Source organism: Benincasa hispida, chromosome 12, assembly GCF_027475165.1.
Source record: "Benincasa hispida cultivar pf3 chromosome 12, pf3_genome.v1.1, whole genome shotgun sequence".
Taxonomy (NCBI): Eukaryota; Viridiplantae; Streptophyta; class Magnoliopsida; order Cucurbitales; family Cucurbitaceae; genus Benincasa; species Benincasa hispida.
Genome location: NC_143489.1, coordinates 48,784,971 through 48,857,059, shown reverse-complemented (window position 1 = coordinate 48,857,059; position 72,089 = coordinate 48,784,971). Strand labels below are relative to the sequence as shown.

General features: G+C 36.9%; 2 pseudogenes; both read left to right on the top strand.

The window, feature by feature from the left end:
* Positions 1 to 31,275: 31,275 nt before the first annotated feature.
* LOC150032039 (uncharacterized) lies at positions 31,276 to 32,598 on the top strand (annotated as a pseudogene).
* A 218-nt stretch (positions 32,599 to 32,816) lies between these two features.
* On the top strand, positions 32,817 to 36,393 carry LOC150032038 (uncharacterized; annotated as a pseudogene).
* Positions 36,394 to 72,089: the final 35,696 nt, after the last annotated feature.

The following is a 72,089-nucleotide window of genomic DNA, read 5'->3' as shown; positions in this document are numbered from 1 at the left end:
ATTTCTATCCATAAAGGTGTTATTGAATTGCATCCTTTTATAAATCCAATAAACTAACCCATGACTATAATAATAATACTTAAACTTTATGTAGAGACATAAAAGAGGATCAAGTTTTAGTATATAGCCAAAAAGGTCTATAAGTATATGGATAAAGTTGGGTACCTTTGTTGGGTTTTATGCCTTAAAACTCGTAGATAGTGAATATAATTAAATTACCATCATTAATAAATAAAGTTATTAATGTTTTTCTCAATAAGTGTTATTGATATTTTATTTAATTTTGTCTTATTAATCCTAAAATCCAATAAACTAACATCCTAGGCTGTCTTATGAGTCTTAAACTGTATGTAGAGATATATAGGGATCAATGTTCAAGATACAACCTAAAGGGTTTATGTATAATGGTAAGGTTGGGTACCTTATCTTGGTAACACTATGGATACGACCCATTTTGTATTTGATATAAATGCAATGATTCAATGCTTTCGTGTAGGAAACACGCGAGTGGGGTTATCCTAGGCAATAAGTTTGCACAAGACCGAACCATGAAATAGTAACCACTAGATGTAACTCCATTGACTAGTTAGGTTTCTATTTCAATAGGATGACCTAGGCAAGTTAGTCTTACTCCTAAGTATATTATGAACTCTTGTTCACGAGGGATTATCCTTTGATTTGTATGGTTGAGAGTGGCCAGTTTGCCAACTCAATATGTCTACCATTTTAGGGATAAGACCGAATGGGTAGCTAGGACCATAATCATACAAGATGGATTTCACTCCTTCCTGACTTTAGGTAAGTAGATGAGTGTTCCCTTAAGTGGCGTCTTCGGGACTTTAACTAAGGGCTCTACCCTTTCACTAGCCCGAGAGAGGTTTTTATTTAATAGTTGGATCATAAACAGGTTATTCATTAGAGGAGCACTAATACTTAAGGATGTAGAGTTAACCCAGGGTTAAAACGATAATTTGACCCAGCTGGTGTTTGATAACTGACAGAAATGCACGTTATCATAGTGCTAAGTTCTTAAACAATGCTGGCTTGCATTGATAAAATGTGTTAGATTGCGTCCAAAAAGCATTAAGTTTATTACATTGCGGTCACATGCATTCATCGCATAGGAACAGTTGATTTTTGTATTTTTATGCAGAATATGCGTTGATGCAAGGCAGAAATTGCAATCATTGGAAATCATTGGTCGAGCGTAGCATTACCGCAAGGCTTTGCGGTGATTGTATTCTCAAGCATTTGCTCAAGAAGGATTGCCGCAACTTGGTCGGCGCAACATGGTGGGCGCATCTGGGTGAAAGGCTTAATTAATCACGATGGGACAAAAAACTAATGACAGTCGAATCCGAATTAAGTTGACAGCCACTAATGATAACAAGTACATTCAGCTTTTTGGTGACAAATATTCGGCGTATCAGTCAGGAATTAAAGCTGTCCCATCTGTACAATCATAAGAGAGAATCCGTCTTTCATCCCAGAAGCTCTATAAATATCGAAGGCAGCCTTCAGAAAAGGCGTTCACCAGTTTGAAAATTCATAAGTTCGGATCGCACGTCTTTGTCCATAGTTTTCCTTTTTTATTTTAAGGCAGAGCAAGAGAAGAGTAGAGACGCCGGAGATCACTCAGGGCAACTAGAGAGAGAACCCTGAGGCGTAGAAGCAGAGAGCGGGTCGACTCTCGTGAGAGCAAGATTATCTTTTGAACACGAGTAGAACGATAGTGTAAAAGCCGGGGAAGCAAGAGATTTCTTCCAACCTAGAATTACAGATGGGCTAGATTGCAAGTGAGCTAAAGAATAAACCACAAAGAGCTATGTTGAGTTCAACAGAACTCCCACGCAACCCGGAGGGATAAAGTAAAGTGCAATGTCAGGTTGTGACATTGAGAAGTGGAAAGACTGTGGAGGGAGAAAGAAAGGAGCCTAGCCGGATTGCTCCCATTGAAGCAGAACCTGAAATTGTGGTTACGCAAGAAGAAGAAGGAGAAAAAGAAGCAATAGAGCCAGAAGTTGTGTCGACCTCTAAGCCAACAAAGAAGGGGATCGTGAAAGGGCAGTTACCACCTTTCCTGCAAAGACTAAGAAAGAATAAGAACGAAGAGGTACAGTACCAACGCTTTCTATCTATGTTAAAACAATTGCATATTAATATTCCATTCAGTGAAGCGATTGAGGAGATACCTGCCTACGCAAAGTTTCTGAAGGAAATGGTAACCAAAAAGAGGGGCACTGGTAAGTTTACCACGGTGGCGTTAATAAAAAGTTCGAAATTAATAATTCCACCAAAGATGAGCGATCCTGGGAGCTTTACTATACCTTGCTCCATAGAAGGACTGTACATCGGGCAGGCCTTGTGTGACCTTGGAGCTAACATCAATTTGATGCCTATGTCGATCTTTAAACAACTGAATGTGGGGCAACTTGTGCCCACAACCATGACTCTTCAGTTGGTTGATAGATCTCTGGTGCATCCAGAGGGAAAGGTGAAGGATGTGCTGATCAGCATTGGCAAATTTATCCTACTAGTCGACTTCATCATCTTGGATTATGAGGCCGAAAAAGATGTGCCCATCATTTTGGGGCGACCATTTTTATCAACAGGTCGCACCCAGATTGATGTGCATAAAGGGGAGATCACTTTGATCATAAACGGACAGAAGCTCAAGTTCAACATAATCCGGTGCCATGAAGTTTCCGGACGAAGAAGACCTGCATGACTCAGATGACGACCAGAATTTGATTGAAGAAGAAAAGTTAGATGAAGAAAATGAAGAAGAGGATGCCAGTGCATCCGTTGCTACCTGTAATGCGATCATAACAAAAACAAGCAAGGATGAAGAGATGATCACAAACCAAGAGGAAGAGCCAACAAAAAAAGAAGAAAGAAAAACAACGCAACCATCCCTAGTAGAACCACCAATACTGGAACTAAGACCCTACCGAAACACTTAAAGTACGTATTTTTGGGGTAGAATGAGAAGCTGCCAGTTATTATTTCCTCTGAGCTTAACGAAGACCAAGAGAATGCATTGATGAGCATTCTAAGGAAACATGTGCGAGCAATTGGCTGGACACTCGCTGACATTAGAGGAATTAGCCCAGCGTACTATATGCACCGTATTCGCCTTGAAGAAGACCATAAAGCAACGATCGAACATCAGCGCAGACTCAACTCTGCGATGAAAGAGGCCGTTAAAAAGGAGATCATTAAATGGTTTGATGTGGGTATTATTTATCCTATAGAAGATAGCACGTGGGTCAGCCCCGTGTAGTGTGTGCTGTAAAAGGGTGGCATGACGGTAGTCCTGAACGAAAACAATGAATTAATACTGCAAAGTGGCGCATTTGCATGGACTACCGCAAGCTGAATGCGGCCACAAAGAAAGATCATTTACCCCTACCGTTCATTGATCAAATGCTAGACCGTCTAGCTGGAAATGACTTTTACTGCTTTCTGGATGGCTATGCCAGATATAACCAGATTATGATTGCTCTAGAAGACCAAGATAAGAGCACATTTACCTGCCCATATGAGACCTTTACTTTTCACCGCATGTCGTTCGGCCTTTGCAATGCGCCAAGCACGTTCTAACGATGCATGATGTCCATCTTTTCAGACTATCTTGAGGTCTCTGTCGAAATCTTCATGGATGACTTCTCTGTTTATGGGCACACTTATGAAGTCTGTCTAGCAAACTTGGAGAAGATATTGAAGAGATGCGAAGAGACGAATGTGGTGCTTAACTGGAAAAAATGCCATTTTATGGTAAAGAAGGGCATAGTGTTGGGGCACAAGGTTTCTCGGGACGGGTTAGAGGCGGATAAAGCAAAGATAGAAGCAATTGAAAAACATCCTCCTCCAATAAGCGTGAAGGCCGTACGAAATTTCTTGGGGCATGTTGGATTCTACAGACGCTTTGTCAAAGACTTTTCGAAAATAGCACGACCACTGAGTGTGTTGTTGGAGTCTGACAGAAAATTTGATTTTGACGACAATTGCCTTAACGCATTCAGAGTTTTGAAGAATGCGCTGATTATCGCACCCGTATTAATTGCACTTGACTGGACACTTCTTTTTGAAATAATGTGCGATGCAAGCGGGTATGTGATGGGAGCAACTTTGGCAGAAGAGAAAAACAATCTTACATCCCATCGCATATGCGAATAAGACGTTAAATCCTGCTTAGACCAATTATACCACCACTGAGAAAGAGCTTCTTGCGGTAATTTTTGCGTTGGAAAAATTTTGAGCATATCTGCTCGGAACAAAGGTACTCATCCATACTGATCATTCAACAATAAAGTACTTTATGACAAAGAAGGACGCAAAGCCGAGGTTGATCAGATGGGTTCTCCTCCTTCAAGAATTTGACATAGAAATAATTGATCGAAAAGGGATGGAGAACCAAGTTGCAGATCACTTATCTAGATTGGAAAACCCTGAAGTTGACCCCAATGAATCAGAGGTGAGCGCGGGCTTCCCAGATGAGCAACTGTTCCACATTGAAGAACTACATTGGTATGTAGACATCGTCAACTATCTGGTTTGCGGACAATTTCCTGAAGATTATACCTACCTCCAACGGAGGAAGCTCAAACATGAATGCAGATATTATTATTGGGATGAGCCGAATCTGTACAAAAGGGGATAGACTAGATCTTACGACTATGCGTACCAAATGCTGCTCAACAATGTATATTATCGCAATGCCATGACTCACCATATGGTGGGCACTTTGGAAGACAACGTACCGCAGCCATGGTTTTACAAGTGGATTCTTTTGGCCAACATTGTTTAAGGATGCAACTGACTATGCCAAGAAGTGTGATCGGTGCCAATGCATAGGTATCATTTCATGGAAACATGCAATGCCGATGAACACCGTCTTGGAGCTTGAATTGTTTGACGTGTGGGGTATTGATTTCATGGGACCATTCCCTCCCTCGAATGGTAAACATTATATTTTATTAGTCGTCAACTATGTATCTAAGTGGGTAGAGGCAGTGGTGTGCTCCGCAAGCGATGCGGCGGTAGTCTCTCAATTCCTGAAGAAAAACATTTTCACTCGTTTTGGCACCCCAAGTGCCATAATAAGTGATGAGGGGTCTCACTTTGTCAATCATACTGTTAAGGAGCTGCTGTGCAAATACAACATTCCCCACAAAGTGGCCACCACATACCATCCGCAGACGAATGGTCAGGCTGAGGTGTCCAATCGAGAGATTAAGCTAATACTCGAGAAGGTAGTAAGGCCTTCACGAAAAGATTGGGCAACTAAGCTCAATGATGCATTGTGGGCATACCGGACTGCATTTAAAACACCTATAGGTATGTCCCCATATGCGTTGGTATTTGGTAAGGTGTGTCATTTGCCTCTGGAGCTGGAATATAAGGCACTGTGGGCGGTAAAGAAGCTAAACTTTGATTTGAAGAAAGCAGGAGAAGCGCGAAAAATGCAACTGGTCGAGCTAGAAGAATGGAGGATTAATGCATATGAGAACGCAAAGATTTACGAGGAGCGCACCAAGCACTGGCATGACAAATACATATGCGGTAAGAACCTCCAAGTTGGGCAGAGGGTCTTACTATTCAACTGACGACTACGACTCTTCCCGAGAAAACTAAGGTCACGTTGGTCTGGACCGTTCATAGTTAGACAAGTATTTCCGCATGGCGTGGTTGAATTATCAAATGATGACAGAACCAACATATTCAAAGTTAACGGGCAACGAGTAAATGCATATCACGGAGAAGGCTGGCATCGCCAAGTCGAGTTCGTGGAACTGAGGAACTTTGAATAAAGAAGGAAGTATGTGGTTCTTGTGCTATCAAGCAAACGAAATCCATCAGGGACGCAAGTTTTGGGAGTCATGGAATCTTCATCTCTACTACTCAGAACTTTTAATTCACTATATCTTTTCAGACTTTATCTATTCTTACTCTAATTTTTCTTATTCTAAAAAAAATGGAGATTTTGGTAAAAGAATTTTGTTTTGTTTAATCTTATTTGACCCTCTCTCTGTTTTCTTACAACGATCGAGGCGCTCGATTGCGGAGATGATACACAAAGAAGCAACTCATCTTATTTCGTCACCGCAATCCAAAGAAGATAGATCGCCACAAAGAAGGATGCATCAATACACATTGCGGGCGACAACGCAAATTTGGGGGTGTATTCTTTCTTATCTCTATTTCAAATTTTGCACTATTGCAACGCATTTTAGTTTTAAAAGTTTTACCACCGCATCCTCTTTGATTACCGCAATCATTTGACATGGATAAATTTAGTGAGTTACTGCATGCTGTCTCTTTGCCAATTATGATTTCAATGATGAAAAACATGCTTCTATTTCTTTCGTATATACTAGAGCCAACTTAACTTTAAGATAGTCACCTCATGAAATATTTCTAGAAGTTAGGGGTTTGCTAGCTTTCTTTCAAACTCTCTTTACAAAGCATTCTAAGAACATCGCATGACTTATTTCAATCTTTTGACAATGAGGACACTGTCGTATTTTAAATTTAGGGGTGAGGTATTTATTTTCGACCTTGCTATTTTCAAAAAAAAAAAAAAAAAATTTACAACTCCACTGTCAACACAATGGGAAACCCATGTTTATAAGAGTTAAGTTGTGAAGGGCAATTACTCGTAGTTGGATGTCCGCATGACACACATGGGGGCAAGCCAAAACGAAAGTAAGTTTCCAGGATCAACGCATAAATATAAATGACTCCGCTGCCAAATAGGTATGAGTTTACTCTGAGAAATAGCGCATTGCTCGTAGTTGGATGTCTGCATGACACACGTGGGGGCAAGCCAAAACGAAGGCAAGACACTTGGATCAACGCAAGGTTAGAAAAAAATAATGATGTCAAGAAATATGCAAGGAAAAATCATTTAACACCCCGGTGGAAAAGTTCTCTTTTTGAAATAAATCATGCGATATCCTAAAATTTAGTAAAAACCTTTTGAAAGTTAAGTTTGCGGTCCTTAGGTTTTAGAAATATTTTAAGAAGAGACTTGAATAAGACTTAAGGAAATTTTGGTGTATAAGAGCTGAATGAAGTATCCTTGAGAAATCTTGGAAAAGAACATTGCGGTCGACTTGCTAAAGGAATTATTTAGCTTATGCTTGAGGACAAGTATTGTTTAAATTTGGAGGTGTGATAACGGGCAGAAATGCACGTTATCATAGTACTAAATTCTTAAACAATGCTGGCTTGCATTGATAAAATGTGTTAGATTGCGTCCAAAAAGCATTAAGTTTATTACATTGCGGTCGCATGCGTTCATCGCATAGGAACAATTGATTTTTGTATTTTTACGCAGAATATGCGTTGATGCAAGGCGGAAATTGCGATCATAGGAAATGCGTTGATGCAAGGCTTCGCAATGATTGCATTCGAAAGCATTTGCTCAAGAAGGATTGCCGTAACTTGGTCGGTGCAACATGGTGAGTGCATTTGGGTGAAAGGCTTAATTAATCACGATGGGACAAAAAGCTGATGATAGTCGAATCCGAATTAAGTTGACAGCCGCTAACGATAACAAGTACATTTAGCTTTTCGGTGGCAAATATTCGACCCATCAGTCAGGAATTAAAGTCATCCCATCTGTGCAATCATAAGAGAGAAGCCGCCTTTTATCCTAGAAGCTCTATAAATACTGAAGGCAGTCTTCAGAAAAGGCATTCACCGATTCGAAAATTCATAAGTTCGGATCGTACATCTTTGTCCATAGTTTTCCTTTTTTATTTTAAGGCAGAGCAAGAGAAGAGTAGAGACGCCGGAGATCGTTCTGGGAAACTCGAGAGAGAACGTTAAGGCGTAGAAGCAGAGAGCGGGCTGACTCTCTCGAGAGCGATATTATCTTTTAAACACGAGTAGAACGACAGTGTAAAAGCCAGGGAAGCAAGAGATTGCTTCCACGCTCTTTATTCTATTCTTGCATTGTTGTTTTGTACTTCATCTTTATATTTATACAATGGAAGTTCTTACTCTACATCTGTTCACTCTCTTAGTATGCATGAGTAGCTAAACTAGTCGAATGGGTTGAGAAGAACTAAGCTAACATGACTTAGGAAGTTCATTGCTTGCGATTATCTTGTGTTATGCTGTGCCAAATATCCCTTTACAGCTACTCGAGAAAGAGTCTAAAGAAAGAACCTAAGACTCGAGAGAGCTAGGTTAGAATCTAGACTCGAGAGAGAAAGATTAGAACTGCATAAACAAGAGATAGGGACTTAGAGATAAGCTCTGTTTGCCAACCTGCATCGCATGCATCCTAGAGATAGGAATGATATTATGTGGTCGCTTTATTTGTGTGTGTGCCATTTTTTCATCGCATAAATAAGAATAGAGGCGTCTGTGTAGGTCCTATAGACTTATCGCATATATCACATGCGTTCTAGCCTTAGAAACCGTGGCATTCGCATCGAGAGGTGGTTTACTTTTGTATGCATGTTGCATGTTCGCATAGCATGAACGCATCCTAGGAAGTGTTAACCAAAACTTTATTCAACCCGTTCACCGCATATTCATCGTATTTCCCATTTTATCAACTCTTTTCAAACTCCGTCGCATTTGTTTATTTTTCATTATCACAAACAACAAACCTCAACAACTATTGATTTATTTGGTTACTGCAAAGTTTTCATAAAAATTACCACCACAACCTATTTTCCCAAGTCCCTGAGTTCGACCCTGGACTTACCAGGAAACTCAGTGGGATTTACACTTAGATTCCGCTGAGGAAACTTGAGTGCTCAATGCATTTTCATCATCGCAATTTCATCCATAATTCCACATCAAAAAATAACGCACCAGTGTTACAAACACTCATGAAGGACTAACTTGCTGTTATTGGTCTATATCTGTGGACATAGAAACATATCTGTAGTGAAAAGAGTGCAGTTGTGGTCTTTAGTGGAGTGTACCCATAGTTAACGAATATTGATTAATTTGGTTAATGAGTTTAGCTAATTAATCTCACATCGTTGGAGCTTCTGATTTGCAGGTTTATTAGATCCCCTTCCTAGCTTGTAAAGGGTAGGTAATTTGTCATTAAATTGAATTTGAAATGTTCAAATTCATAATTGGAAATTTTTTAATATATGTTGATACATTTTAATATAAAGTTTAATTTTAGACTTTATTATTAATTTTGGATATGATTCAAAATTATTAAATGAGAGAACGAAATATTTGAAAGGAGTTCAAATATTAATTTAATATGAATAAGATTCATATTGAAAATTATAGGTTATAAATAATGTGCATTGGATGCGCATTAAAACTATAGGTTAAATGAGAAAATTATATTTGAATATGATTCAAATGGAAAATTTAAATTAAATATGTGATATTTAATTGGATGATTAATTAATTGGAGAATTAATTAATTATTTAATTGAATTAGATTTTAAATTTAATTAAATTGATTGAATCAAAACTATAGGTTAAAATGAATGAACATTAGATTATAGGTTATGTGAGAGGGAACCATTTAAATATGATTTAAATGGTTCTTGGTGTTTATTTATTTAATTAAATTAAATAGATAGTTTTATTTAACTTTAATTAAATAAAATGCAATTCCCCACGTAGGGGAGTTACTAGAGGTGTGGGATGAATCCCACATCTCCTTATTTTCACCCTCTCTCTCATTCTCTCTATATCAAAACAAAAGGAAAAAAAAATAGTGAAGATCAATTTTGATTGATGAGAAAATTCTTTATGCTTTTTCTTCCTTCTTCCTCCCAATTTCAAAAAGAAAAAAAAAAGAGAATCCCACAATTTTCATCTCCTCAAGCATATATGAGTAACTCCCATTTCATTACTTAACGTATATAACATTTATAAATAGTAAAGTAATGGAAGAATTAATAACATACATACATCCATACACCCAAACATCCAAACTATATATTATAACCCTAATAATATAAATTATGCATGGTTATGTTATTAATGCATGCAAACATATATTAAATCACTTATATTATATGATGCATGAGCATGCTATAAAATAAATCATGCAAATATATTATAACATTTATAATATTCATGATGCACGATTAATGCATAACTTGTGGTGGGATTTTACTATGTGACATACATTATGACATATAAATATATAAATTAAACGATACATCAAATGCATAATTTAAAGAATAATTATTGGACCGGGATTGAACTCCTAAGCAATTAATTAATTAATATAACCTTTAGTAATTTAATTAATGGAAAAACTAACTATTACATCAAATAATAGCCAAATCGGTACAAAATAGGTGAATCGGGCCTTGAACCGCACAAATCGGACCGCCTAGCACTCGAACCACACATGAATCGGTTGTTGAACTGCACCTTCTTTTCGTCTCATAGCATTGCAATGCTGACCTAAGATTGCAACACTAAAAAAACCTTCCATCCGTCTCTTGTAGCGTTGCAATGCTAGGGCACAACATTGCAATGCTGTTGTACAGTTGCCTACTGTACAACAATAAATTACTTCAGTTTTGCTCCGATTTGGGCCTCTATTTCACCAGAACATCGTCTAAAAACTCACGAACGACTAACAATAAATTACAAACTTGATTGCAATTAGTTATGCCCAAAACATCGAGCCCATACGAACCAAAATTTTAAATTTAAAGCAATAAATCTAAAGCCCGATTCTGAAAATATCCATAATTGCAAACCATTCAATCATTCATCATCATGAACAAAATTACAGAATTCAACCCACCATTAAACTGAATTTTAATTATGGAAAAATAAAATTGGGAACCAAAAACCACCGCTCTGATACCAATTGAAGGACTGTGAAGTCCGATGCGAAAGTGGGGATCATTCCCAATTTTCAAATTTCACAGTAATTAAAATACACAGAACATAAATTATGCATTATCATAGATTTTACAACATGCATCTAGAAGGAAGAAGGGTTTGGATCAACTTACCCTTGAAGAACCGATTCTTCACAAATTCCTCCTCGATCCAATCACATACACTTCAAATCTCATTGAACAAAAGGTACAACAATACCAAAGTGGACATCACCCCAGATGAGCCTCCTATATTCTCCTTAGGGGTGAGAATTACATAGAGAGTTGTGGGCTTCTCTAATTTTTGGAAGAGAGAGGAAGAATTTTGAGAGGGAGAGAGTTTTTGCTTGGGAGAGTGCTTATGAGAAAATCTCACATACCTTTTGTGATCCTCCTTAGGGAAAAGATGAAGCAATCGTAAAACCATTCCCAACATACCACGATCTTCTGAGAGAAAATTTAGGAAAGGAAGTTGTAACTCCCTCCCTTTAATTTTAAAATTAGATTAAAATAAATTTAATTTAATAAATAAAAAATATATATAATAACTAACTTTATATATATATATATATATATATATATATATATATAGCTATATGTTATATCAAATATAACACATAACCTATAGTTTGTATATTGTATCAAATACAATATAACCTATAGTTTTTATTTCTCTCAATAATGCATGGTATTTAATATATATCCAATTCATATTAAATTTTAATATATGAATCTCATCCATATAATTAGTATTTGAATCATATTCAAATATTTAATTCCTCTAAAAAGAAACTCTATATTATAATGCATCAAATACATTATATTAATTATATCACATATAATTAGTTTAAATTAATTATATCATATATAATTAATCTCCTCAATTAATTTGAACAATTAAAATTAATCCAAAATTAATTCTCAATAATCCCTGTTGAGCTACAGAGGAGATCTTATGAACCTGTTGGTTGAAGCTCCAATAGTACTTGAATAATTAATTAAACTCTTTTAATTACATTACTCAACATCCATTAACTATCGATCACTTCACTAAAGATCGACAGCTGCACTCGTTACACTACAAATATATTTCTGTGTCCGTTGGATATAACCAATTAACGGTGCAATGACCTTCACAAATTGCTCGTAAGTATAGGTGGACAAAAATTACCGTTTTGCCCCTGTAGTTACATCTAACTCCTTAAGTACCATTGATCCCTCTAATGAACAATAAGTCACAGTTCAACTATGATTAAACCCCTCTCGAGCCAAGAGAGGGTGTGACATCATATTTTTCAAACCCTAAAATCAGCCATTAAGGGATCAATTTATCTACTTACCTCGACATTAGAGAAGGAGTGAATTTCGTCTTGTGTAGCTGTGTTTCTAGCTCACCAATCAAACGAATCCCCAAAATGATAGGCTTATTGAGTCGACGATCTGGCCACTCTCATCTATATAAATCAAAGGACTGCCTTCATAGGCTAGAGTTCATAACTCACTCAAGATTCAGGTCATGTCACATATGGTCATTTTGATGAAATGTAAGTCTCTATTATTAATGACGATAAATAATTAGACTATTTATTTCATGGTTTGTCTTATACAAACCCTTTTGTATAGAACCCCCAATCACATGTCTTTACACGAATGATCAATCATTTGTAGTACTTTACAATAATAGTAATATCTATAAAGCAGGTCGTATTTATATTGTTACTAGGATAAGGTATCCAGCCTTATCCATCTACTACAGACCATTTAGATTATCACTTAAACATGATCCAACTGTATGTCTCTACATACATGTTTAAGCTACAGAAGATAACCTTGGTTGTTAGTTTATTGTTTTTGTGAGTTAATGCTACTAAATGTCGAATAAAATATCTCATATTTTATTAAATAAATAAAATTGTTTGTACATTACAATTACAAATTACAGAAGTCATGAGATTTAGGGCATCAACCCCAACAGAACCTTCCTCAGACAAAGGTCCCTTATGGACAATTATTTTTTAAATTTAATCTTTTAATTAAATTAAATTTAATCCTATTAAAATATATTAAAAAGAATAACCCATTCCTAATCCCATTAGAAATAATATAAGTCTATGTTGATCAATTTTAAACTATTTAAAAATAATTTGGACCTATGTTTGAATGCAACTCTTCATTATAGATTTTAAATTATCTCATTAAAACTATAACACTTATAGTTTAATGCATTATCAAAATATTTAGATTTGCATCTAATGACATCGATTAAATACAACATGCTCAATGCAAATTCATTTTTCATTTGATAAATATAACACTTATATAAATCATACATCACTAACATAACACTTATATCAATATGCATGAGTATGCTAATTTAATCATGCATCTACAAAATATAACCTTTATATTTAATTATGATGCATATACATGTTTATCCTAAGGTGGGTATTTTTTAATCTATATAACATATAGTATATAATATGAATTCAAAAATTAATTTAAACATACATCCAATACATAATTAAATTAAACATAAAAAATTGGACTGATTTTGGCACTCTAAAGAAAAACTAATTGATTAAATTAATATAACTATTATATTAATTTTATTAATTAAATAATAATTAAACATTACATAGGAATTTGTTTAAAACACTGTTGCAGCCGAAGGTCTCGCGCATGCCGCCTACTTCCCGTCAATCCTCGGAACGTTGCAATGTTGTGACTACAACGCGTTGTTTCTGCCTTTCAGCGTTGCAATGTTGATCGATAGAATGCTTCTGTTTTGCACGTTTTTGACTCCAAACTTGCCCCAAACACCTCTATTTCTTCCCAATCTCTTCAGCAATCGTTGCTCTTTCGATCAACATGGACTTACAGACTTGAAGCAAGAATTAAATTGCCCAAAAATTACAACGAGCTCTTACATTTTAATCAAAGTAAAAGTAATCTAGTGCCAAAATCGAAACCATTCAATTTTGCAAACCAACATTCAAACATAGAATATTAAACCCACTTCTAAGTTGGTTTTATTTCGAAAAATACGAAGAAAAAAGATGCAAAAAATTGACTCTGATACTAATTGAAGTGATCGAATCCCGCAGGGAAAGCATCATGTCAAAACGCCTTGCATCTCGCAATTTGATTTTTACATAAACAAACTCATTATACTAAAACACAATATAACATGTAAATTAACATGCTTTAGGGAAAAGATTAGAACCATTCTTACCTTTGTATATTCCCAAGTGCCACGAACAATCCTCTCGAAGTTCAACGAACAACTTCTCCAACGATCTTGATCACAAACAATTTCTTGAACAATCTCGAACATTACCACGAGAGTAACCTCGTTATTCTCTAGGATTCCAATAGAGGGATAGATGGTATCAAACTGTTGAGAGAAGGAGAGAAGAAAAGGGTTTCGAAGAGTAAAGAGGATTCTCTTTGTGGCTTAGGAAAAATTTTCCACAATAACACTTGTGTGATATGTATTGTGAGTATGTGTCCCCAAGGGGCCATAGAGAGGTCTTTATATAGAGAGGGGTCAAGCCCTTTTCCTAATCCTTTTCCGATTTTCCTTTTCCATATTTAATTAATTAAATAACACTTATTTAATTAATTTTCCCAATTAAATAACACGTATTTAATTTAATTTGCACATTAATTAAATAACACTTATTTAATTTAATTTTCACATTAATTAAATAATTATTTATACATTAAATCCAGTTAATGTATATATATGTAATTATCATAAACATCGCATGTATATGTGCAAAGCCTCTCTATTAATTAATTCTCTGTGAATCTAATTTACTTGAATTAATTATTTGAATCTTATTCAAATATTTCTTTCCAATTTAATTTGAATTACAGATCACATCCATATGCAATTATATATTATCACATCAGTATATAGTTTTCTCAAATTAATTTGAACAATTCAAATAATCTCTCTATGTCCTCTAGTCTGTAAATTTTTTAGAGTCAATAGAGTTACAACTAGGCAGTAATTCAAGAAAGAAGCAAGGAAGGTCAGCTAAAGAAAACAAGCTATGAAGCTACTGCTAGCAGCGTTGCAACGCTACCAACAAAGCATTGCAACGTTGTTCTTCAAGAGCCCGAGGCATTGCAATGCTAGGATGGAGCGTTGCAACGCTGCTCATCCCAACGCAGAAAGAATGCACGCGACCTGACAAGTGGTTTAAGTGAACCAGTTTAGTCGGTTCGGGTTTGGTTCAACCCCATTTTGGCCAGTTCAGACTATTTTAGTGCTTTGGAGATCCGGTTCGGATTGGTTCGTGAAGACTAGAAGCACTTTGAAGGAGTTTTTGTTTCTTATTGTAATAATTCAAGTCTTTTGCTTACTTGAAATGCCAAAACTGGTCCGTATCAGCGTGTTTAATTATTTATGCATTGTGAATGTATGTTATAATTAAATAAATCTTGTATGTGCATATAATATGCCATATAGATTTAAAATCCCACTATAGGAAACATGAAACATGCATTGAAAGTATGTTATAAAGAATTATAATATATATATGTATGTTTAGGGTTTCAATTATTTAATATAAAGTGTTATATTAAATCCTGAAATGCTTGATGAATGTTACGGTTGATCAGCATGTCTATTGTTTTATAATTGTTATAAAAACCATTTAGACATTTAAAATCCATAACAAAGATAAGATGCATACTCACCTAGGTTAACAAATAACAACTTGTTTTAATAGTTAAAATAGGTCGTTATCTTGTAAAATTTGGTTACAAACTCAACAAGTCTATAATCTTGTCTAAGACTGAGGGTATTTAAGTCGACAGTTTATGGAACACCTCCTACCTGAGGATTATAACCAAATAATTGAGCATTGTTAACCCAGTTTTATGAGGATACGTGAGCATTGTGAGGTTTTAAAACTGGTTTATCACCTAAACATCATAGGTTAAAATCTAAATATAAACGTTATACTTGGATAATCACCTAGACTTAGGTTGTTTTATTAACTGGAATAAACCTAAGTAAAAATGATTACCCAAAACAAATAGAACAATTCATTGGGAGATTAATAATATATACGATATATTATTCTTAGCTCTCACGTCCCTAAGAGTTCACACCGTGAGATTCATGCTCGGCTTCGTGTCACCTTGAGAGTGACCTCCATTCAGAAAGTGTTTGCATGGGTCAATAGCAAGATGAATAGGGGAAGTAGTTCATAGTAAGGGGGTGAAGGATTTGTGTTAACGTGTCCTGCGGTCTCTTCCATTATTTTGGACCATGAGATTCCTATGTTGCGCCTGCTTGTCAACTTTATGCAACCTACGCTAGTTGTTTTATGATCGTTATCCCCTCGGAGGGTTGTAACATGGGATTCAAAACAACTCAAACTCCAAAAATGGATAGGATTTCTTAGGTTGATTCCCAACCTTGACTCTCCAATTCGGTAGCATCGTTGGGGCCAACCTCTAAGGTATGAAAATGGAAGGTTACACTTATGAGAATTACTAAGTGTTAGTAAGTTCTTGACCGAATACGGTAACTAAATGACTATAGGAATATGAGTTATTCTACAATTAGTATTTAGTCAAGAATGTCTTGCTTCAGTGAAGGAGTATTTGATTGCCCCTCGATAGCATCTATTATGACTCACTAAAGTATCGTTGCAACTAAAATAATGAAATTTGGGTACATTATTACTTTGCTAAAACATGATTGTATTTAAAAGCAATTCACTAATAAAATTTGTTTATATTTTCATAGATGACTAACTCACTAAAACAATTACTGGCTTCTAAGAAACTTAATGGGGACAATTACGCTACATGGAAATCAAACTCGAATACAATACTGGTAATAGATGATTTGAGGTTCATTTTAACTTTGGAATGTCTTCCTAAGCCCAACTCAAACGCAAACCGAAATGTTCAGAAAGCATATGACAAGTGGATGAAGACAAATGAAAAAGCTCGAGCCCATATTCTTGCCAACATATCTGATGTTTTGGCAAAGAAACTTGGTCGCATGTATATCGTATAAGAGATTATGGAATCTCTATGGGAGATGTTTGGACAGCTGTTCTTCTCCCTTAGACATGATGCCATCAAGTACATTTATAACTGCCGTATGAAAGAATGGACCTTTGTTAGAGAACATGTCCTAAACATGATGGTCCATTTCAATATAGCAGAAGTAAACAGAGCTGTCATAGACAAGAAAAGCTAGGTCAGTTTTATTCTAAAGTATCTTCCAAAGAGCTTTTTATAGTTTTGCATAAACTCGATGATGAACAAGATAAAGTATAACTTGACCACTCTTCTCAATGAGCTACTGATTTATTAGTCCCTCTTGAAAACTAAGGGACAAGAAGCAAAGGTAAATATTGCCACTATTGATAAAAGAGGACCATCCTCTAAGATAAAGTATGAGTCTTCTTCTTCTTCCATAAACAAAAGTGTTTAGATGAAAAAGAGTAAGGGGAAAAGAAAGGCTCCAATTGACCGCAAAGGCAAGGCTAAAGTTGCAGACAAAGAAACGTGTTTCTACTGCAACGAAGGCGGGCATTGAAAGAGAAACTGCCCAAAGTACCTTGCGAAAAAGAAAGCATAAAAAGAAAAACAAGGAAATTAGTTTCTAAAGAATGCTTGCAGATGAAGAGATAACTCTCAAGGTTGTGAACAAGGGAGGCTATCTCAGAAAAATCAGTGGGAGTTCCTAAAGTTTTTATCAAAAGATAGATCCATTATATTGATAATATACATCTTGTTTATGTAACGAAAAGTTTTTATATCTATCTTTTGTAAGAACATTTGTATAAAAGTATCATTTTGACATAAATGAAGTGTTCATTAGCAAAAGAAGTATTTTTATATGTTTTATATAAAACAACTTCTATGTTAAAACAGACCAAAGAAAAGGCCATTTCAAATATTAAGATATTTAAAACGGCAAAAAAAAAAAATCTTAATAGGATTAAGAATGGTTAAAAGTGGTCGTCTAAATCAGTTAGAAGACAACCTTTTAACATTATGTGAGTCTTGTCTTGAAGATAAGATAACCAAAAGATCTTTTATAAGAAAAGGTCTTAAGAGCTAAAGAACCCTTAGAGCTCGCACATTCAGACTTCTATGGTGCAATAAATGTTAAGGCAAGAGGAGGGTATGAATATTTCATCAGTTTTATTGATGATTATTCAAAGTACGGTTATATTTACCTAACTTTATCGTGGGTCTAAAACACTTGAAAAGTTCAAGGTGTATGAAAACTTGTTAGGTAAAAAATGAAGATACTTCGATCAATTGAAGTGGAGATTATATAAAATCTAAAAATTTCAGAACTATTTGATAGAACATGGAATCCAATCACAACATTCTACACTTAGCGCCTCAGTAGAGCGGTGTATCGGTAAGAAAAACAGAACCTTGTTAGACATGGTTCGGTTGAAAGATGAGCTGTGCTCAATTGCTTAAATTTGTTTTGGGACATACAGTGGTGACTATTATATACTTTTTGAACATCATTCCATTAAAAGGTTTTTTGAAACTCCATATGAGATGTGGAAAGGTCATAAAAGTTGTTTATGACAAGTAAAAGATGTTTATATATTTTAGAATTTTGGAAAGACCAACACATGTGTTGGTGCCAAACCTTAAGGAATTAGAACATCGTTCAAAACAATATGCCTATCTGTAGGCTACTGATAACGGGTAGAAATGCATGTTATTACAACGCAAAGATGTAAAACAATGTGAGAATGCGATGGTAAAAATATGTAAAATCATGTCCAAAAGCATTAAGTTGAGAATATTGCGATCGCATGCGCCCATCGCATTAAAGCAGCTAATTTACTTATTTTGTGCAGGAAAATGTGTTGGAACAAAGCAAATTGCAATCCAAGGAATTCGGCGCCCGAGCACATTAGAAGATTGCGACTGCAAAGCTATGCGATCGTATGTGCTCGCGAAGATCTGCTCAAGAAGGTGGCCGCATAAAGACGACACATCAAGGTGAAAGCATAATAAATCATGATGGGACGGAAAGCTGATGACGGTCGAATTCAAATTTAGTTGACAAGTCGTTAACGACACACTATAGCAAGTACATTCAACTTTTTTGTGACCATTAACCGGTGTATCAGAAAGAAGAATTAATGACCGCCCATCATTGCAATCATTTGAGAGAAAAGCTTCTTCACGTTGAGCTCTATAAATACCAAAGGCCACCATCTTGACCATTCGCGAGTGCATACGATTGCATAGCTTTGCGGTCGCAATCGTCTAATGCACTCGGGCGCCAAATTCCTTCGATCGCATTTTTCTTTGCGCCAACGCATTTTCCTACACAAAATAAGTAAATTAGCTACTTTAATGTAATAGGCGCATGCGATCGCAATATTCTCAACTTAAATAATGACACCTCTAGTCATCTCCCAACAGTTTTTTGGCGCCGTTACCGTGGACTACAGTAGTACATATTGCGCTAACAGTAATTTTTTATTTTCTTTGCAGCTTTCAACCTCTGTGCACTACCTCTCCTTTGGTAAGGGAAGAAGTGGGTCTCATATGAGCAAAGGACAAGTTCCGGAGCCCAACTATGACCTAGAGATTGAAAGAACTTTCCGAAGAAGAAGAAGAAACAACCGCCGACAACAACAAAAGAGAAATCCCAACATGGCGGAACAACTGGAAGACAGAGCAACAAATGCAAATAATATCATGGCAAACTCATTATCCTGGCGAACGATCGCAATATACCCATTCGGGACAATGCGTCACCCAACCTCTATGATTTCTCCCTAGGAATCATGAGGCCAGCCCTGGACGGATCAAGGTTCGAGATGAAGTCGGTTATGTTGTAGGTGATTCAGATAGTCGGTCAGTTTGATGGAAGGCATGGCAAGGATCCGCACGCCCATCTCTGGAGTTTTATTGAAATCTGCAATACTTTTGTGTTCCCAAACATCTCAGCTGAGGAAGTTCGACTAACGTTGTTCCCATTTTCACTATGCGACCAAGCAAGGAAATGGGCCTATTCTATCAAACCAGGGGAGATAACGTCTTGGGAACAAGTAGTTAAAAAGTTCATGAAGAAGTACTTCCCCCCGACAGAAAACGCAAGAAGGAGGAATTTGATTACAAATTTTGAACAAGACATTGACGAATCGCTCAGCGATGCCTAGGTGAGGTTTAAAAGACTGGTGCGAGATTGTCCGCACAATGGCTTACCCGATTGTCTCCAAATGGAAATCTTTGACCACGGTTTGAACCCTGCATCGTAGACGGCTGCCAATGTGGCAACAGTTGGAGGTCTGCTTGACAAAATATATGATGAGGCTACAAATATACTTGATCGCATTTCAAAGAATCACGAAGACTGGAGGGAAAGCGATCAACGACTTAGAATTAAAGAAGGCGACGCAAGCAATGGGGCCATCGCATCCCTACAAAATCAAATGAATGCGATGATGAACCTAATATAGGGAATCACAATCAATAGCCCAGGAACGCATAAGGGGCAGGTCAATGCAATCTCTCAAATGAACGTAAGTTGTGCCACTTGTGGAGAAGCCCATCAGATGGAAGAGTGTTCGAGCAATCCACAATCTGTTTACTTCGTAAAGAATAATCCTTTCTCCAATACTTACAATAAAGAAGGCGACGCAAGCAATAGGGCCAACTTTGCATGGAAAAATCAACAACAAAATTATCAACCGATGGCACAAAAAAAAGGGCCACCAGGATTTTTCCCGTAAACAAACGGTCAATCGCAAAATCAAGCTAGTAGTTCACAGGCGCCGCAATCTTCATCTATGGAGAGCTTACTAAAGCAGTATATTGAAAAGAATGAAACAGTACTCCAGAATCAAGCAACGTCATTCCACAATCTAGAAATTCAGATAGGACAGATTGCGGGCAAGCTCAAAAGTAGACCGCAAGGGGCATTGCCGAGTTCAACCGAGCTCCCGCGCAACTCAGGGAATACGGTAAAGGAGCAATGTCAAGTTGTGACTTTGTGAAGAAGAAAAACAATAGTGGAAGAGAAGATGGAGCCGAGTAGGACTGCTCTAGTTGCGATGGAACCCCAGACCCCGTTCACACAAGAGGAACCAGAAGTTGCATCCACTTCGAAGCCTATGGAACATGGAACCGTGAAAATACAGCTGCCACCATTCGCTTAGATTAAGAAGAAGAAAAATGATGAAGTGCAGTATCATCGTTTCATGGACATGCTAAAACAATTACATATCAACATCCCTTTCACTGAAGCGATTGAAAAAATGCCAAAATATGCGAAGTTTCTGAAGGACATGGTGACGAAGAAAATAAGCACAGGTAAGTTCGCAACGGTGGCGTTAACACAAAGGTCAAAAACCATTATTCCACCGAAAATACGCGACCCCGGAAGTTTCACAATACCCTGCTCAATTGGCGGGATATATAGAGATCAAACGCTTTGCGATCTCAGGGCTAGTATCAACTTAATGCCCAATTTTTAAACAGTTGAATGTGGGGCAGTTGGTACCCACGACGGTGACTCTCCAGCTGGCAGACAGGTCCCTTGTTCATCCAGAAGGGGAGGTGAAGGATGTCCTGGTCTCGAATGACAAATTTATCTTACTGCCAGACTTCATCATCCTCGATTATGAAGCGAACAAAGATGTACCCATCATTTTGGGACGACCATTTTTATCCACTGGTCGCGTTCAAATTGATGTGTATAAGGGAGAGATCACGTTGAGTGTGAATGGAAAGGAACTCAGGTTTGACATTATTAAAGCCATGAAGTATCCGGAAGAAGAAGACTTAACAGATTCCGACAATGAACCCAGTTGTAACGAAAAAGAAGTGTCCGAAGATGAAAATGAAAGAGAGGATGCGAACGCATCCATAGCAACCTGCAATGCGATTATGGAAACGACAACCAAAGAAGAAAAACTGACGTTGAATGAAGAAAGAAAAGCATAACAACCTTCCTTGAAACAACCACCTACTGTGGAATTAAAAACCTTGCCAAGCCACCTGAAGTATGTTTTCTTGGGGCAAAATGAAGCTCTACCAGTTATAATTTCCTCCGCGCTTCAAGAAGAACAAGAGAATGTGCTGCTAAGCATCCTAAAGAGGCACAAAAAAGCAATAGGCTGGACGTTGGCAGACATAAGAGGAATTAGCCCTGCATATTGCATGCCCAGGATAGGTCTCGAAGAAAATAAAAGAGGGTCGATCGAACATCAACGCAGACTAAACCCTGCGATGAAGGAGGTCGTGAAAAAGGAGATAATCAAATGGTTGGACATAGGCATTATTTATCCAATCGCCGATAGCACATGGGTCAGTCCCGTGCAATGTGTGCCCAAGAAGGGAGGGATGATGGTAGTCCCAAATGCAAATAATGAATTAATACCAATGAGGACCGTCATTAGCTGGTGGATCTGCATGGACTATCGCAAACTTAATGCAGTGACAAAGAAGGATCACTTCTCCTTGCCTTTCATTAACCAGATGCTAGATCGTCTAGCAGAAAATGATTAGTTCTGCTTTTTGGATGGGTATGCGGGCTACAACCAAATCATGATTGCTCCTGAAGACCAAGAGAAAACCACATTCACCTGCCCCTATGGAACATTTGCTTTTCGCAGCATGTCGTTTGGATTATGCAATGTGCCGAGCACATTCCATAGGTGTATGATGGCCATCTTCTCCGAGTATCTTGAAGATTCAGTGGAAATTTTTATGGACGACTTCTCGGTGTACGGGCAAACATATGAAGTCTGTCCAAACAATTTGGAGAAGATACTGAGGAGATGTGAAGAGACGAATCTTGTGCTGAACTGGGAGAAGTGCCACTTCATGGTTAATGAAGGTATAGTGCTCGAGCACAAAGTTTCCAAGGATGGGCTGGAGGTGGATAAGGCGAAGATTGAGGCCATTGAAAAGCTCCCACCTCCAGCAAATGTGAAGGGTGTCAGGAGCTTCTTGGGGCAAGTAGAATTTTATCGACGTTTTATGAAGGACTTTTCAAAGATTGCTCGGCCATTGATTGCGTTGTTGAAGGCCGAGAGGACGTTTGACTTTGATGAACAATGCCTCAACACATTCAAGATACTGAAGAACACATTAATAACTGCACCTGTGTTAATCGCACTTGACTGGACAAAGCCGTTTGAGCTGATGGGCGATGCGAGCGGTTATGCGATGGGGGCGGTGCTAGCACAAAAGAAGAAAACAATGCTACACCCCATCGCATATGCGAGTAGAACCTTGAACCCTGCCCAAATAAACTACACTACCACTGAAAAAGAACTTCTTGCGGTAATCTTTATGCTAGAGAAATTTAGAGCTTACTTGCTGGGATCCAAAGTGATCATGCACACCGACCACTCGGCAATCAAATATTTAATGACAAAGAAAGATGCAAAGCTCAGGTTGATTCGATGGGTTCTCCTCCTTCAAGAATTCAACATGGAAATCATTGATCGCAAGGGGATGGAGAACTAGGTTGCGGACCACCTATAAAGATTAGAAAATCCGGAAGTTGACCGCAACCAGTCAGAGGTAAATGCAACCTTCCCAGGTGAGAAGCTGTTTAGAACAATTTCCTAGTTTGTGAACAATTTCCTGAGAACTACACAGCCCACCAAAAGAGGCGGCTTAGACATGAATGTAAATCATATTATTGGGATGAGCCAAATCTTTACAAGAGGGGGTCAGACCGGATTTTGCGCCTATGCGTACCAAAAGCTGCTCACCAGCGCATACTATCTCAATGCCATGACTCACCATATGGTGGACATTTTGGAGGCCAACGCACAGCAGCAAAGATGTTACAAAGTGGATATTTTTGGCCAACTTTATTCAAGGACGCAAGAGACTATGCAATGAAATGTGACAGGTGCCAACGCACGGGAAACATTTCATGGAAGAATGTGATGCAAATGAATATTATCATAGAGTTGGAGCTATTCGACGTATGGGGCATAGACTTCATGGGACCATTTCTACCATCAAATTGTCACAAATACATTCTATTGGTCGTCAATTATGTTTCTAAATGGATAGAAGTGGTATTATGCATCGCAATCGATGCGGCGATAGTCTCCAAATTCTTGCAAAAAAATATCTTCACTCGTTTTGGCACCCCACGTGCCATAATAAGTGATGAAGGCTCCCACTTTGTCAATAGCGTCATCAAAAAATTGTTGCTCAAGTATAATATCCACCATAAAGTCTCCACCACATACAATCCACAGACAAAAAGCCAAGTTGAGGTGTCCAACAGGGAAATCAAGTTGATCCTAGAGAAGGTGGTGAAGCCTTCATGCAAGGATTGGGCCATGAAGTTGGACGATGCCTTGTGGGCATACAGAGCTGCTTATAAAACATCTATAGGCATGTCCTCGTATGCGCTGGTGTTTGGGAAGGCATGCCACTTATCACTTGAATTGGAGCATAAACCAATGTGGGCAGTGAAAAAACTCAATTTTGATTTGAAGACCGTAGGGGAGGCAAGATTTCAGTTGGTCGAGCTTGACGAATGGAGAACTCAAGCATATAAGAATGCCAAGATCTACAAGGAGTGCGCAAAACGTTGGCATGACAAACGATTATGCGAGAAGAATCTCCAAGTCGGACAAAAGGTCTTGTTATACAATTCTCGGCTACGACTTTTTCCCAAAAAATTAAAATCACGATGGTCTGGTCCATTTATAATCAAAGAGGTATTCCCGCATGGAGCGGTTGAGTTATCCAATGAGGATGGGACCAACGCATTCAAAGTTAACGGAAAAAGAGTCAAGATATATCACGGAGGAGACTTGCATCGCGAGAAAACCTCCGTGGACCTGAGGAATTCCTGACTAAAGAAGAAATGGCCAGTCCCTACACAATCATACGATTCAAACTCATCAGGGATGCAATCTTTTTGCAGTATCCTTTTAAATCTTCATTTCATGAACTCACTCTACCTTTTTATATCCTTTTTACACCATCATTTTAAAAAAAAAAATTAACTCTGTCTTTTATATTTTTTTTTATCTTCTCGATGTTGTTAGCAACGATTGTGGTGAAGCCATGCGATAACCGAAAAACGCGATTAGTTTGTTTAACCATCGCAATCGAAGAAATCGGCTCGTCGCAAAGAAGGATGCGATCATAGATGATGCGGGCAACAGAGCAAATTTGGGGGTTGTATCTTTCTTTGACTCTGTTTATTCCAAATTTTGCACTCTACCATCTCATTCTCAACATTGATAATTTTATCATCACATCCTCTTTAGTTGGCGCAATCATTAAATGTCGATTACTTTAGTTAGTCACCACATTGTTTTTCCGTACTAATTACGATTTCAACGATGAAACGCATGCCTCTATTTCTCATCACATGTACTAGAATCAACTTAATTTTAGGACAGTCAATTCATGAAATATTTCTAGAAGTTAGTGGTCCACCAGCTTTCTTTCAAACTATCTTTTACGAAACTTCCTAAGAGCATCGCATGAATTCTTTCAGTCTATTAGCAATGAGGACACTACTGCGTTTAAATTTGGGGGTGCCGGTATTTATTTTCAACCTTGCTACCTTTAGACATCTCAATAAAAAAAATCATCATAACATTGAGATCGGATGCTACTCGTAGTTGGATGTCCGCATGACACAGTGGGGGCAAGCCAAAATGAAGGTAGGAATCGTGATCAACGCATAAATAAAGTGATCGCAACTCTGCTGCCAAATGGGCATGAGTTTAGACTGAGAAAGAGTGTCGTGCTCGTAGTTGGATGCTCGCATGACACCCGTGGGGACAAGCCAAAACGAAGGCTAGGCACTTGGATCAGCGCAAAGTCACAAAAAGAATATCTAAACTGTGCAAGGATAAGAATCATTTGGAAACACCCCGATTGGAAAAAGTTTTTGAAATAAATCATGCGATGTCCTGGAAACAAGTAAAGTCTTTTTGAAGGTTAAACTTGCGGTCCCTAAATTTTAGAAATATTTTAAGAAGAGACCAGGATAAAAATTAAGGAGATTTTGGTTCATAAGATTTGAATAAGGTACTTCGAGAAATCTAGGTAAGGAGAAGGCGGCTGACTCTCTAAGGAAAATCTTTAGTTTATGCTTGAGGACAAACATTGTTTAAAATTTGGGTGTGTGATAACGCATAGAAATGCATGTTATTACAGCGCAAAGATATAAAACAATGTGGGAATGCGACGGTAAAAATATGCAAAATCGTGTCCAAAAGCATTAAGTTGAGAATTTTGCGATCGTATGCGCCCATTGCATTAAAGTAGCTAATTTACTTATTTTGTGCAAGAAAATGCGTTGGCGCAAAGCAAATTGCGATCCAAGGAATTCGGCACCCGAGTGCGTTAGAAGATTGCGACCGCAAAGCTATGCTCGTATGCGCTCGTGAAGATCTACTCAAGAAGATGGCCACATAAAGACGACGCATCAAAGTGAAAGCATAATAAATCATGATGGGATGGAAAGCTGATGACGGTCGAATCCGAATTTAGTTGACAAGCCATTCATAACGCACAGTAGCAAGTACATTCAACTTTTCGGTGACCACTAATCGGCACATCAGACAGAAGAATTAATGACCACCCATCAATGCAATCATTTGAGAGAAAAACGTCTTCACCTTGAGCTCTATAAGCTACCCAAAAATAGTATACTTCTTCAAAGCAGAAGAAAATCAAATATTTGTATTGAAAAATGATACTTTACTTGAAGAAGTATACATGAGAGATCATAAATTATTATATCAAGGTTCTATAGTAGTTATAGAAAATCAACAAGAGTTATTGATTAAACTGAGCCTAAAACAAGAGTTGTTAAGACTAGTCAGATGCATCTTTCTCAAAGAGTTGAGAGTGCCTTGATGTAGTGGGAGGGTAGTGTGACAACCTAGCCATAACATGGGCTTAGTAGAAACTCCAGTCACCAATACTTGGTGATGGCATCGAGAATCATGAAGGGTATAAAATGCATTCCCTATTTGTTAAATAATTAGAAGTCCACTGTATACTGATATGTTTATAAAGGTCCTCTCAGCTAAAGTGCATGAGGGTCACCTAGTAAGTCTAGGACTACGGGTTGTATAATCTAGGGAAAGTGGGAGAGAAACCCATAGTATATGATACTTAAGATATATGATACCTAGTAAAGATAAACTATGGGTATGTGATGCCCTAGTTTATTGTATTTCTCTCTAAAAAACTCAAAAACTCAATATTATGTGTACAAATGTGTATGACCACTGAAGTATTAGTCCAAGTGGGATTTTGTTGGCTTTATGTCCTAAAATTCGTGATTTGTAAACAATAAACTTATTATGTTAATCAATATAGATGTTATTGAAGTTAGATTCAATAAAGTTGTTATTGAATATCTTAATTGCTCATTTCGTTTTAGAAATAACCTCAATCCAATAAACTAAGATCCATGGCTATTACATGAGTACTTGAACTTTATGTAGAGACATAAGAGTAGACCAAGTTCAAGTAAATAACCAAAATGGTCTATAATATACGAAAAAGGCTGGTACTTTATTCTAGGGACACTATTGGATGCGACCCACTTTGTAGATGTTACAATTGTTGTAAAGTGCTACAAACGAAGTGATCTTGATTCGTTCATGTGGAGACATGTGAATGGGGGCATCCTATGCAAAGAGTCAGTATAAGATCGGACCAAGAAATAAAGTCATTCTTACTTTATAACGTTGTTTATTGTTTAAGACTGACTATTTCAAAGCGATGACCTAGGTAACTTGACCTTAATCCTAAGTTAACTATGAAATTCTATTTGTTCAGGATTATCCTTAGATTTGCATGAGTGAGGGTTGGCACAGCAGCACTGGCTCAATAAGCCTCCTATTTCAGGGATAAGACCGGGTAGATAGTTGGGGACATAGGGTGTAAGATGGAATTTACTCCTACATGCTTTTAGGGATAGTAGAGAGGTTGTTCCCTTAAGTGCTGACTACAGGTCTTAAGTAGGGGGCCTCACCCTCTCATTGGCCTGAGAGGGACTTAGTTTGGTGAATGGATCACAAACTAATTGTTCATTAGAGGATCAATGGGACTTAAGGAACAAGATGTAATCTCGGGGGCAAAATAACTTTTGACCCAACCGTTATTACGAACAACCTATGAAGGGTTGACTTATTGATTATGGTTATATTGAGTGGTCATAATTATACCTACAGTGAGGGGAATGCAACTACTGGGCTTTAATGGAGTGGCTCGGTAGATAACGAATGTTGGTTAATTAGGTTAAAGAGTAACCGGTTATTCTTGGATCGTTAAAGCCCATGATCTGTAGGTCCATTAGATCCCCCTACTAGCTCACAAACGAATTAAACCTTAGCATATGGTGATGAGTATATTTGAAGTGTTCAAATTCTAATTGAGGGAATAAGTAATTATATATGATATAATTACAGGTTTAATTGATGAATTAAACAGAATTTGAGAATTGGATAATATTTAAATTTGATTTAAATATTAATTACATGAATAGAGATTCATGATCATGGAATTGGTGTTTTAATAATTTAATATTGGATATTAAATTATTTTAATTAATTAAATAAATAGATTTTATTTAAAATTGAAAATTTAATTTTATGATTATTCAAAAATAAAATCAGTATTTTTTTAATTGAAATTTTGGAAATTTAAATTAAAAATTGAAACACTAATTTTGAAATGAAATTGATTTTTAAATCAATTTCATTGTAAGTGGGATTTTCCAACTTTGAACACTCATTTTCCATTCAAATTGAGTGGGATTGGTGTCACCTCTTCATGCAAGATAGTTGCATGAACTTGTTGAATAAAAACAAAGATTATTCAGCTGAGATGAGAGAAATTGAAGCAATGTAACTTTTGGCTGAAAATTCAATTGAAGAAGGGTTCTTCAATTTCTGCAGAAAAGCAACTATTTTCACCAAAATTCCCTTGAGTTCAGATCATTTTGGGTTCCACCACCCAATCTGAGATCCAAGAGAATAGTAGGGAAGATTCAAGCTGAATTTGAAGTTAAAGAAGGTCTTCAAAGCTATATCTTCAAACCCTAATTTTTCCTTATTAGCATGCTTTCTTAGATGCGAAAATTGATAAATTAGAATGCTTAATGATTCCGTTTGCTTCCACTTAATACTTGCTAACTCCAAAAAATATGATTTGATTGAATTATTTCATCAAAGTCTAACTCAATTTTTTCCTTCTTGAGCTAATATTAGAATTAACTCTTTTAGAACGAAGAATTTTTCCACTGGATGATTGATGATTTGATGATACTTACAGTAGTTTGAATCACCGACTTTTACATCTCTTTCGGTCATTTAGACTCAGGAAGTTGGATTAATCATGCTTGTAGCAGTTGTTCTAACATACCAAGAATGTCATAATCAAGAAAATGATAGACTTTTTCTTATCTTTCTTGCAAAGTTAATTGGTGTAAATATTCTCAATGCTTCTCTAGTTTCATGTCTTTTCCTTTGAAGGACGACTTAACAGGGGCTATATTGATAGCCATTGATTCTTCTAAAGTCTTCTCACCATCCTTTCCTTCATGCTTTATGTTAGGGACTAAAATAGTTTTATCTTCTCAACTAACAATATTTAGCTCTATATCGTGAACACGAGTTTCTAACTCTTTAAAGATGCGAGGCTTTATACCTTGAAGGATGTAAAGAAGTACCCAATGCATGCCTTGAATGTACATCTCAACGGCAGACAGTTTAATGAGATGGTCTTTGCAATCCATGCAGCTCTCCAGCATTTTATGTAATCAAGAATAAGTTCACCTTTTTCGTTGCTTGGTATTGGTGAGCTCGAAGATATTGACTATCTGTCTTATGCTGTAGAAGTAGTTCAAAAACTATTTTTAAACTTGTCCCTAACTGTCAGTTGATTCAGACTCTAGGTTAGTGTACTAGTCAAAAGCATTTCCCTTTAACGTTTGAACGAATTGTTTGACCCACACTACAAGAAAATTCATTTTCAGTGACAAATTTTTAGTGGCGCAAAAAAATTTTGTTGTTAAATGGTGATTTACAGTGGCAATGGAAAACATGTTGCAAAATATCATTTTTAGTGACAAACTTTATATCAGTGTCACTGAAACAATCTGTGATACATGAACTAACACCACTAAATATTAAAATTCTTTAACAATATATTACATTGTTAGTAAAGGAAGCAAAATATCATTTTTAGTGACAAAATTCTTTTTGTTTTTCTCTCCCTTCTCTCTCTTTTTCCAAACTTTCACCCACCTTTTCCCTCCCCCTTTCTTTCTTTTTTTTCTATCTTTGGTTTCCCTAAACCCCATTTTTTATTTCCCCAACCTCCTTCCCCTCCTGAAATTGAACCTTCAACATCTCTCTCGGTATCACCTCCAAATTGTTAGGTGAGTTTTCTCTCTTCTCTATATTCCTCCCCGTCAGTCCCTCTCTTTATTCCCCCCCCCCCTCCCCCAACGCCCAACTCAACCATCCCCCGTTTAGTCCCCCCATACCCTATTTATTCCCCCCTCCCCATCAGTCCCTCCCCCCCAACACTCCGTCCCCCACTCCCCGTATTCCCCATTATTATTAATTTTGTTGTTTAAAATTTTAATTTTAGTTTTTGAATTCCTTATAACCCATATAAAAACGTGTAAAAATATTTTAAAAAATGTTCATCATCATATCTAATTTATGGTCCATTTGATAACACTATTTTTTTCTTTTTTTCGTTTTTCTATTTTTTAAGGAACATATTTGTTTGATAATCATTTTTGTTTCTTGAATTTGTTTTGAAAAATGTAGTCCAAATTGAGAAACTATATATAAAAAAGAACTTTCTTCCGAAAAAGTGTAAATTTTTCATTTGAACTCTTCTTCATAAAGGCCTCATAATACCATTTATAAATGTCAATCTCGTTACCCTGCCCTTCATCTATCTTCAAACTAGTGTGTTTTGTGCAAGAATCACTCCTATTTGACAATCAAGGTACTTTCTTGTAGTGTGCCTCTCTCAAGAAATCAATCGACGTCATTGCCATTCAACCGCCAATTTCAAACACCTATTTCACTGTTAGGTGGCCAAGTCTTTAATGGTATGAATCTTACCCAATCTCTCTATATTTACTTTACCCTTATTACTTCTCAATAGACATTGGTTCAAAGAAAAAGATTATGAGATGATGTTGTTGTTTATTTGTTGGAGTTAAGAACTTTGAGAAGAACTTTACCCTTATTAAAACATTGCAAGATTAAGGGTTTTTTCAATCATACGTGTTATTTTTCCACTTAATATGACATTGACACTAATAAGATCTACCTAACTTTGATTAGTTATTTGATTGCTTATTTGAATTTTACCTAAGACTTAGATTTTAACTGTTTGATTTCTAATTTAGGTACTTCACTTTTTACTTGTTATGGATCGTAGTTGGATAAATTTAAAAGATCGACGGTCTAGTCAATATTCTAACAGTGTCGATAATTTTACTGAAGTCGTAAAGAAGTATTTAGATGAAGAAGGAAGAACAAGATGTCCTTGTTCAAACTGTATGAATATAATTTGGAACAACTTAGATGACATAGAGTGCCATTTATATAAATATGGCATGTCTCCGACTTATAGCCGATGGATATTCCATGGAGATATAGTTGATCTTTCTCCATTTTGAAGGACTAATTCAAGGTTTATAGGTGCAACATTTGCAGATTCAGTTGAAAGTAGAGAAGACTGAAAATCTTAGAGCAAACAATAGAGATCATAGATATAATGTGAAATATGAGATGCTAGAAATGATTCATGATTTTTATGGACCAAAATTTGAAGAAACTAGAAGAGAATCGAATGAGGAAGATGGAACAAGTGTTATTTTTCATGAAGTAGAAGAGGAGTTATATCCAGGGTGTCTAAAGTTTACTTCGTTTAATTTCTTAGTGAAACTTATGCACATTAAGGTGCTTAATTGTTGGAGCGATTAATCATTTGATATGTTACTTGAATTGTTAAATGCAGCCTTTTCGGATGGTGTAAAGCTACCTACCTCATACTATAAGGCTAAGAAAAGACTACGTGACCTAAGGATGGGATAAAAATCAATTCACATGTGCAAGTTTGATTGTGCTTTATTTTGGAAAGAGTATGCATCGATTGATAATTGTCCACATTGTGGAGAGTCAAGATACAGATTGAATGATAGAAAGGGGGAAAAATTCCACATAAAGTGTTAAGATATATTCCACTAAAGACAAGGTTTCAAAGATTATTTCTTTCAAAACATATTGTTGAGGATATGAGGTGGCACAAGGAGAAAAGGTGTGAAGTTGAAGGAATACTTTGGCATCCTGCTGATATTGAGGGTTGGAAGTATTTTGATAGCCAATATCCTTGTTTTGCTGCAGACTCTCGTAATGTCATATTAGCTCTTTATTCTGACGATTTTAACCCATTTGGAAACATGAGCACATCATATAGCATGTGGTCAATTATGCTCATTTCATACAACGTGCCCCCTTGGAAGTGTATAAAACCACCATTTATGCTTCTATCTCTACTCACCCCTAGTCCAAGGTCTCTTGGTAAAGAAATTGATATTTACCTACAACCACTAGTAGATGAGTTAAATGAGTTGTGGGTTAATGGTGTTCGAACATATGATTGTTTCAGTGCTTCTTTCTTCCAACTTCCTACTGCACTATTGTGGACAATTAACGATTTTCCAGCTTATGGTGATTTATTTGGTTAGAGGACAAAAGGTTATGAAGCATGTCCAGTTTGCAATGTTGATACAAGCTCAATGAGACTAAAGAGCAAAATTTATTATAAGGGGCATCATCGGTATCTACCTTTAACACATGCATGCCACAAATATAAGCAACATGATGGAAAACAAGAAATGCGAGCAACTTCAAATATATTATCTAGACAAGATATTATAATAAATTGAATTCAATAAGTTTTACTATGCTCAGTAAGAATCCCGCAAGACGTGATAACAAACGAAAAGGGATAATTAGTCAGCACAATTGGACTAAAAGAAGCATTTTTTTTTTCAATTCTCCATATTGGCAAAACCTTAAACTACGTCATAAACTCGATGTGACGCATATTGAGAAAAACATATGTGATAATTTGGTGGGTACTATACTGAACATCCAAAGAAAGACTAAGGACACCATTAAAGCTCGTGAGGATTTAGCGAACTTAAATATAAGGAATGAGCTTCACATATAAGAAATCGGTAATAGGTGTGTCAAGCCTCATCATCTCACATTAACTGCTACTGAAAAAGTGAACTTTTGTACATTTTTTAAATCTGTGAAGTTTCCTAATGGTTTTTCTTCCAATATATCTCGGTGTGTAAATGCGAATGAGGGAAAAATCTCTAGTTTAAAAAGCCATGATTGTCATGTTTTATTACAAAGATTTCTCCCACTTGGCATTTGACCATGTCTACGCAAGGATATTTATACAACTAAATCAGAGTTGTCTCATTTCTTCCATGGTCTATGGAAAAAAACTTTGAGCATACTAGACTTAGACAAAATGCAAGCTGATACAATACTCATCCTATGTAAGTTAGAAAAGATATTTTCACCAGCATTTTTTGACGTAAGGGTCCATTTAGCTGTCCATTTGCCATGGGAAGCAAAAATTGTTGGCCCCTTGGGATATAGTTGGATGTATCCAATTGAAAGGTATGTAAATTCTCTTATATTTTTTAAGTCTCACTTCTTTGTTGTAGGTTGTTAATACATGTGCTTTCGATATTATGTATTAGGAGCTTGCGATATTTGAAACAATATGTTAGAAACAAAGCTCGGCCAGAAGGTTCAATTGCTGAGGCTTACATCATAAATGAATCTTTAAACTTTTGTTCTATGTATTTACATGGAATTGAAACAAGGTTTCATGGAACTGATCGGAATAGTGATAATATTGATGATGAAAAGAACAGTAATGGATTATCAGTTTTTTCTAGACATATACGATGGTTAGGTGGTGGCCAATTTCGAAAATTAACTTCTGATGAGTTAAAGAAATCACATTGGTATACTCTAAACAACTGTGATGAAGTGGAACCTTATTATAACACTCATTTTATATTTGAAATATAAATGGAAGATTAAACTAACTTGTAAAGTATAGGGAGCATATGAGAGTACTTGAATCAAATAATGGACATGGTGATTTGCATAAGAGGCAACAACTAGAATTTCCTGCATAGTTCAAAAAAAAAAAAAAAAAAAAAGGTACGCCCTTGAGCGTGGTCATACCTCTAAGTTAGATAACTCTATTTTACCTAAAAATTTTCTTTTATGATTAGGCCCAAAGGTTGCATCATGATAAAATGATATCTGATGATTTGTATGCCCTTGCTTGTGGTCCAAATGATTGTGCTCGATCTTATAGTGGGTGTATAGCAAATGGAGTTCGATTTCATACAAAAGATCATGATTGTCGTCGGACCATGCAAAATAGTGGAGTTATAATCCTGGTGATGATGAATCTACGCAAATCGTTTTCTTTGGTGAATTACATGAAATAATAAGACTACAATACATTTATATGAAGGCAGTTAATTTTTTTAAGTGTGAATGGTATGATACCAGTTCATGAAAAGGTTGAATTAAGATAGTTGATGGCTTTACATCGATAAATACTTGTTACCGATGGCACAAAGATGAGCCATTCATCCTTGTAAGTCAAGCTGTACAAGTATTCTACTTAGATGATTACAAACTTGGTCAATACTGGAAAGTTGTTCAAAAATTTCAACAGAAAAGTGTGTGGATATTTCAAAACTTGAAAGTGATGAAATAGAGATAACGGTAGATGTAACCATACCTACATGTTATCCTCAAGTCGAAGAAAACCTAGATTCACAAACATTTAATAGAGAAGATGGTGAGCCTTTGACTATTGAAGATTAAGTAGATTTACTTGTAGAAGGTAATGAAGAAGCATCGACTGATGAAGAAGATTTTGATTTCGATCATTCTAGTGATGACTTAATGAACACACATTCAAACACATCACTATGTGACGAAGATTGTGACAGTGACACATAAAACTATTTGTAAGGCTATATGTAACTACTTAAACTTTCATTATATGTATATAAATCTTAGATTATTTTTTTCTTTTATTGTTATGTTAAATGATGTTGTCAAGAATTCTTGGACCTGGAAATTGTAGTAGGTCCACCTCAAGCGTCTCACAAGTAAACAACAATAATGAAGATTCTATTAGTGAGCAAGAAGTTGATTCGATAAATTCAAATGTTCAGGGTAATGTGTTAATTTCTCTGAATAAATATTAATATTTATTATAACCTTAAATGTATTAATATTTGATATTTCTTATGATGGTTCTAGGACTCAAACAAAAGGTCGAGGAGTGACTAGAGGGGTTGCTCTTGAGAAGTATGTCAAAGAAAATGATCGCATTTCAATTAAAATTGAACATGAAGATAGAAAACTCATTTGTAAGGACTCGTCCAAGTTGAATTCTACCATTGGAAAAGAGGTACGTGGAATAGTACCTCTTCAGTGTGAGCAGTGGTCAGATGTCTCTAGAGAAGTAAAAAGGGATATAATAGATAGAATTTCGGTAAGTTAATTAGCTAAATGTATTTTTAAAATATAAAATACTTCTTTTAGATAAATTGGAAACTAACAGGGTTTGTTCTTCAATGTTAGAATTACTTCATTTTGGATTTGGATGACCCCATAGTACAAGATTATCTTGAACATGAGATGAGTATACTACATAGAGAGTTTCGTTGTTCTTTACACAAAACTTACAAATAGCATAACTCTCTAGATGAAGCATGAAAACATCACGACAAACGAGTGGCAAGAGATTCAGATCGGAACCGTTTATGAGATTGATGGGAAAGAGAAGACTTTAAGCGTACCTTTAGGCAAATACCAAGGCTCGAGCTGATCTTGCATTCACTCATAGAGGTGGCACTTCGTCATTTTTATGCCATAAGAAAAGAAAGGTACACATTTCATTCTTATCTCCATAATCAATCTTTCTTATTCTATAACTTGGGTCATAACATGCAGAAATTAGAAGATGGTAAGGAATTATGTGATATTGAATTATTTAAGCATACTAATTCTAATGCAAAGAAGGGATGGGTGAATGATGAGGCAAAAAAGAAATATATAAGTAAACTTTTGTGTTTATATAATTTCTTTCTTATTTTACACCATAATAATGCTATGACATATTTATTTTGTAGGATGAGATGATGGCATTAAAAAAAAATTTAGAAGAAGCAGGTACACCTATTGAAGATAGAGAAATCTGTGAACAAGTGTTAGGTAAACGGTTGGGGCATGTGAAGGGCAAAGGTTGGGGACCAAGAACAAGAAATGCTAGGAATGATGCAAGTTATCAGCATGCTAAAGAAACAAATGCTCAATTTGCACATTTGCAAAGTGTAGTTGAATCACAACAAGCCATGATTGAAGAAATCTTAAGAAGGTTGGCAACTCAAGAAGGGATATTTAACATAGAAAGGAGTTGAGAATAGTCCAATGATAGTTAAAAGGTAATATTTATAAGACATTCTTCTTACAATTCTAATTTTTTAAAGTGTTGGATTAGTGATCATGACTTGGGCTTTGAAGCGTTTGTCCTGAATTTGAAATTAGGAATTTGGTTTTCTATTTCACTTGATATAAGAATTGGAATTATTCTAATATTATTGATAGAAGATGGTTGTGTTTTTCAACTTCCCCCCCCCCCCCATATAGTTATTTTGATGGTCATGTATGCTTGTTACTATGTTAATGGGGTTTGCTTACTTTTGTTGATATAACAATCATGACTTCTATGAAAATGAGCTATTTTGTTGATAGAAGGTGATTGTGCTTTGAAGTGTGTGTCCTGAATTTGATATTAGGAATTTGATTTTCTATTTCACTTGATATAAGAATTTAGAAATGTTCTAATATGGTTGATAGAAGATGGTTGTGTTTTTCAACTCCCCTCCTCCTTTAATATAGTTATTTTGATGGTCCTATATGGTTGTTTCTATGTTAATGGGGTTTGTTTACTTTTGTTGATATGGTGATTGTGACTTCTATGAAAATGAGCTATATTTTTTATAGAAGATGGTTGTGCTTTATAGTATTTGTTCATGTTGATTTTGGTGTTTGTCCCTAAATGCTTTCGCCATTAGGAGCTTTTGCTTTGATTTCTAATAGGTTTCATGTGTTCTCTTTTTCTCTTTCTCTTGATATTAGGAATTTGGAAATGTTCTAATGTTGATAGAAGATGGTTGTGCTTTTCAACTCCCCCCCTCCCCCTCCTCCTCCTCCTCCTCCTCCTCCTCCTCTTATGATAGTTATTTAGATGGTCCTTTTATGATAGTTTCTATATTAATGAGGTTTGTTTACTTTTGTAATATTGAGCATGGTTTCCATATAGTTTGTATGAAATTGGATTTTGTGAATGTCATTATGTCCCCTACTTCAATTTGTTATTCTAATGTGCTTACATATTTCAATTTGTATATGTCAGATTTTATATCTTGAGGGTTACAAGCTAGTATGAGATTTCAAAAAGTTCAATCTAGATGAAAATGCAAAGAATTTTGGGGCATTTTATATGTTTATTTCAAACTGACCTTTTGTGCTTCAAATACCTTACATTGTGACTTTTGTTATGTAAATATTGTGACTTTGAGCTCATTTAAGAACTGATTGAAGTAGGTTGATATTACATTGGGATTTTTGTCATCCAAACTTGTGATCAAGTTATTTTATTTTGTTTCAATGATAGTGTTTTGATGTTTGGGAATGTGTGCATCTTCATTTATAATTTTTTGTTTTAATTTAAAATGACTAATCAATTCTTAAAATGTTTGAAAGATTAATAAATTTTAGATCTTGTAACAGGTTCACATATTAAATTAAGCATCATTTTTTTATTCAATAAAATATTTTTAGCAACGCTTTATATAACGTTAGTAAATCGATATTTTTTTACTAACGCTTGTCAATGTCGCAAAAGATGCTTGCAATGAAATGACTAGAAATTTACATTTAGCAGCAGTCTTATACGTCACTAAAACTTAACTTTTAGAGACAAACTTGTCATATCACTTATAAAACAAATAGCAACAAATCGTGCATTGCTAAAAGTACACTTTTAGTACCGTGTTAATGTCTATAAAAGTCGTGTCTTAGCGACGTGTACTAAAATGCGTCACTAAAACTTTTAAGTATATGGCTACCGCAACATTCACAGCGATGCGCCTCTAAGCATTGCTAGTACTTTTAGTGGCATTTTTTCGCTTTTAGCAACACATTTTATTCGTCATTGAAAGCTATTTTTCTTGTAGTGCCTAGTTCCTTCGCGTGCCAGCATTTTCACATGGTTTGATGAAAAGAGCAATATGTTGCTTTGGATTTTCCTTCCCATCCAAATTGTTGAAATTTAGGTTGCTGGTATCTGGTTGGCATTGTTAAATTATCAATTCTTTTTGTATATAGTTTAGAATACAAGAGAGAACTTTGAGACGGACCGCCATATTGAGCTCAGATGGAATTTTTAATCATATCTAGCAATGTTGGACCGACAACGAAGCAATTAAAGTTGAATGTTGTTGTCGTTGGCTCTCTTGCAATATTTGTCTTCCCTTTGTCATTATCCTTGACAGTAGGTGTTTTGCTTGATTCAATAGCATCATGACTTTGAATATGATTCTTTAGAGATTCCATTTCATAATCTCTTTCTTCAATTGCCTTCATCAACATGTTAACCTTTTTTTCAAGTTCAACCATCATTTCTGTAGGATCTAAAGGCAACACTAGGGGGGTGAATAGGGTTGACTAACAATTTTTTTAAAAAAATAATTTTATCTTCAAACAATGCTCAATAAAGTTAACCCACTAATTTGATTAAAGAAAATTTATACAAGAAAAACTTAAATCATGCAAGCTATGATAACTTCAAATTTAAAGACAATTTAATCAAGGATAAATTTAAATAACACACTAAAAATTAAATCATGCAATTTGGAAAGATTAAAAAAATAACTAAGACAAGAAGCAAAAAAAATTGAAAACAAGAAATAAAAGAGAGAGAGGGAGAGAAAGCACCGGGAATTATAGTGGTTCGGCAAATTTCCTACTCCACTCTCCAAGACTCCTTCTTGGATATTTCACTAAGTGATCCTCTTGCAGATGAGGACCAAACTGACACACGACCCTCTTTTTCCTAGGCTAAAGAGAAACCCAAGATCCTTTTTACTGGTTCAGGATCAAACAAATTTTTTTTCTCACAACCCAAGGTGTACCCACACCTTAATACAATTCCCAAAAATTAAAAGAAAACCTCATAGTATTACCTCTTGAAGGCTAAATACACAAGTTGAGCACTCAAAAAAAACTCACAAAAATAACTCTAGGCCAATTTAGGAGCAAGGAGGACAAGAATTTAAGAGTACAGAGAATTGAGAGCTTAAAACTTGATAACTTTTGGTGTGTGTATGAAGAGTAAAATCAATTCGAATTTATAGGTGAGGGGGATAAATTTTGGCCAATGGATATGATTGCAAATGCAGGGTGGAGATTGAATAAAAATAGAAAATGAAAGGATTTGAAAAGTAATTTTGAAAGATTGGAATTATTGAGATTTGGAGAATAAAAAAGATTTGAAGGATGAAAATTTAGGAAGGAAATCAAATTTGAAAAGGTTGAAATTTGGTGCGAATTTGGAGAAAATTGGATCAGAAATTTAAAAAAAATAAGAAAATAAAAATAAAAAATAGTCTGATGATATGAGCACCACATGCATAGGGGAGGAGATTGAGCATCACGCGCCGCATTCTGTGAAGAAACTGCAGGCACGTGAGGCGCACGCGCGCGTGAAGCTGGGTTACGGCCACTTGTCATTATCTCATTCGTCCACGGTCGCCACGTCACTGCCACATCATGTGCCACATCATCGCAACCTCAGAAAAAAGTGATCAGTTGGAGTGCCACATCATCAATATTGACCGTTTGTGTGCCACGTCGGCAAGGTGTCACGTGTCACTGCCACGTTGGATTTCCTCTCCAATCTTCTTTTGCTTATAACTTTCTCGTTTGAACTCCGATTTGAGCGACTCAAATTGCGTTGGAATCGTCTTTCCGAGCTCTACAAGATAGTGACTCTGAAACACTGAAAATATTACTACAAAAAAACTTAGTTTGTTATCATCAAAATACTTGATTTGATTGAAGCCCTAAAGTTAACAATTTCTTCATCTATTTCGACTATTGGGTTTTATGCCCTAAAAATCGTAGATAGTGAATGTAATTAAATGACTGTCATTAATAAATAGTTATAACTCTCAATAAGTTTTATTGATATTTTATTTAATTTTCTCTTATTAACCCTAAAATCCAATAAACTGACATCCCATGCTGTCTTATGAGTCATGAACTGTAGAGAGATATAAGGATCAATGTTCAAGATATAGCCTAAAGGGATATAGTATAGGGGTAAGGATGGGTACTTTATCCTGATAACACTATGGATATGAGGATGAGTACCTTATCCTGGTAACACCGTGGATATAACCTACTTTGTATTTGATACAAATGCAGTGATCCAATGCGTTTGTGTAGGAGACACGTGAGTGGGGGTATCTTGGATAATGAGTTTGCACAAGACCGAACCGTGAAATAGTAACTACTAGATGTAACTCCGTTGGCTAGTTAGGTATCTATTTCAATAGGATGACCTAGGCAACTTAGTTTTACTGTTGATTATATTATGAACTCATATTCACGAGGGATTGTCCTTTGATTTATATAGATGAGAGTGGCCAGTTTTTCGACTCAATATGCCTACCATTTTGGGGATAAGACTGATTGGGTAGCTGGGAACATAATCATACAAGATGGATTTCATTCCTTCCCGATTTCAGGGTAAGTAGATGAGTGTTCCCTTAAATGGTGTCTTCGGGACTTGAATAAAGGGTCTTACCCTCTCATTGGCCTGAGAGGGGTTTCTGTTTAATGCTTGGACCATAAACAGGTTGTTTATTAGAGGCACACTAGTACTTAAGGATGTAGAGGTAAACTAAGGGTAAAACGGTAATTTGACCTAGCTGGCGTTATGAACACTCGTAAAGGACTAACTTACTGTTATTGATCTATATCCGTGGACATAGAAACATATATGTAGTGAGAAAAATGCAGTTGTGGATCTTTAGTGGAGTATACTCACAGTTAACGAATATTAATTAATTTGGTTAATGAGTTTAGCCAATTAATTTCACATCGTTGGAGCTTCTGCTCTGCAAGTCCATTAAGTCCCCTTCCTAGCTTGTAAAGGGTATTGAGGAAATTTGTCATTAAATTGAATTTGAAATGTTCAAATTCATAATTGAGAATTTTTTAATGTATATTGATACATTTTAATATAAATTTTAATTTTAGACTTTATTATTAATTTTGGATACGATTCAAAATTAATAAATGAGAGAAACAAAATATTTGAAAGGAGTTCAAATATTAATTTAATATGAATAAGATTCATATTGAAAAATATAGGTTAAAAATAATGTGCATTGGATGCACATTTAAACTATAAGTTAAATGAGAAAAATATATTTGAATATGATTCAAATTAGAAATTTAAATTAAATATGTGATATTTAATTGGAAGATTAATTACGTGGATAATTAATTTCAAATATTAATTTAATATGAATAAGATTCATATTGAAAAATATAGGTTAAAAATAATGTGCATTGGATGCACATTTAAACTATAAGTTAAATGAGAAAAATATATTTGAATATGATTCAAATTAGAAATTTAAATTAAATATGTGATATTTAATTGGAAGATTAATTACGTGGATAATTAATTAATTATTTTATTTTATTTTGAATTTAATTAAATTGATTAAATCAAAACTATAGGTTAAAATTAATGCACATTAGATGTGTATTAAAACTATAGGTTATGTGAGAGGGAACCATTTAAATATGATTTAAATGTAATTCCTCACGTAGGGGAGTTACTAGAGATGTGGCCATTCTCTGTATCAAAACAAAAGAAAAAAAAAAAGCAGAGATAATCAATTGATCAATATTCAAAAACTCTTTGCGTTTTTTTTTTTTTTTTTTTTTTTTTTTTTGTCTTCCTCCTCCTCCCAATTCCAAAAAAAAAAAAAAAAACCTCACAATTCTCATCTCCTAGGGAGGACTCCAAGTGGTGGTGCCCAATCCCAATTCTCAATAGATAAATTCTACTGTCAAAAGGTTTGCAAGGTAAGTTTTCTTTGCTCTATGATTATGTTTTTTAATTGCATGCTTAATCTATTTTTCTATTTTATTCCAATACAAAATTGTTCGATTTTAAAAGGCAATTTTAAATACATTTGGGTTTTGTGTTTTAGCTTCCGCTGTGCCTTAGGGTTTTCATCCCTTCAATTGGTATCAAAGCGAAGTTGTATTGTCAATTTGGCCTTTTTTTTTTTTTTTTTTGCATTGGTTTGGTGAGATTTACTAAATTATGAACATTATGGTTTGCAATTGAATGTTTTATGCAATATTTGACCTTAGATTTACAATTTTGATATGATCAATATAAAGGCGCTTATGTTTTTTGGGTATTATTGTTATAAATCGTTTTTCTATAAGTCTAGGTCTAGAATTAAGGTTCATGTCGACATTCTGCTTCCCTGCATAATTTTGCAGAGAATTCAAAGCGGGTCCGGTTCGACTACGAATCCATTGGTGGTCTGGTTCGGTTTGCTTTGCTTGGTTCGTAGGTTGGTGATCCAGTTCAAGCCAGTTCAGGTTGGTCTGGTCTGGTTCTATACTGCCAGAAGAAATTTTAGGATAAAATTAGCTAACTTAGTGAAATTTATTGCTTTATTTTATCCTAAGGGCCAAAAATTACAGGTTCATTTGCTATTTAAATGCTTTGTGGATGTCATTTATATAAATCTCACCTTAGGTTAAGCATGTTCATGCATTTTTTGTATATTATAAGTGTTATAATATATGGTATGAAATGCATGATTTATAATTTTAAGATTTATTTAATGTATTTGATATGTTAATTATATGAAACTACAGAAGTATGTTGCATGACATTAATTAGAAAATATAATTAGTTATATTTATTAATGTATATGAATATGCTTGGTTGATTTTCATAATTTTATATAAGTGTTATATTTAATTGGAAATCAATATGCATTGAGCATGATACATCCATTGCTTAATATAATGGTTATATCAAAGTCATGCATGTAATATAATTTAATTTTTTAATTAGAATATGATTGTTAATTAATTAAAACCACAGTGAGCATGTTATAGGACTAATCATTACAATTTGTAATACTTATAAAAATTAATGATTAGCAACCATTAACCTATAACAAAGAGTTGCATGCAAATATAGGATCTAAAAAAAATTAGTTAGACCTAAGATCTCATTTCTAATTAGATTAGAATAATTACTCAGTTTCTTTTCAAATAGTTTTAAAATTGACTAAGTATGACAAATAGGATTAAGGTTATAAGGGAACTCAACCGATACAGTTTTGTCTAGACTAGAGGTCCTAGCATGTAATGTCATAGTAAGTGGGAGAAAGACACGTGTCAACTGGGAACTGGGAACTGGATCGGAACCTGAGTTAAGTTAATAGAGGTCCTATTAGCATGCAATGTCACTAGGTAAATTAAATGGTTTAATGAACCTAGAACATTAGTATAAAAACCTTATTATAAGAGTTATAATAGGCATAAACTTAGATAGATTCATTAGCCGAAATTTAACTAAGTGTAACAAAATCCTAAGAGAATTAGAACATTTTAGTGGGAGAAACTGGTATATATGATATATCATTTTTAGGCTTTCATGTCCCTAAGAGTTCACACCATGAGAACGATTCTTTTGATGATTTGCGGTTTGTCTTAACTGAGGAGTGTCCTCATGTCCCCGCTCGAAATGCACTCCTAAATGTTAGGGATGCATATGACAATTGGACAAAGGCTAATGAAAAAGGCCCGAGTCTATATCTTGGCGAGTCTATCTGATGTACTCAATAAGAAGCATGAGGCCATGCTCACTGCTCGTGAAATCGTGGAGTCCCTCCAGGGTATATTTGGGCAACCATCCATTCAGATCTAGCACAAGGCCCTCAAATACATTTATAATGCATGTATGAAGGAAGGCCAATCAGTTAAAGAACATGTTCTCGACCAGATCGTCCAATTTAATGTGGCTAAACTTAACGAAGAGGTCATTGACGAGCAATCCGGTATATTTTCCACATTGATAGGAGTACGTTTATGTTTCTGCTTTATGAATATGATATTTTTTGGGTATTTCTAATAATATCAAGTGTTATTCCTATTTTGGCGTTTCTAATTTCTGGAGTTTTAGCCTCTCTTAGCAAAGAGCCAGAGAAACTTGCGAGTTATGAATCGGGAATAGAACCAATGGGCGATGCTTGGGTACAATTTAGAATCCATTATTATATGTTTTCTTTATTCTGGAATCTCTTTCGAAGAGATTTCTTCAATTATGCAGGAATGCGGTTATGAATAAAATTCAGTACACTATAACGATGTTGGGATTTACGTCCTAAAACTCATGGTTTGTAAATAGTAGAACTTATTTTGAGAATTCAATAAAGTTGTTATTGAATATATTGTTTTAAAAAATCCAATAAACCTAAGTCCCTTGACTATTACATGAGTACTTGAACTTTATGTGGAGACAAACAAGTGGATCAGGTTCGAGTAAATAGTCAAAATGATCTATAGTATATGAATAAGGTTGGGTACCTTATTCTGGTAACACTATTGGATGCGGCTTACCCTGTAGTTGTTACAAAGAGTTGTAAAGTGCTACAAACGAAGTGATCCTAATTCGTTCATGTCAGGACATGAGGAGTGGGGGTGTTCTGTGCAAATGAGTTTTGTGCAAGATCGGACCATGAAACCAGTCATTCTTACTTTATAATGTTGTTTACTGTTTAAGATTGACAATTTTAAAGTGATGACCTAGGTAACTTGACCTTAATCCGGAGCTAACTACGAACTCATGCTTGTTCGGGATTATCCTTTGATCTGCAAACGGTGAGAGTAGACCAACTGTCTCTTCTCAATAAGCTTACCATTTTGGGGACAAGACCGGATGAATAGCTGGGAACATAGGGTGCAAGACGGAATTCACCCCTACTCGATTAGGTTTAGTAGAGAGGTTATTCCCTCCAAATGTTGATTCTGGGTCTTGAACAAGAGGCCTCACTCCCTCATTGGTCTGAGAGGGATTCGATTTGTTGATTGGATCACAAATCAATTGTTCATTAGGAGATCAGTGGAACTTAAGGAACAAAGAGGTAATTTCGGGGGAAAACAGAGATTCGACCCAACTATTATTATAAGCAATCTATGAACGGTTAACTTACTAATCATGGTTATATCAAGTAGGCATAATATATCTACAGTGAAGAGAGTTCAGTTATGGGCTTTAGTGGAATCACCCATTAGTTAATGAATGGGGGTTAAATCGGTCTAATGAGTTTAGTCGATTAATCTTGGATCGTTGGAGCCCATGATCTGTAGGTCTGCGAGGTCCCCCTACTAGCTAGAAAATGGATTAACTCTAGAATAACATGATAAGTTAATTTGAAGTGTCCAAATTAGAATTAAAAAAAAATTGAAGAAATAATATTTAAACACGATTTAAATATTTGAAGATGAAATTGCGTAAAAATTAATTTAATATTTGATATTAAATTAATTAGAATTATTTAAATTGTATAAATAATTATTTATTAATTTAATTAAAGAAAATTAATTTAAGAAATTAATTTTGTAAAATTAATAATATTTTCAGTTTTATAAATAAAATTGATTTATGAAATCAATTTCAATAAAATTGAAAAAGAAAAGAAAAACACAAAGTTGGAAAAATGGGATTTTCCATTGTCTTCTTCCTACTAGCTCACGAACAACCCACCTTAAACTCTTCATTACCAAGCATGAGCTGCATCTCATGCAGTAAATCTCTTTACATGAATGTCTGTAATATATTGAAGAGATTGGAGTGTTTTGAAGACAATGCAATCGAACAATTTTTTCTGAAAATTCGTGAGAGAAGAAGGTTGTTCTTCTACTGGGTTGCTACTGTGAGCTTCTCCAAATTCCTTTAATTCCAGCTTATTTTAAGTCCCACTACTCAATCTTGAGCACCAAAAGGATAGTAGGGAAGATCTTGGGGTAGTCTACTACAAGATTCTGTGAAGATTTACAGTTGGTTCAAAGCTTAGAGGAAGTTCTTCAAAGGTATGTCATGAAATCCATTTATTTTTGTTGAAGCATGTTTTCTTTTCTGCCAAAATTAATGAATTAGAGTGCTTATGGATCCTAGTAACTTCCGCTACACATTGGTACATTCCAACAACTAGTATCAGAGCATCTTATAAGCATTCAATTGGGTTTAATTTTAGTTTGGTGGGTGTTTTATATGAAAATATGAAATTGATGTACTGATATGGTTCTTTCAGTTTTGACATTTAATTTCCCTTTAATTTCTCATTTAAATTTGTAATTGGCTCTTGCTTGATAAGCTTTAATGTGTTCCCAAGAGTTTGTAATTTATTTGGAGTCATTAGAGTTGAAATTAAGCTGTAAATTGAAGAAACAAGCGAAGAGGTCGAGTTGCAGATTCCAAAAAATCAGCCTCTGTTCATATCATCATTAAGCTTTAGTAGCTAAATGATTGTTTAGCTTCATGCGTTAGATGATGTGAAGAAAAGCTAAGTGATCGTGTAGCTTCGGGCATTGATCGTTGAGGTGTTGTGCGCTAGACGATTGTGTACCTACGGAATCTAAGTGATGCGTTGTATTGCTATACGATGGCACTACACGATCGTGTAGTTTCGGGTGGGAGCTAAGCGATATGGTGAAGATTTATACGATAGCACTGAACGATCGCCTACCATGATCGTTTACCTTTTATCGGCAGCTAAACGATGCGTCGAAATGCTAAGCGATAGCACTACATGATCGTTTATCTCTATGCGGCAACTAAGTGATGCGTCAAAATGCTAAGCGATAGGACTACGCGATCGCTTACCTATGTGCGGCATCTGGGTGATGCATTGAATGCTATACGATAGCACTAAGCGATCGGTTACCTTTTGCTTATGCTAAACGATCAGCTTCAGGCGTTAGATGATGGAGCTAAGAAATCGTGTAGTTTCCTTCAGCACTAGACGATGACACTATGCGATAGAAGGAAAATACTACACGATCATGTAGCTTTGCTAAACGATCAAAAAAATACTAAACGATCAGGCAAAATGCAAGACGATGGTCGTCACTGCTAAATGATGAGACTTAGAGAGATGTTGAACATGAGCAAGAGTTGCAGGTTTGACCGGTTCTCTTGAAGTCTGGTACGATTAAGCCTTGAATGGTTTTTGGCTGGTCCAGTTCAAACTTGGCTAGTCTGGTTCAGACGGTTCGAGTCTAGTTCAAGCTACTTGAGTTCTTTTTGGAGTGGTTCGAGCGGTCCGAAAGCGATTGAGAAGCTGTTTTGTAATAATTAGGTTTTGTTTGCTTGTTTATGCCAAAACTAAAGTCATATCAGTTAGTCTTTAATTATTTATATCATGTGATGTATGTTATCATTAAATAAATCTTGTATGTGCATATAATATGCCATGTAGATTTAAAATCTCACCATAGAAAGCATGTTACATGCATTGAAAGTATGTTATAAAATGTTATAATATATAGTATGCATGTTAGGGTTTCTTTTATTTAATATAATAGTAATATTAGATATTGAATTCGTTTGTTGTTTGTCGTGGATGTTTAGCATGTCTAAAATTTTTTTAGCTGTTATAAAATTGGGTTAGATGTTTAAAATCCATAACAAGGAACAGTTGCATGCTCACTTAGGTTAACCACTTGTTTTAATAGTTAAAATTGGTCGTTAAACTTGTAAAACTAGGGTTACAAACTCAACCGGTATATGATCCTGTCGAAGGCTGGGGTATTTAAGTTGACGGTCTATGAAACACCTCCTACCTAGGGATTATAGCCAAATAATTTAGCGTTGGTAACCGGTTTTATGAGCATTTATGAGCGATGTGAGCTAATAAAAACGGTTTATCACCTAGACATCGTAGGTTGAAAATCCATTTATAAGTGTTATGCTTGGATAAACTACCTAGACTTAAGGTTTTTTTTATTAGCTGAAAAGAACCTAAGTATAAATTTACCCAAACATTTAGAACACTTCAGTGGGAGAATAAAAGTTATTAGCTCTCACGTCCTCAAGAGTTCACACCATGAGGTCCATGCTCGGCTTATTATCGATTTTACCTCGACTACTCCATACAGAAAGTGTTTGCATGTGTTAATAACAAGGTGAATGGCAGAAGTCGTTCATAGTAAATGGGTGAAGGAAATGTGTAAACATTGTCCTATGGTCTCCTCCATTAGTTTGAACCATGAGATTTCTATGTTGCGCCTGCTGGCGTTTTTATGCGGCACTAGCTAGTCGTTAACCGCGGCGATCCATACGGAGGGTTGTAACATAGGATTCGGAACAACCCAGGCTTCAGTTAAATGAATAGGGTCTTATAGTTCCGTCTTAGGTATTGTCTTCTATTTTGGAGGCATACTCATACCGTTATGTAGGATTTGAAAATGGCAAGTCTACACTTACAAGACTTACTAAGAGTTAATAATGATCTTGACCGAAAACTATAGCTAAATGACTATCGGAATATGAGTTATTCTGGAGATAGTATTTGGTCAAGAACTATCTCTCTTTTGTGAAGGAATTCTTGACTGCCCCATGGTAGCATTTGTTCTAAATCACTTAAGTATCGTTGCAAAAATAATGATTATGGGTACATTATCACTTTGCTAAAACTTGATTTGATTTAAAAACAATTCACTTATAAAACTTGTTTATAATTTCAGAATGACGAGTTCAATTATACAATTGTTGGCTTCAGAAAAACTGATTGGGGACAACTATGTAACCTGGAAATCGAATTTAACACAATACTCACGATAGACGATTTGAGATTTGTCTTAACGGAGGAATGTCCTTGCATTTCTAGCTCAAATTCCAACTGAACTATTCGGGAAGAGTTTGATAGGTGGATCAGGGCGAATGATAAAGCCCGTGCTTATATTCTCGCCAACCTGTCTGACGTTTTGGCGAAAAAAAACGAGGGTATGAGTATTGCGAAAGAGATTATGGAATCTCTGAAAGGGATGTTTGGACAACCATCCTTCACCCTAAGGCATGATGCTATCAAATTCGTTTACAATAGTCGCATGAAAGAGGGGACCAATTTTCGTGAACATGTCCTTGACATGATGGTCCACTTTAATGTGGCTGAAGTAAACGACGCTATGATGGATGAGAGAAGCCAAGTTGGTTTTATTCTAGAATCTCTTTCGAAGAGTTTTCTGCAATTTTGTACCAATGCCTTGATGAATAAAATTGAATACAACCTGAGCACTCTACTGAATGACCTATGGGTTTTTCAGACTATGTTGAGAACTAAGGGTCTGGAACCAGAAGTAAATGTTGCTTCTGCTGAGAAGAGAGGAACATCTTCCAAGCCTGATGTTGCCTCCTCTTTTCATACTAAGAATATTCTAGCGAAGAAAGACAAAGGGAAAAAGAAGCCTGCTAGCAAGAAAAGCAAGAAAACTGCTGCAGAGAAAGGAAATGTTTCCTCTGCAATGAACAAGGGCACTGTAAGAGAAATTGCCCTAAATATCTTGTAGAGAAGAGAGTAGAGAAAGGTAAACAGGTTGCTTAGATCCTAGAGACCATTTTCTCAGCTCATTCAGTAGGAGAAGTGCTGATGAAGATGTAATTACCTGCTTTTATTTAATCCTGTAATGAACTTATTGTACATATTTTTGTTTTAAATGAAATGTTCATTTTCAAAAAATATGTTTGTTCTACCTCATAACAACTTCTTTTAAGAATCAAATTGTTAAAATCCATTTGCAAATATTCAGATATTTAAATGGCTAAGATCGAAGTATAATAAATTTAAGATTTCTAGATCTGACTGTTAATAAGAGTTGTTAAGGCAGGTCAAACGCATCTTAATCAAAGAGTTGAGAGTACCTCAATGTAGTGGGAGGAAAGTGTGTTTCCTGGCCATTATTGAAAATTAGAAGTGTTCCCCATTTAGTTTAATAAGAAGCCTATTGCACACTAATATGTTTACAATGATTCTCTCGGCTAAAGTGTTTAAGAATCATCTAGTAAGACTAGAAATACCAGAGGTTAATAATCTAGGGTAAGTTGGAGAAATATTGGGTATGAATAGAAATATTGGGATGCCCTAGTTTATTGTATTTCTATATAAAACTTAGAAACTCAGTCTTATATATCGGATATATAAGTTACCACTGGAGTTTTAGTTCAAGTGGGAGTTTATGTCCTAAAACTCGTGCTTTGTAAACAGTAGAAATTATTCTAAGAATTCAATAAAGTTGTTATTGAATATATTGTTTTTAGAAATCCAATAAACCTAAGTCCCTTGACACATGAGTACTTGAACTTTATGTGGAGACATACAAGTGGATTAGGTTTGAGTAAATAATCAAAATGGTCTATAATATATGAATAAGGTTGGGTACCTTATTCTAGTAACGCTATTGGATGCAGCCTACTCTATAGTTGTTACAAAGAGTTGTGAAGTGCTACAAACGAAGTGATCCTAATTTGTTCATGTTGGGACATGAGGAGTGAGGGTGTCCTGTACAAATGAGTTTTGTGTAAGATCGAACTACAAAACCATTCATTCTTACTTTATAACGTTGTTTATTGTTTAAGACTGATTATTTCAAAGCGATGACCCAGGTAACTTGATCTTAATCCTGAGCTAACTATGAACTCCTGTTTGTTCGGGATTATCCTTTGATCTGCAAACGGTGAAAGTAGACCAACTGCCTCTGCTCAATAAGCTTACCAGTTTGGGGATAAGACCGGATGAATAGCTGGGAACATAGGGTGCAAGAAGGAATTCACTCCTATCCGATTAGGGTTAGTAGAGAGGTTATTCCCTTTAAGTGTTGATTCTGGGTCTTGAACAAAAGGCCTCACCCTCTCATTGGCCTGGGAGGGATTCGATTTGCTTATTGGATCACAAATAAATTGTTCATTAAGGGATCAGTGGAACTTAAGGAACAAAGAAGTAATTTCGAGGGTAAAACAGAAATTCGACCCAGCCGATATTACGAGCAACCTGTGAAAGGTTAACTTTCTAATCATGATTATATCGAGTGGATATAATATATCTACAGTGAGGGGAGTTCAGCTCTGGGCTTTAGTGGAATCACCCATTAGTTAATAAATGTGGGTTAGATCAGTCTAATGAGTTTAGCCGATTAATCTCGAATCGTTAGAGCCCATGATCTGTAGGTCCACGAGGTCCCCCTACTAGCTTGTAAATTGATTAGCTCTAGAATAGCATGATAAGTTAATTTGAAGTGTTCAAATTAGAATTAAATAAAATTGAAGAAATAATATTTAAATACGATTTAAATATTTGAAGATGAAATTGCGTAAAAATTAATTTAATATTTGATATTAAATTAATTAGAATTATTTAAATTGTTTAAATAATTATTTATTAATTTTATTAAATAAAATTAATTTTGTAAAATTAATAATATTTTTAGTTTTATAAATAAAATTTATTTATGAAATGAATTTTGATAAAATTGAAAAATAAAGGAAAAGCACAGTTGGAAAAATGGGATTTTTCATCGTCTTCTTCCTACTAGCTCACAAACAACCCACCTTAAACTCTTCGTTAACTCCAAGCATGAGCTGCATCTCATGTAGCAAATCTCTTTGCATGAATGTCCGCAATATATTGAAGAGATTGGAGCGTTTTGAAGGTAATGCAACCAAACAAATTTTTCTGAAAATTCGTGAGAAAAGAAGGTTGTTCTTCTACTGGGTTGCTGCTGTGAGCTTCTCCAAATTCCCTTAATTCCAGCTTATTTTGAGTCCCACTACTCAATCTTGAGCACCAAGAGGATAGTAAGAAAGATCTTTGGGTGGTCTACTACAAGATTTAATGGAGATTTGCAGCTAGTTCAAAGCTTAGAGGAAGCTCTTCCAAGGTATGTCATGAAACCCATTTATTTCTTTTGAAGCATGTTTTCTTTTCTACCAAAATTAATTAATTAGAGTGCTTATGGATCTTGGTAACTTCCGCTGCGCATTGGTACCTTCCAAAAACGACTCTCTTGAATGAGTTGCAGACCTACCAGTCTTTTATGAAAGGTAAGGGATCGGTAGAAGGAGAGGTAAATGTTGCCCATTCTAGAAAGTTTCGTTAGGGTTCATCCTCAGAACTAAGTCTATACCCTCATCTGCTAGTATTAAGAAGGTTCAGAAGAAGAAAGGAGGAAAAGGGAAGGCTCTCTCTACTGGGAAGTGTATGGGAAAGGCCAAAGCGACTGACAAGGACAAGTGCTTCCACTGCAATGTGGAAGGTCAGTGGAAGCGGAACTGCCCAAAGTACCTTGCTGAGAAGAAGAACAAAAATGAAGGTAAATGTGATTTACTTGTTTTAGAAACATGTTTAGTGGAAAATGATCACAATGCCTGGATACTTGATTTAGAAGCCATTGATAATGTTTATTGTTCTTTACAGGGAACTAGTTTCTTCCAGCAGCTTGTTGAGGGTGAAATGACGCTCAAGATTTGAACTAGAGACGCCATTTCAGCTCGTGTAGTGGGAGCTGTGAAGTTTTTTTTTTTTGGAAATAGATTTCTTTTCTTAGAAAGTTTATATATTGTTCCTAAAATGAAAAGAAAATTAATATCTATTTCCTGCTTAATCGAACATATGTATTCATTATTTTTTACAAGTAATGAAACATTCATTTCAAAAAAAGGGGTCCATATTTATTCGGCTAAATTAGGAAACAACTTGTATGTGTTAAGACCAACTGAAACAAAAGCACTATTAAATCATGAGATTTTTAAAACTGCTAATACTCAAACTAAAAGACAAATAATTTCTCCAAGTAACAATAATACTTATCTTTGGCACTTAAGATTAGGTCACAATAATCTCGATAGGATCGGAAAATTGATAAAGAATGGACTTCTAAGTGAGTTAGAAGATGATTAATTACCTTCATATGAATCTTGTCTTGTGGGTAAGATGACTAAAAGACCTTTTAGTGGAAAAGGTTATAGAGCCAAAAAGCCCTTAGAACTCATACATTTGGATCTTTATGGTCCAATGAATATAAAAGCTCGAGGAGGGCACGAATACTTCATCTCTTTTATAAATAATTATTTGAGGTATGGTTACTTATAACTAATGGACATAAGTCTGAAGCCCTTGAAAAGTTCAAACAGTATAAGGCAGAAGTTGAAAATCTCTTAGGTAAAACTATTAAAATACTTCGATCTGATCGAGGTGGAGAGTACATGAATTTAAGATTCTAAGACTATATGATAGAACATGGAATCCAATCTCAACCCTCAGTACCTGATACACCTTAGCAAAATAGTCTATCGAAAAGGAGAAATAGAACCCTGTTAGTCATGGTTCATTCTATAATGAATTATGCTCAATTGCCTAGCTCGTTTTGGGCGTATGCAGTAGCTCAATTCCCTCGAAGAGTGTTTCTGAAACACCTTTCGAGTTATGGAGGGGGCGTAAGGTAGTGCGATTGTTTAGGCACGAGGTAGACGATCGTTTAGGCGGAGAATGATATCGTATAAGCTCTCGTTTTACATAAGCGATCGTTTAGATGTTCACCAACACGTGCTCTCTCTTTTTCTCTTTGGGCGATCAATTGAACAATTCAAAAATGAAAACCTTTTTCATTTTAATTCATCAGTTACAATAACCGACTCATTCCCACTAACCCACGTCCAAACGTGAAAATTGGCTTAATTATCATATAATTAACCAATTAATTAATTAATTAATATAATCATATTATATTTTTATCCTATAGTTTGATATCACATATCTACTATAGTATTTTCTCCTCTACTTGATATAAATCATATTTATATCTAATTTCCTCCAAAATAATGTATCTCATACATTTAGCCAATTGTATCATATATAATTAACCAGTCCAATTATATCATATATAATCGAACTTCCTCTTGTCAAGTTGAATATTTCAAATTAACCCAAATACTGGCTCTTGACTTTATCCAAGCTACCTAGGGGACCTAATGGTCATGTGGCTCGAAGCTCCAACGGTCTGTGAATAGCTGACTAAACTCTTTAGCCAAGAGATCCACCATCCGTTAACTATCAGGCATTCCACTAAAGACCAACAACTGAACTCTTCTTACCACAGATATATTTCTGTGTCCATTGGTTATAACCAATCATGAGTACAATGACCCTTCACAGATGTTCGTAAGTATAGCTAGGCCAAATTACCGTTATGCGCCTATAGTTACAACTCACTCCTTAAGTACCACTGATTCCTTTAATGAACAATACAACATAGTCCAACTATGTGTGAACACATCTCGGGCCAAGAGAAGGTGTTTGGCGCCACATCGTTCAAGGCCCGGAATCAGCCCTTAAGGGAGTTATCTATCTACTTACCCTTGCCTCGGGGAAGGAGTGAATTCCATCTTGTGTAGCTGAGTTCCTAGCTCCCAAATCAGACGAATCCCCAAAATGGTAGGTTTGAATCGGCGAACTGGCCACTCGCACCCATACAAAATACAAATCAAAGGACCGCCCTCAATGGCAGGAGCTCCCAACTCACTCAAGATTGAGGTCATGTTACCTATGGTCATCTTAGTGAAGTGAAGTCTCTGATGAACGGTGTTATATAACGAGATGTTAACACTTTGTGGTTAGGTCTTATACAAACTCTTTGTATAGGACGCCCCCGCTCACATGTCCCCTACACGAACGATTAGGATCAAACCATCTGTGACAAGTCACAACACTTGTGACCATTCCACAAAGCGGGCCACATCCGTAGCATTACCAGGATAAGGTTTCCCTCCTATATCCATATACTATAGACCATTTTGGTTATCACTCAAGACATGATCCACTTGTATGTCACCACATACATGCTTGACTCATATATAGATAACCAGGGATTTTATGTTTATTGGTTTGTGGTAAAGCAAATAAAACAAGCAACTGAGCAAAAAACGAGATGTGAAGTAAATATCATATATTAACAACACAAGCCTTCATACAAACTGTTTACAAAACTACAGGACATGAGACTTTAAGGCATCAACCCCAAAAATCTCCCACTTGTCCTAAAGCGAAGTGGGGTGTACAAAAAACTAGTACAAAACAATAATCTAGGGCATAAAAGTCTAGTACAAGAAAATCTCCCACTTGCCCTAGTCCAACCGCAGGTGATTCTGTAGACCCATGCTCCGTAGGTGAACCTCAAACACTGTATTCGTGAGAGCCTTTGGAAACGGGTCAACAACATCAAAATGGCTTTGGTTAGACTGATCCGTCTCAACTCCTCAACTTCTTGAGGCGTCTTAGGACACACTTCCTTAGACAAAGTGATTCCATGCCTGAACAGCAGTAGGCCCCTCCTGGAGTCCTGCATCGATTACTTGAGCAACAACTTGTCAATGTACGATGCCGAAGACAGTGCTAGCACTTTGTTCTTACGATCTCGAAAGATCTGTATACCTAGAACAAACTGAGCCTCTCCCAAATCTTTCATTTGGAATTGGGTCGCTAGCCAGTTCTTAACTGTAGTCAGTAGACCTACATCATTCCCAATGAGTAAGATATCCTCTACGTACAACACTAAGAAGACTACTGAAGCGTTGATAATCTTCTTGTAGAAACAAGGTTCATCAACGTTTTGGTCAAAGCTATACGACTTGATCGCAGTATCAAACCTATGTTCTAAGATCGAGATGCCTCTTTCAGTCTAAAAATGGACCAATTCAGTTGGTTGATCTACAAGATCCCATACTGAATTGAAGTACATCGACTCCATCTCGAGATCCATGGCCTTGACCCATTCATCCCGGTCAACATCCTTCATTGCCTTCTTATAAGACAACGGATCTGCAACCCTCCCACTACGTCGAGGTTCCCTCAACTCTTGAGGTGGAACTGACCTACTGGACGAACTCCCATCAACAACTCTTGCTGATGTAGTAGGCTCTTCAATAACTCTTGTTGAAGTTTCAGTAGTTTCATTGGAAAGCTCATGCAACACGACTTTGCTTTGTGGACTGTGCTCCCTTATATGATCCTCCTCCAGGTAGCGTTTGTTGAAACAAACACCCTATTTTCCGTCAGATCATAAAAATAACCCTCTCGTGTACCTTTGAGGTAGCCTACAAAGAGGCATAACCTCAACCGTGGTTCCAAATTCTTGGGATTAGCCTCAAGCACATGTGCAGGGCAACCCCAAATGTAGAAGTGACGTAAACTAGCTTTACGCCCGTTCCACAACTCCAGAGGTGTTCTTGCAACACTCATAGAGGGAACACAATTGATATATATATTGCAGTCTCCACTGCAAAATCCCAAAACGAGTTTAGTAAGGAAGCGTAACTCATCATCGAGCAAACCATGTCTAACAAGGTCTTATTTCTCCTTTCTGCTACACCATTCTGTTAAGGTGTACCCAGTACTGAGAGTTGGGAAACGATTCCATGTTCTATCAAATAGTCCTGGAATGCCAAGTCCAAAAACTCTCCACCTCGATCCGATCGAAGTATTTTAATTCGTCTATCTAATGCATTGTCAACTTTAGCCTTGAACTCTTTGAACTTTTCAAATGATTCAAACTTCCGTTGCATAAGATAAACATACCCATACCTAGAGTAACCATCAGTAAAACTGATAAAATACTCATAGCCACCTCAGGCTCGCACATTCATAGGACCACAAAGATCAGAATGTACTAACTCAAGAGGCTTCTTGGCTCTATAACCTTTTCCAGTAAAAGGTCGTTTAGTCATCTTACCCTTAAGGCAAGATTTACACATTGGTAAAGAATTTTCTTCTAACTCACTTAGAGGTCCATTCTTCACCAATCTCTCAATCCTATTGAGATTGATGTGCCCTAAACGAAGATGCCAAAGTTAGGCATTTTCTTTTGGAGAAATCCGTCGACGTTTTGATTGAGTTACCATAGTTCTAAACAATTCAGTATTATGGAGGGAATTAATGGCTAACGGCTTTAGCACATATAAATTCTATTCCAGATTTGTTGTGCAAATAAAAACACCATCTTTATGAATAAATGCTTTATCCACATTAAACAAGATAGTATATTTAAATTGCAATAAACACTTTACAGAAATAAGGTTCCTCTTTAGTACAGGAACCAATGTCCATCTTGGTTGCAATGGAAAACTTTCCCATAGCAACTTGTGGACGCCTCAGACGGTGGGTTAGCAGGTGCCTTCCCTTTTCCCTTACCACCTTTCTTCTTCTTCTCTTTTGCAGAGTTAGAAGTAGAAGGTGCAGACTTCGTTCCTGAGGTCGAACTTCTATGGAACGTCCTGGAAGATGAAGCAACATTTGCCTCACCTTTCTGCCTCTTCTTATGTTTCAATAAAGATTGATATGTCTAAAACTCGTTGAGAAGAGTTGTAAGGTTATATTTCACTTTGTTAAGAATCACATTGCTAACAAAGTGCAGAAAGCTCTCCGGCAAAGAATGCAAGATTATGCTAACCTGGCTGCCCTCATCGATGGTAGACCCATTCAACTCCACCACATTAAAGTGGACCATCATGTTTAGCACATATTCATGAACAGAGGTGCCTTCTTCCATTTTGGAGTTGAATATGTATTTAAGAGCCTCATGCATAAGTTGTTCAAACGGTTGTCCAAACATCCCCCATAGGGACACCATGATCTCATGTTTCTTGGCCAAGACTTCAGAAAGACTTGCCAAGATGTAGGCTCAAGTCTTCTCATTCGCCCTTGTCCATCGCTCGTATGCCTCCTAAACATTTCGAGCGGCATTAGAAGCTGGAATATGAGGACAAGCCTCCGTGAGAATGAACATGAGATCCTCGATGATCAGGATCATCGTGATTATGTATTTCCATGTTGCGAAATTATCGCCAGTAAGTTTTTTGGTGTCTAGCAATGCTAACGTGGTTGTTGCCATTTTGAAAATGTTGCTGAAAATACGAACAAAACTTTATGATATTTTTGCTAAACCATTTCCAAACAATCAATGCAACCCGCACCGACTCAAGTGGCCACAATAAGTTGCATTAATTGTGGAGGGGCTCATGTAGCAGAAATGTCCCCATCAAATCTCCAGCAAGTATGCGCCATCCAAAACAACCCCTTCAGCAACACCTACAATCCTAGCTGGAGGAGCCATCCTAACTTCAGTTGGGGAGGCAATCCTAACCAAGGGGGGCCAATCAACCATCAGAGTGGCAGTCGAGGAAATCCACCTTTTCACCATAACTCGAACCAGGGGCAACCAAGGAAATCGCATAACCAGCAACCTTCATCTTCGAACACCTCTGGAAGCTCATTGGAGGCCCTGTTAAAACAATACATGGACCAAAATGATGCAGTGATGCAAGCGCAGGCGTCTTCAATTCGAAACTTGGAGATCCAAATGGGCCAGCTGGCATCTGAGTTGAGAAATAGAGCACCAGGAACGTTGCCTAGCATCTCAAAAGCCCGGGATCCAATGGAAAGGAACAATGTCCCTAGGACATTGGGCAGGCAAGCTGGACTGCCTGCAGGGATGTGGATTGCGCTCATTCGAAGAAACGCATCTTCCGGACCATATCTCACAACTATGTTTAATGTTTTCTTAAATTTCTGTCTTATTGAATTCTTGAATTGTGTCTTTACTTCTTCATTTAATTCGTATTTTGACTTTATGAATTTAACTCTTAATTTATTTCCTTTACATTTATTTTTATACCGTCTTTAATTCTTTGAACTTTTCTGTAATTAATGCGTTGTTCTCTAAATGGTGAATGAATGTGAAATAAAGAGAAATTTATTACCACAAGTCTTAACAATTTGCGTTGATGAAAAAATAATAATAAAAATATTGAAATAAAATAAATAAAATGAAACAATTAACAACAAATATGCAAGGCGATAATGGACGCATCTTGAACCAAGCAAGACGCGCTTTGTGTTCAACCAACTCAAATGCGTTGAAACTGAGGGGTGTGTAGCGCGCGTATATGTCCTTTGTCCATCCTTAGCTAAATGCACTATGTTGAGGTATCCTCCAGAAATGTGTTAGTTAAGGGGTGTGTTGCGGGGATGTATACGTTGTTGCCCGTCCTTTGCGAAGATGCATTTGCGTTGATGAGCACTTTGCGTTAATCTTTACACTGCGTCCATTTGAATAAAATATTAAAGAAAATTCTTTTTACATTTGAGAAGTCCAATCGTTTTGTATCCCAAAGCAATGATGATTTTGCAGACGAAAGGATGTTTTTTTTTCTGAAAATTCATAAATGAGGGAAGTTCGAACAATGGGCCTTTTGAGCTTCTCGAGGCCTATCGCGGCAAAAATCGCGTTGGGCCCACTGCGGCCCAACCTATAAATAGGAACCCTTCTCCATCTGTGAGATTTTTACCTCATTTGCACTTTGAAAAGCCCTAGCGCCAGCATACGAAACCTTCTTCTTCCCAAAACCCTAACTATTTTCCAGCTCTTTCAACCAAGCTACCATGGCTGATCAAGCTTCCCAGTCTTCTACCTCACCATCAACCCCTTCATCTAACCAAATCGCCATGCTAGAGGCAGCATTCCTTGCTGCCAGCCGGCTTGCTCCCCAACCCCATACCATCCCGAGAATCATCGGTAGAACCTAGAGAAACCTATTGTTCATCCAGCCTCCTCTGTTCAAGAGGGGGCAAAGCACTGAAAATACCTCAATTCCAACTTCTGTCGTCTCATTTGAGAGTGAGAAGAAGAGGCGTGATGACAAGGAATTGTTTGACAACATTCTGAGTCATTTGGAGCAAGGAGGGGGATTACCCAAGGCAAGGGTTGTAAACCAACCACTGTCCACGGAGGAGGTGGTGGCGGTGGTGGCTGATGAAATGGTGGTGGCGGAGGCAATGGTGGTTGAAGAAGAGGCAAGAAGAGACACTCTGACCTTAGAGACTTCTGATGTAACTGCCAACACAGAAACCTATGACAAACCCTTCAGAATTGCGGCAGAGGATATTGTGATAGAGGAGACTAAGGAGGCTGAAGTTGTGGTAGAGACTCCTGAAGTAGCAATGGAGACGCAACCAGAAGGAGCTGAAAAGGAAAAGAAGAAGAGGAAAGGAAAAAGGAGAAAGGCTGGAGAAGCTGAGTCATCTCATCATCGCAAGGAGAAAAAGAATAAAGAGAAGAATAATGATGATGAAGATGAGGAAGAGAAGAAGGAGAGGAAGAAGAAAGAAGAATGCGCTGGCGTGAAGAGAGGCACCTAAAAAAGGAAGAAGAAAAGAAGCAGAGGGCTACAAGCCCTGAAAAGGATAGAGAATCAACCTCCATGAGGGAGGATAGGGGGAAACAGCCAATTGATGTAATCGGCGCAACCTGAAATAACGCAAATGGTTGCGGCGGAAGAAGGCAAAGAAGGAGAAGATACCCCCCTGATGCAGCGTCGTAGGGAGAATGCGTTGCAAGGGTCTTCTGTTGACCCTCATAGATTAATAATCGCATTAGAATAAAAAAAAAGAAGAAGAAAAGAAGAGGAGGAGAAGCAGGAGAAAATGGAGCGGGCGAAACTCATCACCGCAGAAGGTGATAGAAGAAGAAAATTGCATGATGAGAAAGTTTGCCACAATAACGAAATCTCAAGGCTTGAAGAAATAAGGTAGATTGAAGAGGAACAATGCCTTTTGTCGGCCTCTGAGTAGTTTGTGGAGGAGTTTGAGAGAGAAGAAAAAGAAGAAGAAGAGGAAGAGAAAAATAAGAGGGAAGAAGAGAAAAGAAGATTGGAAGAAGAGAAGGAAAAGAAGTGCGAAGCTAATAGAAGGCGCTTACAGAAGAAGAAAGGCAAGGAACTTGCCGAGCGAGAGAAGGAGGAACAACACAAGGAACAGGAAAGAAAACAAAGGCAACAATCTCGCCTTGCGTTGGCCAAAGAAAAGGGCAAAGCGGTCGCAAAAAGCAGCAAGCCCGCGTTGCAAAGGCACGTCCATCCATCCAGAAAGAAAATGACGACTTATTGATGGAGATGGGCTTTTACCCTGCGCCAACGCCACTACCTGACCTCATCACGAGCGTGATCGTGGAGCATGGCTGGGACACATTTTGCCAATGCCCAGCCATTGTGGTTCCCAAGGTAGTGCGTGACTTTTACCATGGACGGCTACATGGCACCAGGGATGCGGTGACCATAAAAGGGCAAGTGGTGCCTTTCAGCGCAAAGGACATCAATGAGCTATATCAAATGAAGGATAACCCAGATGCACTGGATAATAAAATCATTGATGATCCCATAAAACAACAGTTGGAAGATGTGCTGCGAGTATTAACACAACCGGGCATGACGTGGTCGGTTTCTTTAAAAGGCATCAAGACCCTGGCGTCCAAGACTCTGCTTCCGGAGGCAAGGCTTTGGGTTTATCTGGTTAAGAAGCGGTTGATCCCAACTTCCCATGACAAGACCATTTCAAGGGATCGAGTTATGGCCGCATATTGCATTGCGCGCGGCATTCCAATCAATGTGGGCCGGTTGATCGCAAGCCAAATTTGAGGCTTTGTGGGGCACATTAGAGGACAATATTTCTTTCCATGGACTATCTCAAGTCTATGTCTGTCAGTGGGCATAGGCATTGAGGAAGAACCCATGGAAGAAGTCCATGGCCTCATCAATATCAAAATCCTGAGGCTGCTCCTCAAAGACTCCCCGCATTGCCCAGAGTTACCTTTAAAGAGGCCCGCAATCGATCTCAATGCGCCGCAAGAACCCAGGCCAAAAAGACGGCGCAGAGAGGATAAGAGAAAAGGGAAAATCCAAGAAGAAACAACGCAAGATCCAGAACCTTTGGACCCCTTACCCTTAGTTATCCGCCCTCCAAGCCCTTCGAGCTCACCCGCACAACCTTCTTCTCCACTCCATGAGCATTTCACCAACCTTCTCCTCATTCCAAATTCTCTAACCGCATACCCACCAATTTACTAACCTGCAGCTTCATCACCGCAACCTTCCATTCCACCGCCTCATATTGATGACCCACACGATTTGGGTGAAGGCACCTCTGCCCAACCCCAAAACGATGCTGGCGAGACATCACAGACATAACCTTCCATCCCTTCCTTGCTGTAAAGTTAGCTGAAATGCTGTCCCTCTTCTCCCAACAGCAGCAACTTTTTGCTCAACAATAAAACTTCTTCAACCAAAGATTTGAGGTGGTAATGGAGCAAATTGATGATATACAGCACAGTGCTGCCACGTCAAGGGAGGCGTTGATCAATACAGTAATATTTTTAAAATCCATCGCCACCAAAGACAGATTGCGGAGCACAACCATGAGTACTTTAATTTTCTCACAGCTTATCTTCATGGTCCCATGATGCCTCCGCATCTCAGGTAGCAGCTGAATTTTGAAGATACTCCTACAACACCACCTCAGAATCCTCCTCCAGATACTCCAGCTCCTCAAAAATAAGTTTTACATTTTTGCGGCCATTTTATGGTTTTATTCAATTCATTATTTTTCTAAGTTAACGAAATTCTTTGATTTTTTGTATAGGCAACAATTTTTTTGCGTTAGTTTTTCATTCTTTGTATACTTTGTTAATATTCAATACAATTGAGTACATATTCACTCATTTCTTCCTATGCCTTTTTCTTTATCATCCTTTGTCAATATTTGCGATGTTCTAACCTTTTATTATTGCGTTATTCATTGCGCTGCCATGATGTAACATATGTTTATACTTAGAAACATTTCCCGTACTTTGTAAATTTTGGCTAACACTTAGTTAATTCTTAGTTTAGCAATACTTTACCTTTTATCTTTCAAAGTTCTGCTCAAACCTTCTTTTTGAAATTTTTATTCTAAGTGTTTGTCTAGTCTATCCAAACAACGTAATGAGGACCTTGCTTATCTTTAAATTTGGGGGTGGGGAAGGTCTAAGTAGATAAGATCAAGAATATGCGATGATTAAGAAAATGTGTTCATTTTCCATTTTTTTCCATAAAAAAATAATAAAATAATTTTATGCAAAACTCCAATGTCAGCGCAAGGGAAAACCTCAAAAATTTTCCCAACCTGATAAGAGTTTAGTGTGAAAAGAGCCTGCTCATAGTTGGATGTTCGTATGACACCCGTAGGAGCAAGCCAAAACAAAGGTGGGTTTCCAAGAACAATGCAATAAAAGAGAAAATAAAAGAGTGTAAGAGACAACTCCTCTGAATATCATAAGTTGAAATTGGCACACAACCGTAGTTGGATGTCCGCATGACACCCGTGGGAACAAACCAAAACGAAGAGTGTAACCATGACCAAACGTCTCTATTAAATAACACAAAGTTTGAACACTGTATATAGACATATCAAGTTGTTTTGACAAAGAAGAGATAAACATTATGTTTTCAAAACTAGAAAAGCATCTTTGAGCAGAATTTTGTTATATAGAAGAATAAAGTAGGGCTTTGTTCAGAATTAGCAAGGATAGAAGGAAATTGCATTGTTAAGAAATGTGTCTGAGTGTAACATTCGTAGCAGCCAATTGACGCAAAAATATAGGCGAGGAATTTAGCATTATTGTCTTAGTAGAAGATATGTTTGAGGACAAGCATATATCTAAATTTGGGGGTGTGATAACTTGTAGAAATACAAGTTATTTATCCTGCCTTATCTAGATATTGCGGCCAAACGAGAAGGAATATGCGTTGATTGTATGAAAATTAGATCAGAAATACAATAATTATGAATTAACGCAACTACACCCACTAACATCGTCAAGATGGTAGAAGAGGATATTTTTACTCTGTTTTGCAGGAAACCAAGTCACCGCTTGCGTCAAGGCTCAAAGAGAAACTGAACAATGCATCTCTGTTACATTGCGCCTATCAATCAACAATGAAGAGACGATTAACGCAATGACGGTGCAATGCGCAGTAGATCCTGAGCAGAATTTCAACCGCATGCGGTAATAAAAACAACACCGCATGCGATCAACTGATCGAAAGATGCAGCTGGGCAACGCAAAGGCGGAGGATTGCGACACGTGTACAATTAACCGTTGTGAAGATTTGACAGTCTGATTGCATAACAGAAGGAATATTTATTCCTCCATCATCGAAATTTCCATAACAAGAAGTGGGGTCCACCAGCCAAGAGTCAAAGTTTTTCACCTATAAATACCCCCATAAAATTCACAGAAGATATAATTGATACGAGGGCTAATTGCTGCTACATTACTGAGAAAGAGGCTAAGCTGAGTACTGGTCGGAAGAAATCCGGGAAGAAAAGAGACATGGCCGAGAGGTTAGTCTTAATTCGAATCTGCCAGATCCCCGCCGCGAAGCTCTGTGCTTAGATCCCAACTACCGGTTGAGCAAGCCTAAGAGGGAAGCTCATCCTTCCGCACGATCCATCCAACTCGGCAAGCAAATCTCCATCCAGATTGGCGCCAAGACGTTGGAATTTATTTGTATTTGTTTCTAACTCTATTTTCATCACTGTATTTCATCTTCTTAATCTCTTCATTCACAAATCATTTATCAGACGTTGAATAGAAATATTGAATGTCTCGATCGATTTTATATCCCCTTCTCTGTCTATTTCCGTTCCTCCGTTTATCGCTTTCTTCATAAAGTCTTCTTAATCCTTTGGCAATTAATATGAATTAAACAAGTAACTTACTCTGTGCTAAAGAAATAAGAATGTTTAGCTAAAGCATGCTAGACGGCATCTTCACCTGACCTTCTATTGACAGATCATAATGGCATCTTCACCTGTGAGAGCAGAAGTGAAGATGCCATTCTGATCTGTCAATAGAAGGTTAGAAGAATGCGTTAACTAAAGCAAGAAGTACTTCCAGAGCTAGAAGCAAACTTGCGTTCATTACGTTTGTCCCTGTTTCACCACAGAGATGTGGGAGCGTGGCCGATCACCGAGAAATGTACGTCAAGGGAAAAGCAGAACCGTATTTATGCCTTTAACGCAATTAAGGAACTTGCGATGTTTGTATTAATTGTCTTTTCTGTTTCTGCTTCATACATAAGACTTGTCACCGCACTATACGATCTTTGCATAATCTTCACAGCCAACCTTGACCTCAGTATCTTGTATCATGAAACTTTTATTTTGTATCATCTTAGATTAGATTTACTTTAACGCAATTTATTTTATTATCGCATCTTTACTGCGTTACTTTACTTTATCGCATGTTTATATTCTTGTACACAATATTTTTATTAATTGAAAACCCCTGCTCGCATGTATCACAAGCATAACGCAATAACCTCAAACAGTCCTTTGTTAGACCTCGGATCACACCGAGAAACTTGCGGTGAAATTATACTTGGTTTCAATGCAAGGAAACTTGTGACAACACACAGCATACGACAAGAACATTTTTAATTAGCGCATATCTAGAAGTAGTATCACATCATATGCATCCATGTGTTGTGTGACATAAGATCAATTTCTATGTAACAAGTTTATGGCACCGTTGCTGGGGAATTGGTAACGGGGACATGGACTTGTTCATTCATTCATATCCATATTTGTATCAACACATTGTTTAAGAATAAAATTTGTGTTACAGTAGTCCCCAATGAGAACAATGAATTAATACCGCAAAGAACCATCACTGGATGGCGCATATGTATGGACTAACGCAAATTGAATGCGGCCACAAAGAAAGATCACTTCCCTCTTCCATTCATTGATCAAATGCTAGACAGACTAGCAGAGAATGATTTTTACTGCTTCTTGGATGGATATGTTGGGTACAATCAGATCATGATAGCTCCTGAAGGCCAAGACAAGACCACATTCACCTGCTCATATGGGACATTTTCTTTTCGCCGCATGCCATTTGGCCTCTGCAATACGCCAAGCACACTTCAAAGGTGTATGATGGCGATCTTTTCAGATTATCTCGAGGACTCAGTAGAAATATTTATGGATGATTTCTCCGTTTATGGGAACACGTATGAAGTCTGCCTAGCCAATTTGGAGAAAATTCTGAAGAGATGTGAAGAGACAAATTTGGTGCTCAATTAGGAAAAATGTCACTTCATGGTGAAAGAGGGAATAGTGTTGGGACACAAGGTTTCCCGAGAAGGGTTGGAGGTTGACAAAGCAAAGATCGATGCAATTGAAAAGCTTCCACCTCTAACCAATGTGAAGGTTGTGCGAAGCTTCTTGGGGCATGCTGGATTCTATAGACGCTTCGTCAAGGACTTTTCTAAAATAGCACGACCACTGAGTGCGTTGTTAGAGGCGAACAAAAAGTTTGAATTTGACAATAATTACCTCAACGCATTCCAAATTTTAAAAGATGTGCTGATTATCGTGTACCCATCTTGATTGCGCCAGATTGGACACTACCGTTCGAAATCATATGCGACGCAAGCGGGTATGCAATAGGAGCCGTGTTAGCACAAAAGAAGAAAACTATTTTGCACCCCATCGCATATGCGAGTAAAACTCTGAACCCTGCCCAAATCAATTATACCACCACTGAAAAAGAGCTCCTGGCTGTGATTTTTGCGTTGGAAAAGTTCCAGGCATATCTATTGGGAACCAAGGTACTCATTCACACTGATCACTCGGCAATCAAATATTTGATGACAAATAAGGATGCAAAGTCGAGGTTGATCAGATAGGTTCTCCTCCTTCAAGAATTTGATATCGAGATAATTGATCGGAAGGGGACAGAGAATCAAGTTACGGATTACTTGTCAAGTCTGGAAAATCCCAAGGTTGACTGCAATGAATCTGAGGTGAGTGTTGTGTTTCCGGAAGAGCAGCTATTTCACATAGAATAACTGCCCTAGTATGCGGACATTGTTAATTATTTGGTTTGTGAACAATTTCCTGAAGATTACACCTACCATCAATGGAAAAAGCTCAAGAATGAATGCAGACACTGTTATTGGGGTGAGCCAAATCTGTATAAAAGAGGTGCAGACCACATCATTCGATTATGCATACCAGATGCTGCTCAACAACGCATATTGTCACAATGCCACAACTCGCCATATGGAGGGCACTTTAGAGGACAACGTACTGCAGCCAAAGTTTTACAAAGTTGATTCTTCTGGCCTTCATTATTTAAGCATGTTGCTGACTACACAATGAAATGTGATCGGTGTCAACGCACCGGCAACATTTCATGGAAGAACGCAATGCCAATGAATACTATCTTGGAGATGGAACTATTTGACATATGGATGATTGATTTCATGGGATCATTCCCTCCTTCAAACGGTAAGCACTATATTTTATTAGTCGTCGACTATGTCTCCAAGTGGGTAGAGGCAATTACATACACCACAAGTGATGTGTCAGTAGTCTCCCAGTTCCTGAAGTAAAATATTTTCACTCGTTTTGGCACTCCCCGTGCTATCATAAGTGATGAAGGATCACACTCTGTTAACCACAATATAAAGAAGCTATTGCGCAAGTACAATATCCTCCACAAAGTGGCCACCGCATACCATCCGCAAATGAATGGCCAAGCTGAAGTGTCCAATCGTGAAATTAAATTGATACTTGAGAAGGTAGTCAAACCTTTGCGAAAGGATTGGGCATCGAAGCTTGATGATGCGTTGAGGGCATACCGGAATGCATTTAAAACACCTATAGGTATGTCCCCCTATGTGTTGGTATTTGGCAAGGCGTGTCACTTGCCTTTGGAGCTGGAATATAAAGCATTGTGGGCGGTCAAGAAACTGAATTTTGATTTAAAGAAAGCAGGGGAAGCACGGAAAATACAACTGGTCGAGCTAGAAGAATGGAGGAACAACACATATGAAAATGCGAAAATTTATAAAGAATGCACCAAGCGCTGACATGACCAACGCATATGCGGTAAGAACCTCCAAGTCGGGCAGAAAGTCTTACTTTTCAATTCACGTCTGCGACTCTTCCCGGGAAAGCTAAAGTCACATTGGTCCGGACCGTTCATAATTTGACAAGTACTTCCGCATGGCGTGGTGGAATTATCAAATGACGACGGAACCAACATATTCAAAGTCAATAGGCAGCGAGTAAAAGCATACCATGGAGAAGACTGGCATCGCCAAGTCGACTCCATGGAACTAAGAAACTTTGAATGAAGAAGGAAGTAGGTGGTCCCTGTGTTATCAGATGATCGCAACTTATCAGGGACGCAAGTTTAACCTCAAGTATTCAACTCTTTTCTCCACTACTCGGAATTTTCACTATCTTTTCAATTCTGAATTATCCTTACTTTACTATCTTTTCAATTTTCACTATCGTCTAAAAAAAAATTTGCGATAATGATTTTTATTTTGTTTAAAATAATTTAACCCTCTCTTTGTTTTTCTTACAATGATCGAGGCGCTGGATTGCGGAAATGTACGTGAAGTAACACTTATCTTATTCCATCACCGCAACCCAATGATCGCCGCAAAGCTGGATGCGTCAATACAATGCAGGCGACAGCGCAAAATTTGGGGATGTACTCTTCCTTATCTTTATTTTCAATTTTGCGCTATCACATTGCATTTCAATTTTCAAAGTTTTATCACCGCATCCTCTTTTATCACCGCAATCATTTGACATAGATCAATTTAGTGAGCTACCACGTGTTGTTCTTTGCCAAGTATGATTTCAATAATGATAAATATACTTCTATTTCTTTCGTATACACTAGAGTCAACTTAAATCTTAAGATAGTCACCTCATGAAATATTTCTAAAAGTTAGGGGTTTGCTAGCTTTCTTTCAAACTCTCTTTACAACACATTCTATGACCATCACATGACTTATTTTAATTCCCTGACATTGCCGTATTTTAAATTTGGGGGTGGGGTATTTGTTTCCGACGTTGCTACAAAATTAAGAATAACAACTCCACTGTCAACGCAATGGGAAACCCATGTTGATAAGAGTTAAGTTGTGAAAGGCACTTACCGTAGTTGGATGTCCACATGACACACGTAGGGGCAAGCCAAAACGAAAGTAAGTCACCAAAATCAACTCATAAATAAATGATCGCGACTCCACTACCAAATCGGTATGAGTTTAGTCTGAGAAAGAGTGAATTGCTCGTAGTTGGATGTCCGCATGACACACGTGGGGGCAAGCCAAAACGAAAGCAAGGCACTCGAATCAGCGCAAGGTCAGAAAAAATAGCAATGAAGAAAATTTTTGTACAAGGATAAATCATTTGACACCCCGTGGAAAATTTTCTTTTTGAAATAAATCATGCGATGCTCCGGAATTTAGTACAGTCCTTTTGAAAGTTAAGCTTGAAATCCCTAAGTTTTAGAAATATTTTAGGAAGAGACTTGAATAAGACTTAAGGAAATTCTGGCATATAGGATTTGAACAAAATATCCTAGAGAAATCTAGCGAAGAAAACTTTGCGATTAACTTACTAAAGGAATCTTTAGCTTATGCTTGAGGACAAGCATTGTTTAAATTTGAGGGGTGTGATAACGGGCAGAAATGCACGTTGTCATGGTGCTAAGTTCTTAAACAATATTGGATTGCGTTGATAGAATGTGTTAAATCGTGTCCATTAAGCATAAATTCTATAATATTGCGGTTTCATGCGTCCAACACATTAGAGCAGTTGATCTTTATATTTTTATGCAGAATATGCGTTAACGCAATGCAAGATTGCGATCATAGGAATACATTGGTCGAGCGCAACTTCACCACAAGACTTTGCGTTGATTGTGCTCGCAAACATTCGCCCAAGAAGAATCACCGCAACTTGGTCAGCGCAACATGGTGGGCACATCCAGGTGAAAGGATAATTAAGATCGATGGGACAAAAAGCTGACGGTAATCGGATCCAAATTAAGTTGACAGCCAATAATAGTCACAAAGTACATCCAGCTTTACCGGTGACAATTATCCGGCGCATCAGTCAGGAATTAAAGCTGTCCTATCTATACAACTGAGAGAGAGAAGCCACCTTTCACCTTTGATGCCCTATAAATACCAAGTGCATTCTTCAGAGAAGGGGTTAAGCAGTCGTACTTCATCACTATTACAAGTTCACACCTCTGTTCATAGTTTTCTTTTCTATTTTACGGCGGAGCAAGAGAAGAGTGGTGACGCTGGAGATCGTCTAGGGGACTCGAGAGAGAACCTTGGGGCGTAAGAGCAGAGAGCAGGTCGACTCTCGCGAGAGCGAGAATATCTTTAGAGCACGAGTAGAAACAGTGTAACCACCTGGCAGCAAGAAATTGCTCCAGGCTCTTTACTGTACTTGTATTGTTATTTTGTACTTCATCTCATATCTATTCAATGGAAGTTCTATTTCTACATCTGCTCACTCTCGTAATACGCTTGAGTAGCTAAATTAGTTGAATGGGTTGAGAAGAACTAAGCTAACATAACCTAGGAAGTTCATTGCTTGCGATTGTCTTGTTTTATGCTGTGCAAAATACCCTTTAGATTTACTCGAGAGAGAATCTAAAGAAAGAACCTAATGTCTCGAGAGAGCTAGGTTAGAATCTGAACTTGAAAGAGCAAGATTAGGCTTGCATAAACAAGAGATAGGAACTTAGAGATAAGCTCTATTTTTCAACTTGCATTGCATGCATCCTAGGAATAGGAATGATATTATATGGTCACATATTTGTGTGAATGTCATGATGTCATCGCATAAATAGAGATAAAGGTTTATGTGTAAACCCTGTAGACTTATCGCATATTTATCGCATGCATTCTAGCCTTAGAAACTGTGGCATTCACGCCGAGAGGTGGTTTACTATTGTATGCATGTTGCATGATCGCAAAGCATGAACGCATCCTAGGGAGTGTTAGCCGAAACCTTTCTCAACTCGTTCACCGCATATTCATCGTATTTCCCGGTCACCAACTCTTTTTAAACTCTGCCACATTCGTTATTTATTTTCATTAACGCAACAACAAACCCAATGATTTATTTAACTGGTTACTGCAAGTTTTCATAAAAATCACCTACGCAACTAATTTCACAAGTCCCTGTGTTCGACCCTGGACTTACCAGGAAACTCAAAGGAATTTACACTTGGATTCCGCTAGGGAAACTTGAGTACACAATGCAATCCACCAATGCATATCATCTATATTTTCATTCAATAAAATAAGGCATCAATGTGCATACCATATGACATATAAAAAACATACATCGCATGTAATAAATAAAGGATTAATGGACCGAGATGAGCCTTTACAAAAACTGGAATGAAAATACCCTATCTATTACATTTTTCATCGAGCAAACCGGTTCACAGGCGAATCGGGTCTTGAACCACTAGGAGGTCTTCATCGTGTAGCAAACTCTAGTAGGTAGACGATTATTTAGCGCGCACTAGATGATAGGAGCAATATTAAACGATCGCGTAGACGACGAGGCTGCGAAGCCTGATCGTATATGCAATCGTGTAGTGCGATGACAGGTAAACAATTTACCATGCATTACTAAGCGATCGTTTAGTCAGTTACTAAGCGATGAAGCTTGCTGACTTAAACGATCGTCTAGCACACGCGCTTTAAACGATACGCGAGCATCTCATCGTCTACATGATGCGTGCAACTAAGTAAACAATTTACCTTGCGATGGTAAACGATTATTTAGTCAGTTACTAAGTGATGAAGCTTACTAACCTAAATGATCGTCTAGCGTGCACGCTTTAAACGATATGTGAGCATCTCATCGTCTAACGATGCAAGTAAATGATTTACGTTACGATACTAAGCGATTGTTTAGTCAGTTACTAAGTGATGAAGCTTGCTGACCTAAACGATCGTCTAGCGTGCACATGTTAAACGATACTCAACGATCGCGTACCCGATCGTCAACACGATACAATCAACTCTTGATCGCATACCCCATCATTTAAACGATGCATTCAACAGCGATCGCGTACTCCTTCATTTTTATGATGTGATCAACAGCGATCGTGTAGAACATCTTTTGCACGATACGATCAACCCTAGATCACCTTCTTCTTCAAAAAACTGCAACGCTTTCCCAAATCGCGTACCACTCTTATGTAACGCTTGCACAAATCTGCTTCTTCGAAC